Consider the following 72089-nt stretch of genomic DNA (forward strand, 5'->3'; position numbering starts at 1 on the left):
AGGCTTCTTGGAAGACCGAGCATGAGATGCGGGCATAATTCTCTGGCTAATTTGAGCCTTCAGGTACTTCTTGACTCTTACTTTTGCAGATGAAAGTTCTTTTAGTAGTGGATGTTGTAATGACCCTCTAGGTTAATTTTGAATTTAAGCATTCATTTCGCCGCTTGGAGCATTCTTGTAGCAACCCCAAGTCATTTATGACTTGATGGCACTGACTGTTCGGTCGCCTGGTCGTTCGTTTGGGTTTTAGTCCCATTTCCCTATTTTGGAGCTTTTATAATTTAAGAAGTTAACTTCGTTCATAACATTAAGAAAATGAACTCAGAATGAAATTCTGACGATTCCATCAGCTCTAAAATAGCCAAATTAGTATAGTAGCATAGTCAGCATGATTATCAAGGAAATCAATATGAGTTTAAAACCATTTGGCGCTTTTGCCTTTAAAATTTGGCTTACAGTTGACTTTTGTGAATATTCTTGGAAAACGCTCTTGGATGAACATTCTGACAGCGCGGTTAGTTCTGAAATATCAAGTTTAATTTAGAACGAACCTTAATTCATTTTTTGCGGCTTTTGGTCTAACAACAGTCTTATTCCAAAACCGGGTTTGTTGACAAGAACGAGAACCTCCTCAAAACCCCAACTATAAATTTTATGTTGTTAAACACCGTTTCTTAACCAAATAATAACTTAAATAATTAATTCATGGAATGAAATCGGAGGGCTTACCTTGCTTAACCAAATCCGTAGCTCTCTCTCCATGTTCTCCAAGTTTTTCTCCATTTTTTTTTAAGTGTAAAGATGCTGAAAAGTGAGTTGATCCAGCAATACATATGTATATATATGTGTCCTTAAGTGGGGACACATGGCAGCCCCTAGGGGTGACACATGGCATCCCCCCTAGGGCGCCACCTCAATCATGCATCCAATTCAAAGCCACCACGTGGCAGCGTGGGGGTCCACCCAAGCTGCTGCATCACCTACTTGACCCTAAGTAGGTGCATCACTTACTTGTCCAAGTAGGTGCATCACCTACTTGCTTTGAGTAGGCGCGTCGTTTCCTTATTTCTCTTTCGTGAGCCCGTAATCTCGTCTTACTTCAAGAGACTATGTATTCCTTGTTACTTAAGCTCGACGTATACTCAATTAGCTTAGTATGTAAAATGTCCGAAGTAATAGCTTTCACAAGTAAGTCAAGTCCTACGACTCACTACTTGACCTCCAACTTCTTCCGGTTTCTTATGACCCTATTTCCAACCTTCTCTATTATGGAGTATCTCCTTCTCCTTTCCTTAGGATTATTTGATAGCGTTATAGATTATCCGACTCACATGACGACTTCTACGAAACTTAAGAGCCTTCCCAGAAACATAAGAAGCTTAAAAAGCATTCCAAGGTACCAAAGTACAGGGTGTAACATCCTTCCCCCCTTTAGAACATTCGTCCTCGAATGTGAACCAAAACCTTCCTCCAGATCTTATACCAACTATATGGAGAGTTCCTCTATCCCGTTGCCATAACATATACTTTTATCAAGCAATCAATATCAGAGTTCCAAAGGTTAGTATTACTTGTAGACGTAGGGAATAGGTACGAATACTTATGTTTCATTTCCTTTTTTGCTTTCTAGGGGGTCACCCATCGTAGTACTACTCTCACCCAAGCACGCTTAACTCCAGAGTTCTGATAGGATCCGGTGCGTTAGTGCTAGTATGATCGCATCCATCCCTTATGGGATCTCATTTGAAGTTTAAGCGTTCCCATTTACATATGATAGCGTCAGTTGATTTTCTCTTAAGCTTGTACTTCTCTTGTCTACTTCCCCCCTTTAGGGTGTATCCATGTCATTGTCTATTTATGTTATACCTTATGCCCTTATTTCCAATTTTCAAATGCATAAGATTCCTTTCCAATACCTTTGGTATATCGCACCCTATCTATGCCTTCCTTTATACCACCCATACCTTTAGTTGCCCATGTACGACATCTTAACATACTCGTGAGGTGCTAATCCAATCTAATCATTGGTACTCGAGTCACGTATACATATAACATCTTTATGCTTCATAAGCTTTCATCTTTGTCGTGCATCCGATGCTCACTTTCTCAACAACATATCGAGCTTACCTTAATACTAGGTTTACCTTGACACCATATTGTTGTACTACCCCTATAAATCTATGACTATACATTCTCCCTTTGCTCCATCCTCGTATTTAGTTACTTATGTCTATCTTGGGTGCCTCTATTAGAACTTCCTTATTATTCCTTACTTATTCTCATAATGACCTTCGTTATATTCACATGGTATCATGTTCGCATTCAGTCCTATAGTATAACACTGCTTGACCTTCTTCACGATTCTTACTATGGGTTACTTACCCTTCTTAGTTAGTCTTATCCTTAATATCTCACAAGCTGTCTTACTAACACTTCACTTCTGTCACAATTCTTTTTCCCTTGTACTCTTGTCTTAATCATACTGTTACTTCTTTCAACTATAACTCATCATCATTTATCCCTGTGTATCAATTCAGGAAATGCCTTAATATATCATTTTATCCCGATCTATCAATCTTCTCTAAATCATTTTCTTTGGTTTATAAGTCTTTTCCAATTTCGTTCTATTATACCAGTATCGACCTCCTAGTTTCTATTGCCATCAATTTAGCAATTAACTTATTTCTCGAGGTCATCCATACTCGTAGTTTAATCAAATCTCATCATTGTTGTGGGCACAACCTTTCAAGACATACTACAGCCCTGTATCTCATTCTCTTCTTATTTCTAGGAAAATTTGGACAGAGTTTCCTTTGTATTTCTTACTATCTCAAGACCCGTACGCCAAAAATGCCAACAGTGCCTCACAGGGCATGCATGTATATATATTCAGATCATATCATATCGCAGCCACACAGGACGCCCAATATCAACAGTATGAAAATGGACTTACCTCATCTGCCTGACTCAAACTGCACTTGTTACCCTACCCTGTCTACTTTTCCTTTCCATTTTTAACTTTACATGTTAATCATACTTCAATACCTCACCTGACATATATCTTCTGTGCCTTTGCTTACTTGTGTACTTTGTAACTTCCAATATCGTCGGTCACCTTCTTCTATCAATATTGTCCTTCTGCTGAAACCATATGTTAGTATGAGGAATTTCATTCCCTATGACTCAGCTCTATCGCACGATCTTAGATATGAAAGAAAGGTAACATACTAAATGTCCTGTAGGCTCCTGTTTATAGATGTGGTGCATAACACACCGATAAACAAGACTCTACTAGACATGGTCTGTAGACATTCCAAGGATGAACTGCTCTGATACCACTTTTGTCATGACCCAACTTCGTAGGCCATGACTGGTGTCCGATTAGGGCACCTATACGTACCCTTAGCCCTACTGAGTATGTTAACCGAATAAACATATGAAGAAATCAAAAAAAAATCGCTAGAGAGCGCACGAAAATAGATGTAGCATACGAAGGATGTTAAGGCCATCGCGGAACATAAAGCCTAAAATATATATACAGAACCCATATCACAAGTCTACAGACCTTTACAGAATGCTAGCCTAGTCATATGACAGAAAAGGTCCCCGTCGTACCTCTAAATAAACAAACATTTATATCAAATGACCAGTATCAAAAGTTAGGCTCCTGAACAGTGGAGCACTTCCAACATTGTTGAGTGGAAACCCTAAGCTGGCAGATCTCCAAAGTTAACATCTGTACCCGCGGGCATGAAATGCAGTCCCCCGAGGAAAGGAGGGGTCAGTACGACATATGTACTGAGTATGTAAAGCATGGACTATAACAAGTAAAGTCATTACCAGAATAGAAGGTGAACGTGAGCTAAATACCCAGAATATCAAACTGTTTTTCATAACCACAAATTATGTATGCAGATAAACATATGCCATATCCGGCCCCATTATGGTATGCAGTGAACAAAACGTGGTCTCCACCCCATCACTGGCGCCACAACACAACATACATTAAGAGTAGGGAATATCTCCGTAATAGATCATATCATATCAGATGGTCATATCAGATCATATATCATATGTGTACATGGCACATCATAACTCAATAAATCCCATGTATAGGTCATACCTGCCCCCTCACGTCGGGGCACGGTGAACAATGTAGAGAAGTACGCACGATAACAAAATCTGGACCGAGCTCGGTGAAGGAAACATTGAGGCATCCATGAGTGGATTAGTGAGAAACTATATGGAATTTAAATCATATTTGAGACTCGACGGAATAATCAAAATGAGCTTTCGTTCAAAATTGAGACAAAAGTCATATCAAGTACCTTTTGAAAGTCACTATGGAAAATATCAAAATAGAACTTCTGGGAATCATATATATGTATCAAGGCATAACAAAATATCTTTTGGAAGTCGAGAAATTGGCCATCCTAGTGGCTTTAAGAATATGAACTTCTTTGGAATCATATGAAAGTCATATACTTGCTTCGTAAAAACCATGCCAAAAAGGGAGATTAGCTTTGTATACTTATGTCAAATCATGCTAAGAGAAGGAATATGATTTACATACTTATTCCAAATACATGCTAAAAGAAAGTATAAGCCTTACATACGTATGACAAAACATGCCAAAAGAAGAAAATATTAGCTTTACATACCTGTTATGGGTTACTTTTTATCCCGTTCGTCTCGTCATCCTTTAAACCTAAGTAACATAAAAGAAATAAGAGTATTAACAACCCTTGGCTTTCCATCACCTTAGGCTACACATGAGTATTTGTAGAACTCATCCCCTCGCTCTCTTTCTCGACTAGTTCCCTAACTAGTTAAAGAGTTACGAAAATTGGGAAGCATTTCCCCTATAATGTGCCCTATCCGAATTTCCAATTATACTCCTAATAGCTACAGCCAACCAACAATAATAACCTGCAGCATATATAGATACAATTCACATCAATCTTATACCACATAAACCCCAAATGACTCGCTCAAAACCACGATACCAAAATAAGGTTTCTAGTTTCCGTTTTGCAAAACCTTTAACCGTACGAAGCGGGGTGTCATGTGGCTACAACCAGAATCTCCCCCACCTCTTTTAGGACACATTTAGACCCTTAAACACACAACACACACCTGAATCCACACACCACAAGAACAACACCTTGCTTCGACTACAATTTAACTATAGCGACTCCAATTTGATTTGTTTTGAACGTCGAGTATATTTATGGAATTTTCATATTTCCAGCCACTTACACAATGTTTAATACACTTTATAACAATACCATAAACTCCAAATTGAAAGGAAAATACTTACCTTAACCTAGACTCATCAAACTCGCCAAAACTATCAAAACGTGAATTCTGGACAGCCTACTGTCTTGTATTGTCTCTTAGTGTCGAAGGGGTAATTTAGGGAAAAAAGATTTGTGGCCTCAATTAAAGTTATATACATGTGTCTTAGGGTCGCATACAATTTCAAATTAACCTTACAGCAATTCTATACCAAACGATATGCCTAAAATACCAACAACAGCCCGTGTAGGATTTCCGAAACGAAATCTGGGCAGCACCTCACCTATACTTCATCATCCTTTTTCGAGAACATAAAAGCAAAACTGGGTTTTATAGTATAAACAAAAGTTATATCCCTATGAAATATCTTTCCAAAACATCTTGAATCACTCAAAACAAAGCTTTACACAAGGAGTTATACTATTATTACTAACAACAGTCTCATTCCAAAAACGGGTTTGTTGACAAGAACGAGAACCTCCTTAAAACCCCAACTATAAATTTTATGTTGTTAAACACCATTGCTTAACCAAACAATACCTTAAATAATTAATTCACGGAATAAAATCGGAGGGCTTACCTAGCTTAACCAAATCCGTAGCTCTCTCTCCATGTTCTCCAAGTTTTTCTCCAATTTGTTTTAAGTGTAAAGATGCTGAAAAGTTAGTTGATCCAGCAATACACATGTATATATATGTGTCCTTAAGTGGGGACACATGGCATCCTCTAGGGGTGACACGTGGCAGTCCCCTAGGGCGCCACCTCAATTATGTATCCAATTCAAAGCCGCCACGTGGCAGCGTGGGTCCACCCAAGCTGCTACATCACCTACTTGACCCTAAGTAGGTGCATCACCTGCTTTTCCAAGTAGGTGCATCACCTACTTACTTCGAGTAGGTGCGTTATTTCCTTATTTCTCTTTTGTGAGCCTGTAATCTCGTCTTACTTCAAGAGCCTATGTATTCCTTGCTACTTAAGCTCAACATATACTCAAGTAGCTTAGTATATAAAATGTCCCAAATAATAGCTTTCACAAGTAAGTCAAGTCCTATAACTCTCTACTTGACCTCTAACTTCTTCCGGTTTCTTATGACCCTATTTCCAATATTCTCTATTATGGAGTATCTCCTTCTCCTTTCCTTAGGATTATTTGATAGCATTATAGATTATCCGACTCACATGAAGACTTCTACAAAACTTAAGAGCCTTCCCAGAAACTTAAGAAGCTTAAGAAGCATTCCAAGGTACCAAAGTACAGGGTGTAACACTTGTGCTCAGGCTTCCTAGCTACAGTTACCCGATTAAAATCCACCGTTGAGCTTATCTGTGCTCGACCTTTAGCTACAATTATCTTGTTAAAGTCCGTCATCTAGCCTACTCATGTTGATTCATTCGCTACAGTTACCCGGTTGTAGTCCGTGGTCCAACTTGCACGTGGTTAAATTCCCGATTCCCTAACGAATCTTCGATTTATGTCTTTGTCTACTCTCAGCTGTGGGTTGAGGTGTTAGAGTTTGGAAATGGTTCAGTTCAAGTCTGGAAAATAGTGACACTATTGAAATCCTTTGGTTCTGTTCATTTTCTTTCAGCTATTCTTGCATCTGTCGGGCTTATGGGAGTCCGTGCAGGTGGTTACTCTTTATTTTTGTACGAGCATACCCATCGAATTTATAGGAGCCCAACGGAGTTAGTTAGATTCTTTCACTTTGTTTGCTAGTACGCTCTTGTGTATACCTACATTTGCTTTTTGCCCTACTTTGCTTGTGATCTTTTACTCACATTTCAGTTTACTTTTGCTTATCTTGCTCAGTCAGCCTATGATGCCTACTGTGTACCTGTTGTTTTGGTTTTCATACTACACTCTGCATCTATTTTCGTGATATTGGTCTGAGTACTAGCTATCGACATTGATTCGAGTCAGTTGTTGTCATGATCGGAGGTGAGGGTGAGCACACTGCATCCTGGATTTACCCATCTCCTTTTGTACGTATATTTTGCATGTCTTTGGCTTTTTGAGGCAGCTCTATTTCCGTAGTCCACTTTTGGGACCTGTACTCTTTTATTAGCAGCTTTGTACATGTGATTTCTAGGTTTTAGGAGGGATCTTTTTTGTTTGTATATATACTTAGTTGCTTTCGCTTGTTCATTGTATGCTCCTATTATTACTTTACTGGTTTAGGTTAGATTGCTAGTCTTCTGCCCTTACATTCCATTACTTGTAGTTACGGGATATGGGTCGGCTTGCCTTCTAATGGATCATAGTAGGTGCTATCATTACCTGAGAAATTGGGTTGTGAAGAGTATGTGCAGGAAGAGTATTTAATTTATGTAAGATATACAAAATAGAGAGAATCAAGAGATAATTAAGAAATTGAAGGAAATTTAAGGCTTGTAGAATAGCCAAAGCTTTTGCTAGTGTGTTTGTATAGTCAAAATCTTGAATCTCTTGAGCTTGTGCCTGCACACGATCCCTATTTTTATCTGATACACAGAAACCTCAAGAGCTTCTTCCTAAATTTCCTTTTGAAGCTCCATCTATATTAACTTTGATCTATCGAATATCAAGTGGCTACCAGATTACCTTGGTTACTTTTACTTTGGGATTGTAGTTATTTAAAGCTTTCACCACTATCCTCTAGTTGTATATGACCTGTTTACTTTTTCTTCTCCATGTCTTAGAAAGCAAAATTAGAGTATGTATAATTTGATAAATTAGTCTATTACTGAACATCTTTCCTCCATGTCTCACCTTATTTATTCTTTTCCATAATTCCCATAAGATGGTGGCAGGGACATCATGAAATATGTAATTCACATGATAATGAAATTTTATTTTCCACCATTGGTATACCACTTAAGATAGGTGCATGTTCTCCATCCTTATACCTACAGGCCCACAAAAATATTTCCATGTCGACTGTGGAACCAGAGTCATAAAAATATTTCCATGCCGACTTGGAATAAATTGGCTACATGTTTGTTATGCTTTTGTTGATTGTGGAACCAGAGTCATAAAGTTTTAGTTTCCTAATGAGCGAGTCAATGAATAAAAAGTTAGTACTTCAACGCCCATAAGTCAGTTTATTTCTTACCTTAAGGACAAAAAGATGATTTCCAAAGATTATATCTATCATATAGTTTGGGTCAAGGATACTAGTTCCGAAACCCTAACTCTTCAGTATTTCCTATTGTGAATAAGTTCTCGAAGATCTTCTCAGAGTTTCTCCCAAAAGGGAAATCGACTTTGACATAGACCTTCTTCCAAATACCTAGCCTGTCTCCATCCATCCTTATCGAATGGCTCCAACTGAGCTTAAGGAGTTGAAATATTCTATATAAAGGTCTCACTAGGCCTAGCTTTTCTATCCATGGGGTGCTTCAGTTCTCTTTGTTCATAAAAAAGATGATTCTCTCTGAATGTGCATTGATTATCATCAGTTTTTTTAAAAAATAAGATTAGTGGGTCTAGGTCCCACTAACTATTTTATTAAAATAAAATGCCATTACAATAATAAAAGCAAAATAAGATAGAAAGAAAAGACAAAGGTAAATAATCCCAAATTAAAATTGGAAAGTTCAATGCCCATGCTTCTTTGTTATTTTGACAACCAGCGTCTTTGATGCGTCGATTCATTTCCTCTGGCCAATTAAAGAAATATTTTTTGCACTCCTTTCAGCTTCTTGATATTTTATTTTGCTATTTCTTGATTTTCTCTGTTCTTGTGAGATCTTGTATGTATGTATTCATCGATGGTGTTGTAGTTTATGTGTCCACATCTAGTGTTTTAATGGTTATTGTTGAAGGCGGTGTTTTTATGGTTGTGGTTGTTCTTGTGAGATCTTGTATGTATGTCTTCATCGATGGTGTTGTAGTGGAAGCGTCCAGATCTAGGTACTCTTTATCCTGCTTTCCTTGGAGCTATGATGTGATTCCACTTAAGGTATTGTCTTTCCTCCTTCCTCTGATTCAGCTTGTTGTTTCATGTGAGTGTGTTAAGCTCTTGCAAAATTAGATAGTCGACCATTGTAAATTGATTCTTCTTAGTTTTTCCTTATTCTGGCTTGATGTTGAAGACCTTTTCTTGCTATATTATCCGCCTTAGCATTTTCTAGGAAACACTGATGGTTTTTGCTATTTTCCATCTATTTTGGGCAGTGGGTTGAGCATCCGTTGATACCACCACTTTCCAGTTTTTGATGCATCATGAAAAATTTCACTTTGTATGTGTCTCATTTGTTTCTCATCCTTTTGTATTTGTAGCTTCTTATATAGATTAATATATAGTGCATGTTATGTGTTTAAAGTTCCTTGGTAACTTTGCATTGCTCTTTCTTTTTGTGTATTGCTTATGTATTGATTACCTGCAAAATTGAGCAAACGGTTAGTAAAAAAAAATTGTCATAGCTCTCCTCCGTTAGGATTGAGGTTGTAAATCTCTTTCTTTCACCCTTCTCCAGATTCACTTTTATCTTCTACAAAATTGAATTCTTAATTAGGGACTCATCATCTTGTCACTGTTGATTATTCTCTTTCCTTGGGATTCTATTTACTGAACATTATTCAGACAAATGTTCTTTTTTTCCAATGTTAAATTAGCCAGGTGATCTGCCAATTTGTTTCCCTCTCAAAGGATGTGGTTAATACTTATAGTTTTTCCTTGCATCAATCTCAGGATTTCCTCTAAAATGGCACAACTTGCCAGGGAACCTTCCAACTCTTTTGAACAATGTTTTTGATTGAAAGAGAATCAGTTTCAATCATCACTCTATCCATATGTGTTGTCTTTATGAACTTTAAGGCTTGTAGAATAGCCAAAGCTTCTGCTAGTGTATTTGTATAGGCAAAATTTTGAATCTCTTGAGCTTGTGCTTGCAGACCATCCCCATTTTCATCTCTTACACAGAAACCTCAAGAGCTTCTTCCTGAATTTCTTTTTGAAGCTCTATCTATATTAACTTTGATTTATCCTGTATCAAGTGGCTACCAGATTACCTTGGTTACTTTTACTTTGGGATTGTAGTTATTTAGAGCTTTCACCACTATCCTCTAGTTGTATGGGACATGTTTACCTTTTCTTCTCCCTGTCTTAGAAAGAAAAATTAGAGTATGTATAATTTGATAAATTAGTCTACTACTGAACATCTTTCCTCCATGTCTCACCTTATTTATTCTTTTCCATAATTTCCATAAGATGGTGGCAGGGACATCATGAAATATGTAATTCACATGATAATGAAATTTTATTTCCCACCATTGGTTTACCACTTAAGATAGGTGCATGTTCTCCATCCTTATACCTATAGGCCCACAAAATATTTCCAGGCCAACTGAGCAGTTGGTGAATGTAGAAGACATGAGATATGTCCTCTATATTCTTTATCTTCTCAAATTATCATTAGTGATAACTTGGCCTTCCATAATTTTCACCTAAAAAAGGAATTTTTTATAAACATACCTTTAATCCATATATAGTTGTAAATCTTATTAACTTACTTCTTTTGTCTAATGTGATGAAAGGAAGAACTTACTGTAAATATTCCCCTAGGATCCAATCTATAATTAGGTCTGTCCAGTTCTTCTTCCTCCTTTGATGGACAAATTCTGTTGAGTATGTCTTCGGCTAGGTTTTAAGGAAATAGGGTCCTTAGTGCCTGTTCATTCCATTGCCCTGCCTCAGCCACTTCCTTAACTAGAACTACTGTTTGATCATACTCTACTTCTATAGGGATGAGTTTATGTAGTGCTCCTTTCCCTGTCCAGTTATCTACCCAAAAGTAAGAATTTCCTTGTCCTATTAACCACCACATTTTAGCTTCGACCTCCTCTCTCACCTTGATCATTTTCTTCCATACATAAGTACTTGTCTTAGTTTGTACCAATACAACATGATGTCTTTTCAAATATTTATTGCTCATGTAGTTTCTCCATAATGATTCCATTATCCTCATGTTCCACCAAAGTTTTACAAATAGAGCTTTTGATATATCTTGTAAAATTCTGAATCCTACTCCTTCTTCCTCATGTGGATGACATAGAACTGTCAAGATGTCCAATGCCTACTCGAGTTTCCCACAGAGTTGCTCCAAAAGAATTTCAGAAACATTCTATGTAGTTGTGTAATGACTCCTGTAGGGGGTCACAAGCTGACAATAAATGGATGGGCAAGCTTTAGAAGACTGATTTAATCAGGGTTGTCCTTCCTCCAATAGATAAAAGCTTTCCAGTCCATGAACTTAATCTATTCTGCACCTTGAACAGTAGCTCTTTGTAATATATATTTTGTATTCTGTTGTAGTATACAGACACTCCCATTTAGGTGAAAGGAAATTCCTTTCTCGGGATTTTAGTCACTGTGTAGACCTATGAAGACTGCAATTTGGCTTTGTTGATAAGTTGTCCACTCACCTTCTCATAATTAGCAAGACTATTTATAATTAACTCTAATTAGAATTTATCTACTGAGATAAAAATAATAGTGTCATCTACATATGCTAAGTGATTCAGATAAGGTCTCCACTTTGGCATTCCATATTCCTTATAGTTATCATTTTGGTGTAAAACATTTAGTGCTTTAGATAGACATTCTACACCCATGATGAAAAATATTGGTGTTAGGGGGTTACCCTGTTTAAAACCGTTGGTAGATTTAAAGAAGCCTTTAGGTTCTCCATTGATAAGAATTGAGTACCAATTATTAGAAAATTTTGTATACCATATCAATTAGGATCTCTCCAAACCCCATCTTTCTCAACACTTTGGTCAAGAAAATCCATGATTATCTATCATAAACTTTTGTCATGTCAATCTTGATGACTACATTAGTTGGTTTTTCTCTAATTCTAATATCATGGATAATTTCTTGTACCAATATAGTGTTTTCCACAATGCTCATTCCTTTGACAAATCTTGACTGTTGTGGAAATATAAGAATTGATAGAAACTTTACCAATCTATCATGAATCATTAAAAACCTTGTTGGTGAAGTTACTTAAACCGATAGGCCTCATGTATGAAAAGGTGGAGAGATCTTGCTTTTTAGGGATTAGAGCCAGGTTGGTGCAAGTAACATACCTGAATAGTTCATGTCCACAGAAAAAAGACCACCATTTTTGTCATATCTTTGGCTATTATATTACAGCAAACCCGATAAAATTTTACCATGTCCATATGGTCCTCCTGCACTGTCAAAATTTAAATCAAACACTACCTTTTTTATTTCTTGGCATCTCATGAATCTGCGCATTCTGTTCTTCTGATATCATTTTTGGAATGCATTTCAACATATCAAAATCAGTATTAAGATTTGCTTCATTCAACTAGTCAGTATAAAATCTTATTGCCTCCTGGATAATGTCTTTTTCTCTATCTATCCACTCTCCTCTAGTATCCTGAATTCTCTGCAGATTCAACATTCTCTTTTTTTCATTAACATGAGCATGAAAAAATTTAGTATTTCTCTCTTCATCTTCAAACCATTGCATTCCCGCCTTCTGTTTTTAGAATTTTTCTCAATTGCATAGAATTTGATTAAATCTACCTATACCTTCTAAAGTCTTTCTTTATTGATACCTGTTTGGTGTGTTTCAAATTCTTGCTCATGAACCTACACTATATCTTCCAGTGTAGCTATCTACTTGAAGATATCACCATAAGTGTCCCTACTCCACTTCGAGAGTGCTCTGCTTAGCCTTTTCAATTTGTTATGAAAAAATTAAAAAAAGGGTCTGAGCTGTAGGATTCCTACCTGTTATCTCCTACCACTTGCTGAAAATTCTCATGCTCCACCTAGAAAATCAAAAATCTGAATGACTTACTTATATGTGTCATATCTATTTTGGTTGTCAAAATTAAAGGAGAGTAGTCTGAACCTTGTCTGATAAGGTGCTCTACTTCCAAATTAGGGAATCTTATTTGTAAGGTTTGATTTCCTAATCATCTATCCAATCTTTTGAAAAGACAAGCTATGTCAGATTACCATTCCATCAAGTATAAATACTCCTTTTAAATCTCAAATCTACTAACTGACAAGTATTTATACAATGAACAAAATCTTATGTTTTATTATATTCGATTGGTAAACCCCCATACTTCTCCTCCTCATTTTTAATTACATTAAAATCTCCTCCTACCACCCAAGGAAGAGACATGTTTGCTGCAACATCATATAGATCATCCCATAAAGCTATTCTAGTTTCCCATTAGTACTAGCATACACGATTGTTACATGTAATTCTTGACCATCATCCGTGTTTGTAAGTTTGAAGGAAAGCAATTATTCTGTGTCTAGTTGGATTTCAATCTGAAATTTTGCTTCTACAAATAACTAAATTTTATCATTCAAATTGTGATAAGTTTTACCCATATTAAGCCAAAATTTGTACATTTTGATATGTCTATGATGTTGAAGGAACTCAACAAGTGCTATAAAATTAAATTGTTGCTGCCTGTGCATCATTATGACCCTCTCAAATGCCTGTTGTGTATTAGCATACCTTATATTCCAAATAATTGAGCAAATCATTGAGAAATGGTTTTGGCACTTGTTGTCCTTGTCTGGGCTTCCTCTTTTATCTTAGGTGGAATACTTTTGTCTGTTTTCCATCCTTTTTGGTATTTACAATCACTCTAGGAGATAGATCACCTTTATTATATGTCTAAATTATATATATGAAGTGTTCAAGCTCATTATCTGTAATGACCTTGAGAGTTATTTTTTTAAAATTTGTATGAAATTACCATTTTACCCTTATCATTAGTGCCTCGAGTATTATTTGATCAGTTTGTGTAGTTGAAAGTGCAAAAATCTTAATAGTTTGTAAATCGTGCAAATTCTTGAGTTTTATAGAGTTAAGAGGTGAAAAAGTGATTTTCGGTGCCAACCGGAGCTACGGGTCTCGAAATGGATTTCTGTCAATTCCAGCAGCTCTAAAATGTGGAAATTGGTCTAGGAGAATTTATGAAATTAATTTTTGAGTTATAACAAAGATTTTAAGTCTTGAGTTGGGAATTTAAGGAATTTTAGGCTAAGATTTGACTTTGGTCAACTTTTGGAGTTTCGATACTCGAAATGGAATTCCGACGACTCTGTTGGATTTGGGGGATGGTTTTTGGTCTAGAAGAAGTGTTGGCCGAATTTTTAGAGGTCTCGAGCCCATTTTGATATTTTGAAGGCCTAAGTTGGTTTAGTTGTGACTTTTTAAGTTTCGGGTCAAGGAGACCTCGAATTCATATTTTGATAGTTCCATCAGCTCCGGAATGGACAAATTAGGCTAGTAGCATTGTCGGCATTACTATCGAGACAATCGATACTAGTTTGGGGTCATTTGACGCTTTTGACTTTGAAAGTTAGCCTATGGTTGACTTTGGTCAACATTTTTGGAAAACGCACTCGGATGAAAATTTTGAATGCGCCATTGAGTCCGGATTATCAAATTTAGTGGGGTAGCATATCTGGTTTATTTTTATCAGGTTCCGAACGAATTCCAAGGGTCCGTTCGGAGACTTTAAATAATGCAAAACCAGAAAAATCTGGTGCAAAAGTGCAGATATTGCACCAGATTTTTCAGACTTTTCTCTCAACTTTGAACCCTCATTTCTTGAGCATTTCAAGTCCAAATCTAGTGATTCAAGAGTCTATCTTCAAGAAATTTTCGCGAGGAATCCATTGGTGAGCTCGGAATCTTGATTAGAAGCTTCGTTTTAGGTAACATTTAATGTTTTAGATGCTGCCTCGACCATTTTTGGATTCAGATTTTTGTAAACTTTGGAAGATGATTTCTTGGTCATCTTAGATCCGAATTCAGTGATTCAAAACTCTAAATTGTGTATTTTTTCCATAGGAATACATTGGTGTAATCATAAAGTGATGGAGAAGATTTTTTTAGGTAAGATTCGCGTTATAGCAGCTGCCCTTTTTATTTTTGGATTAGATTTTTGATGAACTTTGAGATTTGATATCTTGAGCATTTTGGGTCCGTTTTCAGTGATTCTTGATGCTAAATTCCTGAGTTTTTCGTAAGGATTGTTGTGGTGTGATCAGTTTTAGTTGTAGAGGCTTCATTTCTGATAAATCACCGTTCAAAGTTGTTGTCTTTAGCCATTTTCGTAATGAAATTGTGGTGATTTTTAGAAAATTGTATTTTCATGATTTGGAACTCAATTCTTGCTCGATTTTAATGGGATTTTCAGCCATGAATCCTACTCGATGTGTAGAACATAATTTTCAAATAAAATTCTAGATTTGAACCTTTTGAAAAATAAATATTTTTTTGGGACAATTTTACCCCCGATTTCGAAACCTATCAATATGGGTGTCATTGGACTCCTTGTGATGTGTATGTTTCATTGTTGATAGTGGATTGTCATTTCGGGCACTGAATTCAAGAGTTGCTTGTCCGGTAGAGGTATTCGACTGCGGTTTCGGCAATTGAGGTAGGTTTGGCTATCTTTCTTTGAAATTGAGATGGGGTAATTAGTCATTCATATGTTATAGACTTTGGGATGGGGTTGTAGTATGAGTTGAGAATGTTATATATATTGTGATGCCCATGTGGAGGATTATTTATTAATGTGTTATCGTGACGGGGTTTATTTGTATTACATAGCCCGTGTGTGGGCCTTATTTGTTATCTTATTTGCTTTGAGAGCATGTGAATTGTGATTTTCCTAAGAGAGAGGCTTGAGTATATTATTTGACTTGTGATGCCGCCTGAGAGATTGAGTTGGGGTTTTGAGCATACTTGAGTATTAAAATATTGTTGAAAAAGGGGTGAATATTTAAATAAAAGTGTGTTCTTCCCGTTACTATTTATTGAGGGTGAATATCATGTGTAGGTTACGTTTTGAGAACTTTGAACCTTATACCACATGTGAGTTGATTATTACTTCCATGCATATGTGTTTTAATGCATTCATCCTCATTCATCATATCATGAAACATGGGAAGTTGAGAAATATGGAAATTCTTTTTGAGAAAAAAAATGAAACACCTTTAAACCTTTGTATCTTGAGTCCCTGACCGAGGCAGTTTTCCGGCAGGGTAGTGGATGCATTATGATCCCAACCTTTGTATCTTGAGTCCCTAATCGAGCCAGTTTTCCGGTAGGGTAGTGGATGCATTATGATCCTAACCTTTGTATCTTGAGTCCCTGACCGAGGCAGTTTTCCAGCAGGGTAGTGGATGCATTGTGATCCCTTGACCACGAGGAGGTAGCAAGGATAATGAGATATTGTGATTGAGGTATATGGTCTGCGAGACCCCCATGGGTCCTACTTGGTAACACAGCTCGGCAGGTGTATACGACAGGCTGTGCGATAGTCTTGATTCCACCGTACCACCACATCATTGCATCATCATATTGCATTACATTGCATTGATATCTGTGCTGCTTGAATTATCTGATTAATTATGATTATGAGCTGTTATTATGGGTTTACTTTACTCGCACCAATATATATATAAACTGGCGGCACCAATGCCAAAGTGAGACTTTTCTGTATGCAGGTGGAAGCGTTCCTTAGTTTATTTCATAGGTTTGATTAATTCCTTATACTCAGTCAGCTAAAACCTACTAAGTACATGTGAATTGTACTCACCCCTACTTCTGTGTCCCTTTTTGATGCAGATACTAGTCGGGGTACCTCATGTGGCAGTTAATATTCTAGCGGATTGTGTATTGTCAGATTAGTAGTGAGGTCCCAGAATTCGGATCGTCTCTAGTCTGTCCTTATTTTTCAATCTTTTGTATCATTCAGAGACTTATGTTGTATCTTCAGATTCAAACCTTGTATTAGATGCTCTTTATACTTATGACACCAGGTTTTGAGATATTTTCTTCATTGTTTTTCTTTTCACTTAAATTATGACATGATTTTCCCTTTAGGAGTCTCGTATGAGTTTTATTTTTAGGCTTACACATCAGGTTGGGTTTTGGGATATGTGCCATTATGACTTTGATTTTTGGGTCATGACAAATTGGTATCAGAGCCCTAGGTTCACCGGTCTCATAAGTTAAAAAGCAGGGTATCTAATAGAGTCTTGCAGATCGGTACGTAGACGTCCGTACTTATCTTCGAGAGGCTACAAGATACTTAATAGAAGAAACTCTTTCCTTTGATTCCTTTCGTGCGAATTATTCATATTAAGTATTGTATACCTCTAATCTATTTCTTCCGCATTAAAAGTAACTGTCGGGTTTGAAATAGCGGCTCTTGCTTAAGGATGATTTAGTGATGCCCATTCGAGCCTGATTATAAGTATGAAGATGTGGAGAAATAAAAAAAAAGTATGGAAAATGGTCGGTTAGACTTTGACGGTTAGATTTCAAATTTTAGATATCTAATTAGCCCACTTTGGATTCCTTTGAGATCTGTGGTTCCACATATGTCTTCTAGTGTTGCTATGTTTCCTTAGGAGCAAAAGAGATTTGGAGAGATTCATCAGGATATTGTCTCCCAAGTTTTAGGTTATCACTGTTGAGAAGGCTTATATCGTTTTGACCAAGTGTCAGGATAGGTTGTTCAAAACCGGGTATCTTGAAGGAACACGGAATGTCTTATTTCTCTTTATAATTGCGGGAATGGCTAAGAAGTGATAGAGGTCTGTTCTTGCTCATAGACCTATCGGTCCTCCTATGATGAGTTGGGAGTAGTTTACTGGGGTTATTTTGTTATGGTGAGTTTGAATAAGGGGAAAATATGTGATTCTTCTTCTATTCAGCTAGGATCACAAGTTGTCTGTGATACACCAGTTTTAGTTGTTTGAGGTGCTTCATAGAGTACTCAAGGTGGTAGTTGTGGTGGTTCATAGGCTAAGGGTGACCATCAGTTATGCTATGTTATACCGAGTAGATTTGAGGCAAAGGCCTCTGATATGGTTATTATAGGTATTGTTTTGGTTTACCATCATTTTACGTTAGTATTATTTGAACCAGGATCTACTTACTATTTTGTGTTGACTTATTTTGATGTGGGTATTGATTATATGAGTGTGTCCCTTGCTGTGCTTATTACTATTTCTACCTCGGTAGGTGAACTTTTAGTGGTGGATAGAGTATACAGGGAGTGTGCAGTGATATTTTTGGGTAGAGAGACCCGAGTTGACTTGATCTTATTAGACATGCTTGACTTTGATGTGATATTGGGTATGGACTAGTTATCTCTATCATGCTATATTAGATTGCTATGCTAAGACTATGGCCTTAGTCTACCTTGATTTTCCTTGCTTGGTGGGGAAAAAATAACTCGAGTTCGTAGCCTAAAGAGGTGATATCATATATTTTTGCCTGTCGTATGCTGGATAAAGGTTGCTTACGTTATTTGGCTCATGTATGTAATCTTAATAAGGTGTCATCTCCTTTAGAGACCAAGAGGGCGGAGGGTGGCGAGAGAGTTTATGGATATATTTCCTACAAACTTGCCGGGTATTCCTCCTGAATGTGATATTAATTTGGAGCTTGACACTAAACCCATATCTATTTCTCCTTATCGGATGACTCCGGCAGAATTAAAGGAGTTGAAAGAACAATTAGAAGATTTATTAAAGAAGGGGTTTATTAGACCTAGTGTATCACCGTGGGGTGCACCAGTTTTATTTATGAAAAAGAAAGATGGTACTATGAGGATGTGTATTGATGCAAAAAGGTAGAGTTATAGCTTATGTTTCTTGACAGTTGAAAGTACATGAGAAGAACTCTCCTACCCATGACTTAGAGTTAGTATCGGTGGTGTTTGTTCTGAAGTTGTGGAGGCATTATCTCTATGGAGTGCATTGTGAGGTCTGACCACTGTAGCTTTAAGTATATCTTTTTTTCAGCCGAATCTGAACATGCGGCAGCGTAGGTGGTTAGAGTTATTGAAAGACTATGACATCACCATACTTTATCATCCGGATAAAGCTAATGTGGTAGCGGATGCCCTGAGTCGTAAAGCATCTAACATGGGTAGTTTGACCTTTCTTAAGGCTATGGAGAGGCCTTTGGCGTTGGAGGTTCAGTCATTGGCTAGACAGTTGGTCCGACTTGATATTTCTACACATCATGGTATTTTGGCCTTTGTGGAGGCTGGGTTTACTTTGATGGACCAGATTCATACACACCAGTTTGAAGATGACAAGTTGAGGGCCATTCGAGACAAAGTGTTGAGTGGTGAAGAAAAATCAGCCTCTCTTGATCCGGAAGGAGTTTTGAGGATTAATGGTCGCATTTATGTGCCCAAGGTTAGTGAATGGGTACGTATGATATTGGAGGAGGCTCATTGTTCCAAGTATTCGATTCACCCGAGAGTGGTAAAGATGTTTCATGACTTGAAACGACACTATTGGTGGTGTGGCATGTAGAGAGACATTATTGATTTTGTGGCTAAGTGTCTAAATTGCCAACAAGTAAAGTATAAGCATCAGAAATCGGGTGGTCCTATGCAAAGGATGCCTATTCCAGAGTGGAAATAGGAGCGTATCACTATGGACTTTGTGTCTAGATTACCTATCATATTGGGTAAGTATGACTCTGTTTGGGTGATTGTGGATCGATTGACCAAATCAACCCATTTCCTTTCGGTGAAGACTAGCTACAATGCGAATCAGTTAGCTAGGATCTATCTTTGTGAGATTGTTAGGCTGCATAGGATGCCTATCTCTATTGTATCGGATCGGGGTTCAGAGTTCACCTCTCACTTTTGGGAGGCACTACAGCATGGTTTGGGTACGCGACTAGAGATGAGTTCAGCATTTCATCCTCAAACCGATGGTCAGTCCGAGCGGACTGTTCAGGTGTTAGAGGATATGCTTAGGGACTGTGTGATTGATTTTGGTGCCCGATGGGACCAACACTTACCCTTAGCAGAGTTTGCCTATAATAACAGTTATCTCTCCAGCATTTAGATGGCACCATTTGAGGCATTGTATGGTTGTAGTTGTCGATCACCCATTGGATAGTTCGATTATGTTGTGGTTGATGCATTGGATACTGACTTACTTAGGGATGTTGTGGAGTGGGTACATTTGATTTAGGATCAATTATTGACAACTCAGAGTCGTCAGAAGAGTTATGCTGATAGGAGGGTTCGTCCCTTAGAGTTCATGGTGGGTGATTGTGTGTGGCTTAAAATATCACCCATGAAGAGTGTGATGAGATTCGGTAAGAAGGGCAACCTTAGCCCGAGGTTTGTTGGCTCGTTTGAGATTCTGAGAAGAATAGATGAGGTGGCTTATGAGTTGGCCTTACCCCCTAGATAGTCAGTTGTCTATTCAGTATTTCATGTTTCCATGCTTCACAAGTACATACCGGATGAGTCTCATGTGATTTCTTATGATGCAGTAGAGTTGGTTCCGGATTTGACTTATGAGGAGGAGCCGCAGCTATCCTAGATAGGCAGCTTTGTAGACTCAGGACCAAGGAGGTCACTTTGGTCAAGGTGCAGTGGCAGCATCGACCTGTTCAGGAGGCGACTATGGAGTTAGACTCTGATATGCGGGACCGGTACCCTCAACTTTTTGAGACCCCATGTACTTTCTTTTATCTTATGTTCGAGGACGAACATCCTTTTTAGTAGAGGATGTTATAATGACCTTGAGAGTTTTTTTTTTAAAATTTGTGTGAAACTACCATTTTACCCTTATCATTAGTGCCCTCGAGTATTATTTGATCGGTTTGTGTAGTTGAAAGTGTAAAAATCTTAATAGTTTGTAAATTATGCAAATTCTTGAGTTTTATAGAGTTAAGAGGTGAAAAAGTGATTTTCGGTGCCAACCGGAGCTACGGGTCTCGAAATGGATTTCCGTCAATTCCAGCAGCTCTAAAATGTGGAAATTGGTCTAGGAGAGTTTATGAAATTAGTTTTTGAGTTATAACAAAGATTTTAAGTCTTGAGTTGGGAATTTAAGGAATTTTAGGCCAAGATTTGATTTTGGTCAACTTTTGAAGTTTCGATACTCGAAATAGAATTCTGACGACTCCGTTGGATTCGGGGGATGGTTTTTGGTCTAGAAGAAGTATTGGCTGAATTTTTAGAGGTCTCGAGCCCATTTTGATATTTTGAAGGCCTAAATTGGTTTAGTTGCGACTTTTTGAGTTTCGGGTCAAGGAGACCTCGAATTCTTATTTTGATAGTTCCATCAGCTCCGGAATGGACAAATTAGGCTAGTAGCATTGTCGGCATAACTATCGAGACAATCGATACGAGTTTGGGGTCATTTGTCGCTTTTGAATTTGAAAGTTAGCCTATGGTTGACTTTGGTCAACATTTTTGGAAAACGCACTCGGATGAAAATTTTGAATGCGCCATTGAGTCCGGAATATCAAATTTAGTGGGGTAGCATATCTGGTTTATTTTTATCAGGTTCCGAACGAATTCCAAGGGTCCGTTCGGAGACTTTAAATAATGCAAAACCAGAAAAATCTGGTGCAAAAGTGCAGATTTTGCACCAGATTTTTCAGAGTTTTCTCTCAACTTTGAACCCTCATTTCTTGAGCATTTCAAGTCCAAATCTAGTGATTCAAGAGTCTATATTCAAGAAACTTTTGTGAGGAATCAATTGGTGAGCTCGGAATCTTGATTAGAAGCTTCGTTTTAGGTAACATTTAATGTTTTAGATGCTGCCTCGACCATTTTTGGATTCAGATTTTTGTAAACTTTGGAAGATGATTTCTTGGTCATCTTAGATCCGAATTCAGTGATTCAAAGCTCTAAATTGTGTAGTTTTTCCATAGGAATACAGTGGTGTAATCATAAAGTGATGGAGAAGATTTTTTAGGTAAGATTCGCGTTATAGCAGCTGCCTTTTTTATTTTTGGATTAGATTTTTGATGAACTTTGAGATTTGATATCTTGAGCATTTTGGGTCCGTTTTCAGTGATTCTTGAGGCTAAATTGCTGATTTTTTCATAAGGATCGTTGTGGTGTGATCAGTTTTAGCTGTAGAAGCTTCATTTCAGATAAATCGCTATTCAAAGTTGCTGTCTTTTGCCATTTTCGTAATGAAATTGTGGTGATTTTTAGAAAAATTGTATTTTCATGATTTGGAACTCGATTCTTGCTCGATTTTAATGGGATTTTCAGCCACGAATCCTACTCGATGTGTAGAATATAATTTTCAAATAAAATTCTAGATTTGACCCTTTTCAAAAATAATTTTTTTTTTTGGATAATTTTACCCCCGATTTTGAAACCTATCAATATGGGTGTCATTGGACTCCTTGTGATGTGTATGTTTCATTGTTGATAGTGGATTGTCATTTCGGGCGCTGAATTCGAGATTTGCTTGTCCGGTGGAGGTATTCGGGTGCGGTTTCGGCAATTGAGGTAGGTTTGGCTATCTTTCTTTGAGATTGAGATGTGGTAATTAGTCATTCATATATTATAGACTTTGGGATGGGGTTGTAGTATGAGTTGAGAATGTTATATATATTATGATGCCCGTGTGGAGGATTATTTATTAATGCGTTATCGTGACAGGGTTTATTTGTATTACATAGCCCGTGTGGGGGCCTTATTTGTTATCTTATTTGCTTTGAGAGCATGTGAATTGTGATTTTCCTAAGAGAGAGGCTTGAGTATATTATTTGACTTGTAATGCCGTCTGAGAGATTGAGTTGGGGGTTTTGAGAATACTTGAGTATTGAAATATTGTTGAGAAAGGGGTGAATATTTAAATGAAAGTGTGTTCTTCCTGTTACTATTTATTGAGGGTGAATATCATGTGTAGGTTAAGTTTTGAGAACTTTGAACCTTATACCACATGTGAGTTGATTATTACTTCCATACATATGTGTTTTAATGCATTCATCCTCATTCATCATATCATGAAACATGGAAAGTTGAGAAATATGGAAATTCTTTTTGAGAAAAAAAATGAAACACCTTTAAACCTTTGTATCTTGAGTCCTTGACCGAGGCAGTTTTCCGGCAGGGTAGTGGATGCATTGTGATCCCAACCTTTGTATCTTGAGTCCCTGATCGAGCCAGTTTTCCGGCAGGGTAGTGGATGCATTATGATCCTAACCTTTGTATCTTGAGTCCCTGACCGAGGCAGTTTTCCGGCAGGGTAGTGGATGCATTGTGATCCTTTGACCACGAGGAGGTGGCAAGGATAATGAGATATTGTAATTGAGGTATATGGTCTGTGAGTCCCCCATGGGTCCTGCTTGGTAGCACAGCTCGGCAGGTGTATACAACAGGCTGTGTGATAGTCTTGATTCCACCGTACCACCACATCATTGCATCATCATATTGCATTGCATTGCATTGATATCTGTGCTGCTTGAATTATCTGATTAATTATGATTATGAGCTGTTATTATGGGTTTACTTTACTCGCACCAATATATATATAAACTGGCGGCACCGATGCCGAAGTGAGACTTTTCTGTATGCAGGTGGAAGCGTTCCTTAGTTTATTTCATAGGTTTGATTAATTCGTTATACTCAGTCAGCTAATACCTACTGAGTACATGTGAATTGTACTCACCCCTACTTCTGTGTCCCTTTTTGATGCAGATACTAGTCGGGGTACCTCATATGGCAGTTAATATTCTAGCGGATTGTGTATTCTTAGATTAGTGGTGAGGTCCCAGAATTCGGATCGTCACTAGTCTGTCTTTATTTTTCAATCTTTTGTATCATTCAGAGACTTATGTTGTATCTTCAGATTCAAATCTTGTATTAGATGCTCTTTATACTTATGACACCAGGTTTTGGGATATTTTCTTCATTGTTTTTCTTTTCACTTAAATCATGACATGATTTTCCCTTTAGGAGTCTCGTATGAGTTTTATTTTTAGGCTTACACATCAGGTTGGGTTTTAGGATGTGTGCTGTCATGATTTTTATTTTTGGGTTATGACATTATCATCTCCAATATCTGCTTTGTTTTCATGAGCTTCTAGTTTCTCTATTACTATATCTTTTTTCATCTTTATATCTCTTTCATTATTATTTGTTGTGTCTTGATTGAGTTGTGTTATTTCTTCTATTAATGATGTTCCTATTTCCACTAAAGTTCAGGTATATGATTGTCTAGTGATAATTGGTTAATGTTTGGTGGTGTTTTGGCTATATGTATCTCTCATTACTTTCCTGTGCTGGCTAGTTGTATGTCATTATCCTGAGTGTTGTTGACTCTATCTTAAGGTTCTATATTTGATGAAGTGCCTGTGTTCTCTATTATGTTGTCTTTTTGTTGTATTCCTTGTGATTCTTGGTTGTTGAGAATCTGAATGGACATTGTTGTATTGGGTGTAATTTCTTTTTGCTGCCAATAACCTTTGTCGCCTCTTCTACTTGTATCTTATCTGCTGCAACAGTTTTTTCTTAATTTTCCCAAAAGAAGCTTCTACCCATGGCTTGTATGTCTCCTTTTTGTTAGATTTATGGGCTGATACATCACATGTCTTCTTCTCTTTATTTTCAGACTTATCTTCAATCAAATCCACTAATGTCTCAAACTTGTTAGAAGTATTAATAGATTTGATTTCTCTTCTCTTCTATTTCTGTTGTTCATCCTTGTTATGTTCTTGTTGTTTTTCTTGTTTCTCCTGATTAGGTTCCAATTGTTTGTTTTTATTATTCTTATTCTGGACTACATTCCAATTTTGATAGATTAGCCTCCTATTCTTGTAGACTCCAATCACCTCTTGATCATTTGTAGGTTATTTCTTTTTACTCCCTCTTTCTTGGCTTTGTCTATATTATCTGTATTTTCATTGCTTTCTTTTTTCTTTGGTCTGTGTTCTGGATATAAAATTCAACATCCTTGTAAATAATGTCCTGTAGACTACAATGCGTACAATACTTTGGAAAATAATCATACTGAATTTTTTCCCATTTAGATCTCACTATTCCTATTTTTTCATCTACACAGTTGATCTGAATTCTCTTAGAAAGATTTTTAAGTAGATCGACTTCCACCTTTACCCGTGCACAAGTAGGTCTTATTTGATTTTTTTGGGTTTTGTCAATCACTAATGATTTTTCAACTTCATTAGCCAAAGAGAATCGAGACTCTTTGTCAAATAGATTTGTTGTATCCCTGGAAATGATATCCAAGCAATTGCAATTATTTTTTCCTCCTCTTAGTTAAACCAAGGGTGCCATTTCAGAAATCGTAAAGGATAATATCTATTTTCCACTCGTAGTTCCTAGGCTATGGGCATTAAAGTTGCATAGTCTTCCAAGAGTGATAGTCTGATTAATATGTATCTGTCTTCTAGAAAACCAGTGTTACATAGTCCTTTGATCTTTAATTGAATTGGTATTGCCTTCCTTAGTTCATTAAGGTTTGGTCGCCCATATGAAAATTTCACTACAACCTTATACTAGGTTTTGCCTTACTATCAGTTTCTCAAACTCCTTAGTGGTCCAAGTTATCATTGGTTTTCCATGAAACAATGTAATAGGTTTTATCTCCGTGGTCTCATCTGATTGGTGTTGGAGGGTGTTGTGCACGACTCTTGCATAATTGAGAGTACTAGTGCTATTGATGGGTAATAGGTGGGTGGTAGGCAGGCTAATCCTTGAAGGGGGTTGGTCGCTAGCGAACATGACCATTGACGGTGATGAAGGTGCAGCGAGGTTATAGGTTGGGGTAATTTGTGAAGAAAGATTTTTTCAAAGTTTATCATAAGTTGAGCAAGGTCATAATAAAGAATAAGTATCTCGTCCCAAGGATTGATGACTTCTTCAATCAACTTCAAGGTGTTAGTTTCTTCTCAAAGATAGACCTCAAATCAGGCTATTACAGTGCAGAGTTAGAGAATATGACATTTTGAAGACAACCTTCAGGACTCAATATGGTCACTATAAATTTTTGGTTATGTCTTTTGGACTAACAAATGCTCGGCATTCTTAAGGCACTTATGAGTATTTTGAGGAATCTTATAATATATTTGCATTCTTGTTGTGCTGCTATGTCTGTTTTTGAATCCACGTATCCTAATTTGAGTTCTATCAGAGGATGAATGTTCCAAAAGGGAGATATTTTAAGACCCCCAAAGTGTGAAAGTTAGAAATTGGATTTTAATAAAGAAATCACATGAAATTGCATCTTTTTGACACCAGGTGGACTTCATGAATCCCTTAATGGACCGTGTAGTGAACCACGAGCCGTGTAAAGCTCCTGTGGTCTAGCTCTAGAAGTTGGGGAAGTAATGGTGTAGGTCCGTCAGAGGATAGATGGACTGTTGGAAGCACCACAAATCATGGTGTTGTCCTGTGGCATGACCCCCTTAAGGGACTTTTCAAGTCCACCCCACATTTGATTTCACGACTTGTAAACCTCATAAAGGACAATGAAGTGGTCTGTGGAAGTCTGATCCTTAGAAAATCAAGTGGGATACCCTTCATGAGTGTCCCTATGGACCGTTGTTCCCTTCACGATCTATAAAGGAGCTCGTGGAGACAACCCCTTCAGGTCCAATTCAAGCCTCAGGACCACGGCGCCACCATAGACCGTGGTGAGATTCATGGGCCATGGTGACCGTTCACACAGTTATTTCTAAGGGGTATTTTGGTCCTTTTTCTATTGACTAATAAATGTATTTGGATGAATTTTAGGTATTTATCCTATTCTATTAACTACCCTAAATACTCCTAACTCCCTCATTGGTACCCTATCACCTAAATTACAAAATCTTCTCTCTAAAGTTATCTCTCATGAGTTTTCTTCTTCCTCAATAAAATTTCAAGAGAATTTAAAGTCATATATCAAATTCATTGCATTTACGACTTCAATGTGATCAAGGTGTGTGGAAATTCATGAATAGATCTTTTCATCCATAGAGTCCTAGGCTTTTACTTTAAATTCTCTTTATAAACTTTTCTGCTAAAGCCCTAATTGTTATGATATTGCATTGGGACTTCTCAATTATGATATATTTCATTGTTATTGATCTAATTATGCACAATTTACATTACATTGTATGATTTCAAGTTGATTTTCATAGGCCCATGCCATATGCTATTTTCAAGTATGTTATTAAGTATTTATGATCATGGATTATAAAGGATTTCAATGAATGTTTTTTGAATAATTATTAAATATTATGAATGACTCATGAAAAGTAATGAATGATGATGAACTATGATTCCAATGATGCCTCAAGCAAGGTATAAAAGTTGTGATGGGTTTTTCTCACACACTCATGTTAAAAATGATGATTGAGCTACTGTTTTGATTATTTTACAATGTGGGATTGATATTTATTATTGTCTTTTCTAATGATGTCAATGACTATAATTTTATTTCTTTTTATTGGGATAATGACTAAGCACCAAGAAGACTTTGAGATGGAGTTTGGTTCGAAAGCTCAAGTAGTTTGTTAAGGGAATCATAGTAGCAACCTTTAGTCCCTAAATATGTTTCCATGTAGTTTTGCCAATATGGCCTAGCTTGTGGATTCACAGATAGCTCAATGTTAAAGAAGTTTTTCACTGAGTCTACCTTGGCAAAGTAGCCTCCCCCTTTTCGGTGTGAGAGTATAATAATTACATGTTATAGCTCACGTGGTCTTATATATTAGTTGAAGGTCCTATTCCACACAAAGGTATATGATATTAAATAAGTCCTTATGATGTTTATGATGCATTGACCACACGATTATGATATTACTCAAAGGTTTTCAAGTTTTATTTATATTTTAAGATATTGGTCATGTATCCCATGTTCATATTATTTATGTCCGATTATCTTTTTTCATGCATGCTTCTCACATACTTAGTGAATTCCATATACTAACACATACTTTTTTCCTACATTATATCATAATGTAGGATCTGACAAGCATCACACACATCCCACTCATGGCTAAAGTTGAGCTTTACTTCTATATAGTTGGTGAGTCCTCATGATTCGAACATAAGACTTTATATCTTCATTGATTATTATAAATTTTTCATCGTATATATTGGGTGAGCTAGGATCTTATTTTATGCCCCCATCTAGGCTAGTAGAGGCATGTTGGATGTCATAGACTTTATGTTGCTTTTCCATTTGGAGTTTGAACCTTATTCTCTTTTATTGAGACTATTCTTGTTGAGACTTTATTATTTTTCTATGTTCAAGTCTTATTATTTTATTTACCTTATCTATGCTCATACATGATATGCTAAGAGGATTGGTTGGAGTCCTTCAAGATTCCAATTTTGGTGTCATGCCTAGGGCCTAGCTTAGGTCGTGACACTATGTTATGTTTCCATTATAATTATTTTTACAAATATTGCATTGACTGTATTTTATGTTACTAATGATGTTTTAAATGATAATATCATGTTTTAGCTTGTTCATTGCACATTTTCCATACTCACTATATCCTATAGTACTGAACGCATACTTATTTTGCTTATATTGTTTAATAATATAAGTTATGACACTCTCTCTCACGCTATTATTTAGTGCTTGGATCCTATCAGCATAGATTTTCTTGATGAGTCCTCATGCTTCAAGGGCATAACCGTCTTATGATGTCTTTTATTTCATATCTTTCAGTTTTAGATTATTTTTTTGAGCTAGGGCTTGTCTTATGTCCCATATATAATAGTTAGAGGCTATGTTAGTCTTAGTATGGTCATTCCACATTTTCAAGTGTTATTCTTAGATTATTCTTATGTTAAGTTGCTACCATAAGATTGCTTTTAAGACTTATTTGACATGTCACATCTATGAGGATTGTTTAGGGTCTTTCAGGATCCTATTTGACATGTCACATCTTAGGTGTTGCTTGGGTAATGACAAATTTTATATCAAAGCATAAGGTTCATGTGTCCTAGTGTATCTAACAAAGCCACATTGAGTAGAGTCTTGTTCATGAGTGTGAAGCACTCCACATCTACGAATAGTAATCTATGAGACATTTAAGAAACTTTATTTCTCTTAAGTCATGCGATAGAGTTTAATTTTATAAGTTTTCCTTCTAACTCATGCTCTATCTATTTCATAATCATGTCTCCACGAAGATATCCATTGAGAAGGAATGCCAATTAAGATGAGGAGTAACAAGCACCTCAAGATCCGATTGATCATTTGGCTGAGCAAGTATCTTATGTCAAGTTTAGCGCTTCTTTTAAAACTTTTGCCTAAGCAATGGCTGCATAAGCTAAGCATGAGATTGTGTCTCCCATGAACTCAAATGTGGGTACAACAATGACAAGGGTTTGCAACTTCACAAGAATGAATTTCCCAAAATTGCGTGGTTCTAAGGTGGATGAAGTTCCACCAGAATTCATTGAAGGAATCCAAAGGATCATGGACATCATGGGTGTGACTCCGGTGGATAAGGAGGATTCATACGCTTATCAATTCAAAAGAGGTTCTCAAGTTTGGTTCAACCAATAGAAAGACGAGAGAGCTATAGATGTAGGCCATTTGGATTGGGATAAGTTTAAGGGTGATTTTCTACATCATTTCTTTCCCCTTTAGTTGAAGGAGGCTAAAGTGAAAGAATTCACAAATTCAAAGCAAGGAAACATGAGTGTTAGGGAATATGCTTTGAAGTTCACTCAATTGTCCAAGTATGCTCCAGCTATGTTTGTCGACTCTACAACTTTTATGAGAAAGTTTGGGTCTAGTGTTTCAAATATGGTGGTCAATAAGTGTAGAACCGAAATATTGATCAAGGAGATATATATCTTGAGGTTAGTGACTCATGAAGAACAAATTAAGGAATATAATCTTAAAGAGAGGGCTAGGAAGACCAAGAGAGCTCAGATAGATTATAGTGGCTTATCACATTCGAGGTCCAAAAATGGTGGTCTTTTCTATTTTAAAAGAATTACTCTGGCCTTACATTATCTAGTGCTCTGATTATGAATTCCTACAAAAATAGGGTGTCTAATGCTAAACCTCAAAGAGGAGCTTTTAGTGGTCAGATGTCCTCGCATGTAGGAAGTGTGGGAAAAATTATCAAGGAGATTGCTTAGCTGGTTGCGATGTATGTTATAGTTGTGGCAAGACTGGTATTATGGTGAGAGATTTCCCTTGGATTGCTAGGAAGGGTAGCGAAAGTCATCAACAAAATCAATCAACTTTTTTAGTGGTGGTCAGCATCAGAACAAGTTTTATGCTATTTAGACTTAAAAGGATTACGAGGATTCTCCGAATGTGGTCACTAGTATGTTAGAAGTCTTTCAATTTTATGTTTATGTTTTGTCACAGCCGAGAGAGAATCTTTCCTTTGTAGCTCCTTATCTTGCTATGAAGTTAGATGTCAGTCTCAAAATCTTATTATAACTTTTCTCACTCTTTACTCTTATCGATGATTCTTTCTCAGCTAAACAGGTTTGTAGAGATTGCCCAGCTTTAGTTTTTTATAAAATCACCTCAATCGATGTTGTATAGTTAGATATGACTGACTTTGATATTATTCTTAGTATGGATTGGCTTAATTCTTATTATGCTTTTGTTGATTTTATAACCCGAGTGGTTAAGCTTCAATTTCTGAGTGAACTAGTCAAAGAGTGGAAAGGTAGCAAATCAACCTTTAAGGGTTTGTTTATCTTATTCCTCACAACTCAAAAGATGATCTTTAAAGGTTTTATCTATCATCTAATATGGGTTAGGGATACGAGTTCTAAAACCCGTACTCTGGAGTCATTATTGTTGTAAATGAGTTTCTCAAAGTATTTCTCAATGATCTTCCTGGTATTCCTCCCAAAAGGGAAATTAAATTTGGTATTCACCTTCATCCTGTTAACCAGCCTATCTCTACTTATCCTTATGGAATGACTCTAACAAAACTTAAGGAGTTGAAAGAACAGTTAAAGGACCTTTTAGATAAGGGTTTCATAAGACCGAGTATCTCTCTATGGGGTTCTCTAGTTTTCTTTATTCATAAGAAAAATGGTTTTCTCTGCATGTATATTGATTATCGTCAGTTGAAAAAGGTCATAATTAAGAATTAGTATCACATCCCAAGGATAGATGACCTGTTCGATAAATGTCAAGCTGTTAGCTACTTTTCAAAGATTGATCTTTGATCGGGTTATCATCAGCCTAAAGTGAGAGAATATGATATCCCACACATGGATTTTAGAACTTGATATGGTTACTATGAATTTTTAGTTATGTTCTTTGGACTAATGAATGCTCCTGCAGCTTTTATGGATTTGATAAATAGGGTGTTGAAGAAATATTTGGATATATTTTTTATTGTGTTCATTGATGATATTTTCATCTATAATTTAAACAATATTTGGAAATTTTTTCATTGTGTTCATTGATGGTAGATCTACACTCAGAGTGAGGATGAGCATGTCGATCATTTGATGATTGTCTTACAATTTCTCAAGTATCGTCAATTATTTGCTAAGTTTTGACAAATGTTAGTTTTTGTTGAGGTCGGTTGAGTTATTTGGCCATATTGTTTTTGGTGATGGTATTAGAGTTGATCCTATGAAAGAATTGGCCTAGATCTCTTTATTTCTCAAATATTCAAAGTTTCTTTGGTTTATCCAACTACTATAGACGATTTGTGGAAGGATTTTCCTCTATTGCTATGCCTTTGACAACAATGACTCAAAAGAAAGTGTAATGTCAATGGTTCAAAGATTGTTAGAAGAGTTTGCAAGAGTTGAAAGGCCGACTTACTTATTCCCCAGTTTTGACTTTACCAAAAGGATCTGATTGTTTTTTTTATGTATTTTGATCGCTTGAGGATTGGTATTGATTGTGTTTTGATGAAAAATGGTAAAGTGATAGCCTATGATTCTAGAAAACTTAAGGTTCATAAAAAGAATTACTCAACTCACGATTTGGAGTTAGAGGCGGTGGTGTTTGCTTTGAGAATATGGACAAACTATCTCTATGGTGTTTATGTGGATGTGTTCGCCGATTATATGAGCTTATAATATTTAGCAAAAGGACTTGAATCTTCACCAAAAATGGTGGCTTGAATTGTTAAAGGATTATGAAATTAGTGTTCTTTACCATCTCGGTATGGAAAATGTGGTGTCGATGCACTTAGTAGATTGTCCATAAATAGAATTGCCTATATTGAGGATGAGAATAAGGTATTTTTTTGTGATGTGCATAGACTAGCTCATTTGGACGTTCGTTTGATTGATTCGATGGAGGGAGGTGCTATTGTGCAAAATGGCTCAGAATCGTCTCCTTTGTCTAATGTAAAGGCAAAACAAGATAGTGATCCTACTTTGATTGAGTTGAAGAAATTGGTTTCAAAAAAAGCCATTGAGGCTTTCTCCCCGGGGATATGGTGTGCTTCGTTACCAAGATCGCTTATGTGTTTCGAATGTTGATGGTTTGAGGAAAACAATTTGATCAAAATTGTTCTAAGTATTATATTCACCTAAGATCCACAAGATGTATCGTGATTTGATGGATGTCTATTGGTGTAATGGTATGAATAAGGATATTGTAATTTTTTTTGCTAAGTGTCAGAATTGCCTACAAGTGAAGGTTGAGAATAAAAAACAGGGAGGTGTGGCTTAAGATATTGAGATTCCTACTTTGAAGTAGGAAGATTTGAATATGGACTTTATTACAGGATTACCTCATACTCATTGTCAACATCATGTGCATGGTGTTCCATTGTCTATCATTTCAGACAGAGGTAGTTAGTTTACTTCTCAATTTTTGAGATCATATTAGAAGGGTCTCGATTCTCAAGTTAAGCTTAATGCAACTTTCCACCCTCAGACCAATGGTCAAGCAGAGTAGACTATTTGGACTTTACAAGACATGTTGATATCTTGTGTGATTGACTTCAATGGAAATTTGGATGACCATTTGCCTTTGATTGATTTCGCCAATAATAATAGAAATAATTCGAGTATTCAGATGGCTCTGTTTGAGAATCTCTATGGTAGGAGGTGTAGATATCCTATTGTGTGGTTTGAACTTAGCGAGGTCACTTTAATAGGGCTTGAATCTATTCATGAAGCTATGGAATATGTTAGACTCATTAGAAAGAGGTTGAGGACTACCCCAAGCCAATAAAAATCCTATTTGGATGTAAAAACAAGAAAGCTTGAATTTGAAGTTAATGATTGGATTTACATGAAAATCTCACCAATGCAGGCTGTGGTGCATTTTTGTGAGAAAGGGAGGCTTAGTCCCAATTATGTAGCCCCACATCATATTTTGAGGCATTTGGTAAAGTGACTTATGAGTTGGATTTACCTTCGAAATTGGCATCGGTGCATCCAATGTTTCATGTCTCTTTGTTGAAGAAGTGTATTGGTGATCCAATTTCAATTGTGTCCTTGGAAAGTGTTGGTGAAAGAAAGTCTCTCCTATAAAGAGGTTCCAATTGAGATTATTAATCATTAAGTTCGGAAGTTAAGAAACAAAAAAGGTTCTTCCATTAAAGTGCTTTGAGGAATCAGTTATTGTGGGTGCTACATGGGAAGATGAAGCCAACATGATGTCATGTTATCCACATCTTATTCTCTCCACTTAAGTTTTAATTTGAGTTATTAGTTCCTCATGTTTACTCTTTCGTATACATGCGTCTTTGTTGCATGTCCATGAAATCAATTTTAAAGTCAAGTTTAAGATTGAGGTTGATTACTCCTTGGTTATATATATTTTGATGTGTATTTCAATCATGTTAGGTTGGTAGATCTCTTTCCATACTTTATTCATTCTAGATAGAGTCCCATTTGAGCGCAAAATGTTCCCAAGAGGGAGATATTGTAACACCTCAGAAGTTGGAAAGTTCATTTTAAAAATAAATGTTGTAGAAAATCTACTGGTGCCAAATGAGACAGACCCATCTATGGACCGTATAAGTTCTTATGGTCTATAGAGAGTCAAAGGTTGACATCTTGAAGGTGGAAAAAAATATAAGTTTTAGAACATTTTCTATAGGCCCGAAGGATGGTCCTATCACGACCCAACCCCGTAGGCCATGACGGGTGTCCGAACTGGGACCTCGCGTATATCCTTACTATTTGTAAGTAAATCTGTCCACTGTTTAAGTTATAACACATCAACAGGCAGGATAGAATATAAACCATCGAGGCTTATCATAGGTACCAATGTACATACATGCACATACAACCCATATACAACCCACATACATGTCCACAGACCTCTAAGAGTAAGAATAGTAAAATAAGGCAGTACAAGGCCCCCGCCGTACCCGTGAATAAATAAATATATATATCGAAGGGTAATATCAAAACTAGGCTCCGACATAATGGAGCGCTTCTGAACTGCTGAGTGGAACTCCTACGCTGACAGATCCCCAGAGTGTGTATCTGTACCTGCAAGCATGAACGCAGCCCCCCGAAGAAAAGGGAGTCAGTACGACATATGTACTGAGTATGTAAAGCATAGACATCATAAGGAGATTACAGTTGGCGTAGGGATGCAAGGGCAAGTATAATATTTAACCATTTACCGTACTCGCATTGTATAAAAGAAAGTCATACATATTACCATCACGTACTGTGCCCGGCCCATTAGGGGACTCCGAGTACCATCTACATCATTCTGTCATCATAAATACATACATATTATTAGCATTGTGGAACGTACAACCCGATCCATATATATAGTAAGTATATGCCGAGGAACGTACGACCTGATCCACATATCGTATAATAATACCGAGGAATGTTCGGTCTGATCCACATATCATATAGTAATGCCGAGGAATGTTCAGCCTGATCCACATATCATATATTAATATCGAGGAACGTTTTTTGTAATCCACATATCATATACCGTACCTGACCCTTTATGGGACTCGGTGTCATCATATCATCATATACCGTACCCAGCCCTTTATGGGACTCGGTTTCATCATATATTCATATACCGTACCCGGCTCTTTATGGGACTCGTTGTCATAATCATCATATACCGTAGCTTGACCTTTATCAGACTCGGTGTAATAATCAACATATACCATACCGGGGCTTTATGGGACTCGGTGTCAGATGTATTATAGTATACACGAATCAAGTAGTGAGTAACCATATACAATCTAAATCATTATCAGATACTCGACAATGTAAGAAGATTAAGCTATCGTGCGAAGACCAGAATAGTAGTGTAGCCATCTCGAGTGCCTTCTAAATGACATTGAGGCCTATATCACTTAGGATCTCGGGGACCCTAGACATTTACTAAAGTAATACTAACAGTTCATAGAATTAAGGATACCCGTCGTCGCATAGTCCTTAGGACTAGGAGCTTATGCATCCAGTACTTCTTAACCTATGGAGTTCAAGGAAAGTAGTTCAACTAACTACAAAAGTTTGACATTCGGAAGTGAATAAGAGATACAAATTACATTTAGGACTTAAATGTTAAGTTACCCCAGAGCCCGTATCATATTTTACTTACAATTAGGACATTCCAAAGGAAGAGAAAGAATAAGCTTTACCTAGTCTTTACTTTACCTCAAGGAGTTATCATTTACATACATCGTACTCGGCCCATCATGGGATCGGTATCATAACCTTATTATTGCATTACCTTACCATCATAGCACTACACTTATGTCAAAGTCATATCAAGAGGAAAGAAGGGTAGCTCTGTGTACTTATGCCAAAACATGCCAAGAGAAAGAAGATAACTTCATATACTTATTACTCTCCATCATATAGAAGCCTTGAGAGGCAATAACTCAACTATTATAGGAATTCTACCATCGATAAGTGAATAAGAATTATGAGTCATACTTGGATTTGTATGAAGGGAATTATCCCCATATTTCGTATATCAATCACTTAAGTCTAAGACATGCCAAAAGAAAACAAAGGGTAAGCTTCACATACCTCTTACGGATTACTCTTACACGTTCGTCTCGTCGTCTCTTGAACCTATTTAACATGAAAGTAATACTAAGGTTAATGACCTTTCACTTTCCAATTTCGAACTCTACACCCAAGTACTCATAGGAGTTATTTCCTAATCCATTACCCTCGACTAGTTTGTTACTAGTTCCAAATCTACCAAAAATCGGGCAGCATCTCCCCTATAACTTCAACATCCCCGAGATTTCAACTCGGCCAAAATATCAAAAATCATACCACCAAAAACAACCAGCAGCATATTTACAATTAAATCACTTCAACCTTACACAATACAAGCTCCAAACAACTAGCTCCAAACTACGATACGAAACTAGAGTTTTTTAATCATTATTTCGCAAACTCTTTAACCATACCAAATGGAGAGTCATGTGGATTCAACCAGAAGCCCCAAAACCCTTTTTAAGACACTTTAAATCCTTGCAACACGCAACCCAAACAGATGCACCCGCAGCACCACAATGATAACCCACTACTCGACTTCGATTTAGCTATAACCACTTCAATTTAGTTTGTTTCTAACGTCAAGCATCCTTGTGAAATTTTTCCAGTTCCAACTTTATTTAATACATTTAATATACCTCATATAAATATCATAAACTCCAATTTCAAAGGTAATCCCTTACCCTTCCCAAAACTCGTCAAACTCGTCGAAACTTGCCTCGGAAGTTCCTTTAGCGCGCCTAACATTTTGTGGCTGTTTTATAACATTTTGGGCTGATACAAACCCTAAATTTTCATTACTAACACCTTCATAACATCGTGTTATACCCTAGATAATTAATTCACGAAGCGAAATCGAAGAACTTACCTTTTTTTCCCCAAAACCGTAGATCTCTCTCTCTAGCTTCAAGTTTCCTCTTCTCTTGTTTTCTTGAATCTTTTTTTTGATAAAGATGGAGCTTAAGGAATAAGGATAAATTAAAGTCATCAAACATATATATATAGAGGCCACCTTAGGGGGGTGACACATGTCAAGCCCTAAGTGGTGATACATGTCAAGACCTAAGTGGTGACACGTGTCAAGACCTAAGTGGTGACACGTGTCAAGCCCTCATTGGGCTAACACATTCCGTCCACCAATCATGGGATGCCACATGGCATGTGGGTCCCACCCCCTTTGCTCTATATTTTTCCTGTGGCACTCCCAGCTGCTGCCATGTGGCACTCTCCCATGCTGCCACATGGCACTTCTCCCCCTCGTGGGTTTGTAATCTCATCTTCTTTTACGAACCTATATAATTATTGCTATGTAAGCTTGGTATGTACTCCAGTAGATTAAGTATGTAAGAGTTCCAAGTTGGAAGCTTACGTAAATAAGTCGAGTCCTATGACTCAATGTTTGGTCTCCAACTTCTTTCGGATTCTTCTAACTCTATTTCCAATCTTCTCTACTGGGTATCACATTCTCCTTTCCTTAGAGTTGTTTGATAGAATTATAGATTATCGAGCTCACATGAACACTCTTAAGAAGCTTAATAGTTCTTAAGAAGTCTTAAGAAGCTTTAAGAATCTTTAAGAAACTTTAGGAAACCTTAAGAAACTTAAGAGGCTTACGATCCTTCCAACAAACTTAAGAGCCTTTTAAGAGACTTAAGAACGCGTTCCAAGGTACAAAAGTATGGGGTGTAATATTCTTCCCCCTTTTCGAACATTCACCATCGAATGTGAACCAAAACCTTCCTCAAGATCTTATACAGACTATATGGAGAGTTTCTCTGTTCCATTGCAATAACATATACTTTAATCAAGCTATCACTATCAGAGTACCAAAGGTTGGGATTACTTGTAGCATAAGGAGTAGGTATGGATACTCGTGTTTTATTTCCTCCTCTGCATCCCAGGTCATCTCTACACAATTTTTATTTCACCACAATACCTTGACAAAAGCTATGTCCTTAGTTCATAATCTTCTACTTTGACAACCCAGGATGGAGATAGGTTGCTTCTCATAGGATAACTCCTCTGTGACCTGGATACCCTCTACGAGATATACCCGGGTTGGATTACCAATATACTTGCAAAGCATTAATACACGGAAGGATGGATGTACCACTTCTAAATTCGCTGGTAAGTCCAGCTCGTAGGAAGCCTTGCCTATTCAGACTAAGGTCCTCTTTCTTGTTGTCTCTCATCATTTTCTCTATGGGAGAAGCTTTCGAGAGTGCTTAATTATAACTCCTTCACTGACAGATCCCCAAAGTGTGTTTCTGTACGTGCGGGCATGGACGCAGCCCCTCAAAGAAAGGGGAGTCAGTATGACATATGTACTGAGTATGTAAAGCATAGACATCATAAGGAAATTACAGTTGGCGTAGGGATGCAGGGGGCAAGTATAACATTTAACCATTTACCGTACTTGCATCGTATAATAAAAAGTCATACATATTACCATCATGTACTTTGCCCGGCCCGTTAGGGGACTTAGTGTACCATCTATATTATTCTGTCATCATAAGCACGTACATATTATTAGCATTGTGGAACGTATAGCCCAATCTATGTATATAGTACATGCCGAGCAACGTAGGACCCAATCCATACATTGTATAATAATGCTGAGGAATATTTGGTCTGATCCATATATCATATAGTAATACTGAGGAAGGTTCAGCCCGATCCACGTATCATATAGTAATGCCGAGTAACGTTCACCGATCCATGTATCATCATATACCGTATCTGGCCCTGTATGGGACTCAGTGTCATCATATCATCATATACTATACCTGATCCTTTATGAGACTCGGTGTCATCATATCATAATATACCATACCTGGCCCTTTATGGGACTCGTTGTCATATTCATCATATACCGTACCCGTCTCTTTATGGGACTCGATGTAATAATCATCATATACCATAATTGGACGTTTATGGGACTCGATGTCAGATGTATTATAGTATACATGAATCAATTAGTGAGTAACCATATACAATCTAAATCATTATCAGAGACTCGACAATGTAAGACGATTAAGCTATCATCCAAAGACTAGAATAATAGTGTAGCCATCTCGAGTGTCTTCTAAATGCCATTGAGGCCTATATCACTTAGGATTTCGGGGACCCTAGACATGTACTAAAGTAAAACTAATAATTCATAGAATTAGGGATACCCATCGTCATATAGTCCTTAGGACTAGGAGCTTATGCATCCAGTACTTCTCAACCTGTGGAGTTCAAGGAAAGTAGTTCAACTTACTACAAGAGTTTGACATTCAAAAGTGAATAAGAGATACAAATTACATTTAGGACTTAAAAGTGGAGTTACCTAGAGCTCGTATCATATTTTACTTACAATTAGGACATGCCAAAGGAAGAGAAAGAATAAGCTTTACCTAGTCTCTACTTTTCCTTAAGAAGTCATTATTTACATATATCGTACCCGGCCAATCACGGGCTCGATATCATAACCTTATTATTGCATTACCTTACCATCATAGAACCACACTTATGTAAAAGACATATCAAGAGGAAAGAAGGGTAGCTCTGCGTACTTATGCAAAAACATGCCAAGAGAAAGAAGATCACTTCACATACTTACTACTCCATTATATAGAAGCCTTGAGAGGCAATAACTCAACTATCATAGGAATTCTACCATCGAGAAGTGAATAAGACTTATGAGTCATACTTACCTTTCGTATATCAATCACTTAAGGCTAAGACATGCCAAAAGAAAACAAAGGGTAAGCTTCACATACCTCATACTGATAACTCTTACATGTTCGCCTCATTGTCTCTTGAACCTATTTAACATGAAAGTAATACTAAGGTTAATGAACTTTCACTTTTCAATTTCGAACTCTACACCCAACTACTCATAGGAGTTATTTCCTTATCCATTACCCTCGACTAGTTTGTTACTAGTTCCAAATCTACCGAAAATTGGGCAGCATCTCCCCTATAACTTCAATATCCTCGAGATTTCAACTAGGCCAAAATATCAACAACCATACCACCAAAAACATCCAGAAGAATATTTACAAGTAAATCACTTCAACCTTACACAATACAAGCTCCAAACAACTAGCTCCAAACTAAGATATGAAAATAGAGTTTTTTAATCTTTATTTTATAAAATCTTTAACCATACCAAACGGAGAGTCGTGTGGATTCAACCTGAAGAACCCACACCCTTTTTAAAACACTTTAAATCCCTAAAACACGCAACCCAACCAGATGCACCCGTAGAACCACAACGACAACCCACTACTCGACTTCGATTTAGCTATAACCACTTCAATTTAGTTTATTTCTAACGTTAAGCATCCTTGTACAATTTTTCCACTTCCAACCTTATTTAATACATTTAATATACCTCATATAAATATCATAAACTCCAATTTCAAAGGTAATCCCTTACCTTTCCTGAAACTCGTCAAACTTGTCGAAACTTGCCTTGGAAGTTCCTTTAGCACGCCTAAAATTTCGTGGCTATTTTCTAACATTTTGGGATGCTCCAAACCATAAATTTTCATTACTAACACCTTCATAACATCTTGTTACACCCTAGATAATTAATTCATAGAGCGAAATCAAAGAACTCACCTTTTTTCCCCAAAACCGTAGCTCTCTCTCTAGCTTCAAGTTTCCTCTTCTCTTCTTTTCTTGAATGTTTTTGTTGATAAAGATGAAGCTTAAAGGATAAGGATGAATTAAATTCATCAAACATATATATATATATATATATGCCACTTTTGGGGGTGACACGTGTCAACCCCTAAGTGGTGACACATGTAAAGCCCTAAGTAGTGACATGTGTCAAGCCCTCATTGGGCCAACACATCTCGTCCTCCAATCAAGGGATGCCACATGGAATGTGGGCCACATGTCTCTCCCAGTTGCTACCATATGGTACTCTCACATGATGCCACAGGGCACTTTCTTTCCCCCCTCATGGGTTCATAATCTCGTCTTCTTTTATGAACCTATATAATCCTTGCTATGTATGCTTGGTATGTGCTCCAGTAGCTTAAGTATGTAATATTTCCAAGTAGGAAGCTTACGTAAATAAGTCGAGTCCTACGACTCATTGTTTGGTCTCCAACTTCTTTCAGATTCTTCTAACTCTATTTCTAATCTTCTCTACTATGGGTATCACATTCTCCTTTCTTTAGAGTTGTTTGATAGAGTTATAGATTATCTGGCTCACATGATAACTCTTAAGAAGATTAATAGTTCTTAAGAAGTCTTAAGAATATTTAAAAAGCTTTAAGAAACTTTAGGACACCTTAAGAAATTTAAGAGGCTTACGATCCTTCCAAGAAACTTAAGAGCCTTTCAAGAACTTAAGAATGCTTTCTAAGGTACCAAAGTACGGGGTATAATAGGTCTATAGATGGCATCTATGGTCCATAGGATGGTTCGTAGACTGAGATTCAGAGGAGGTTTTTCAAAGTTTAACAGGAAGAGTGGCTCTTTGCCTGTAGGATTGCCTCTGGGTTGCATGGTGGCTCGTAGGGAGAAATTCCGAAGGTTGGGTTTTAAGGTCATTTAAGACGAAGAGGTTTACGGATTGTAGGAGCATCTACCGCCCATAGGAGTGGTTCATAGAGGAACTTCTGAAACTTGATTTTGTGCACTATTTTCCATGAAGCATTTGGATGACCCGTATAGGGACCTACGGATCCTAGGTAAGGCTCATAGAGTCCCATTGGCATTTATTTCAAGGCTATTTTTGTCAATTCCTATTTTTTTAATGTCTAAACTAGGTCATTTTAGAATATTTCTTCAGATCTATAACTATCCAAACCTTTCAAAATTCCCCCATTCCCTTTCATCCACTAAAAATTCTCTAAGTCTTACAAAGATTTCTCTCCCAAGGCCTTCTTGTCCACCAAGCTAGGGTTTCAAGAACTCAAGTATCCTTTTAAATTCTATTATCTAAGGATGATAAAGGTATGTGAAAATTTCATCTGTTACATGGAGTCCTAGAGGAATCCAAAGAAAACTTCAATTTCTCTTTATGATTTCTTTCAAAACCCTAGGCCTTTGATGATCTTGCATTGGGTTGAATCAATTATGGTCTATTTCACTTTTATTGATCTTATTATGCATGATTCGATCTTGATTACATATTTTTGATGAATTTCTAATGAACATATGCATTATGTCTATTTTATGATTATTACCTATATTTGAGAATTATGCATCCATCATGAATTTATGAAACTATGATTGGAAGGATGTTTTAAACAAATTATCAGTATGTCTCTTATGAAAACAAAGGTTTCTTCAAAAGGGAAGTATTCTTATAATTTTGGATTTCCAAGATTTTCTAAGAAAAACCTTATCATAATTTTTGATGCTTAGACAAGTATATCTATGAACTTCCTATGATATCATGATTTATTGAAGGAGGTATTCTTATAATTTTAAAGTATTTATGCTAAATTTAATCTCCTAAGTTTATTACAATTTTAAAAGATTATGCTATAATTATGATATTCCTTTCAGAATTTACCTAGCACCGAGCGGATATTTAGATGAAGGCTCTCCTGTTAGTAGAAGACGAGTCTCCTATAGCAATCCCCCTTTCCCATAACTATGTTCCCTAGAGGACTTAGTCTTAATTGACTCTATCTAGTAGATCCACAATTGTCCATGTTTATGGTCCTTACCTTGGCAAGTAGGACAATCTATTTTCAGTGTGGGAGGTATGACTCTGGACTCCATGTTATAGCTCACATGGTTTATGTCGCTTAATGGTTTATCTCTCTATATTATGTTTCTATTATGATTTTATTACAAATATTGCATTTACTATGTTTCATATTTCTAATGATTTTTTAATGATAATATCATGTTTTAACTTGTTCATTGCATTATTATGCTTCATGTGATGGATTGCACATTCTCCATACTCAGTAAATCGTATAGTACTAACCATATACTTGTTTTGCCTATATTATTTAATAATATAGGTCACGACGCGCCATATCACACCTATTGTTAGTACTTGGATCTTATCGGCGTAGTTTTGGTTGGTGAGTCATCATGCTTCGAGGATACAACCATCTTATGATGTCTTTTATTTCATATTGCAGTTTTACATTATTTTGGTGAGATAGGGCTTCTCCTATGTCCCAACTATGATAGTTAGAGGCTATATCAGACTTAGTATGGTTATTCTTCATTTTCAAGTGTTATTCTTAGATTCATCTTTATGTTGAGTTGCTATGATAAGATTGTTTTTAAGTCTTATCTTCCATATATCATTCATATGTTGATTATCATGTTGTTTTTCATTCATTCTTACTTTAAGAGGCATGTTTAGGATCCTTCAAGATCTTATTCCCAGTGTCATGTCTATGGTGTTGCTTGGGTCATGACACTTCTCCCATTGGATATTTCCCTTTAGGACCTTTCAAGTCAGTTCTCAGAGTGTTAGCTGTTCCCTCTATCATATCAACCAATATGCATAGGTTGCCCACACTACTTACTAAATCCATCAACACCCTTTCAGTTGTTGATGCAAGAATGTAAGGCAAATATTTCGCAAGCTTTTTTAATTTGGGGTCATTGGAGTAAGCTACTACCATTAGTATGTGGTAGGCATTTTTTTAGGCGGAGTCTTGATGATGATCTTCTCGATGTAGTTTCCTCTCTCATTGAGGTATGTCCCGACTCTCGGGAGTTGGAGCATCTACCAAAATTTGCAATTTATGCTTTTTTATCTATGGAACTTCGACATGACTTTTGGGATCCACATCAATCATCCCAATAGAGGAGGAAGCAATATCAAAAGGAAAATACCTCACAAATGCACGAGCATACAATTTGTTGTTTAGGACCGGAAAGGGCATAGAGAAAGCCTTTTATCATGCCTTTCTTCTTAATAGTAGATATGATCACTAGTTAATAAATAAACATTATGTATAGCTGCCTTATTATGGACCATTTGATAATTTTTTTCATGGCATGATCTGAGCACACACATATTCAAGCCTATGTTTGTCCTCAAACTCAAATCATGATGAGAGATCTCATCTCCTATAGCCGCCCACACTAGTTGGTCTAGAACTATGATGTTAGCAACCCATTGAAGTTTGTTGCCTTTTTTTGCAATTTTGTCAGCATATACTGACCATTTCCTTATATTTTCATCTGAAAAGAGCGTGTAGATCGGCTCTCGCATGACATCTATCTCCATACCTCTCACATTCATTCCCTCAAAGATAAATCGGATGCACTCCACCTCATTAACTATGTTTTGGAGAGCCTTTTCCATGTTTTTACTTTTTCTTTTTCCCTTTCTCTTGGAAGAGGAAGTCTTGTGGTTTTACTTGCTTGATTGGCCTTCTAGAAGTCATTTTCTACAAAATTAATTATGAGATAACACAAGTTATAAATATTTTTGGGGTTTTTACTTATAAAGAAGAGAAATAAAACTACAAGAAGTTAACAAAACAAAAAGAATAGGAGTGCAAAAAGAATTCAACTTTTCGGCTTACAATGAAACTAGCATTAGACTGGCAGCTCACATATGCAAGATTGTACATCTCTAGTTCAAACGTTAACTCTTGACAGTAAACTAACAAGCAACTAGGTGAACCTAAATTTCATCAGTATCTCACCAATGTAGACCTTCGGCTCACAAGTGAAACTCTAGTCGAGATTAAAGATATTTTGAAATTCCCCTTCAAACTGGAGTTGCACCTCCAAAATATGGGTAACTATTGTGAAGTGACAATGTTTCATTGCTGCCACTTATAATAAAAAAATGTCTAAGCATAGCTTAGCAATTCATTATTCACTTCCAATGGGTACTCAGATTTCTCCAAAGGATCCACATATCAATTTTCAAACAAATCTTGATGATTTCCCTTAAGAAAGACGTCAACCCGTCTATCATTGGGAATCATCAAGCATAAGAGTAGGCAGTTTAGCACGTCTTATTTTCAATTTCATCCTCAACACAAGATTATTATCACTCAAATCAGTTTGACAACATACATAAATGCTACTCATTCATAAATTTCAGCCCAAACATCAATAGTCACATTATGACAAATTTAACCTTAGGAATAACGTCACCTAGTCAATAATAGGAAAATTTTAAGCACTACATAAACATAAATGAGCTATTTAGACTTCACTCCAACTCAAATTTTAAGCTATCTACACAAGTTTTCATAGGCTATTTTGCATTTTCAAGCATATTCAACTCAGATCTAACAATTTCAAAGAACAAAAACCCGTTTTTACAATAAAAAATTTAAGATTAACAAATGGATTTTGAAGAATCTAAGCTATTTCATGAAATCTTTACCATGTTTTCACAGTGCTTAAAATTATAAAAATAGACTAACATACAAAAAATTGAACAGAATGAGGGGGAAAAAGAGAGAACTTTAATGGATTATTGCACTTTCAACTTAAGAAACTTCTTAATATGGTTTTTGAGGATTTGAGAGTAAAAGGGTTTAGAATGAGAAGATAGAAGAGAAAGAATGGGGTTTAAGTTGAGGAAAAGAGAGAGATAGAAGTTGAGAGGTCTGATGGTGAGTGAAGGAGATTAATGTGGGTAATGAAGGTGTGTGGAACGAATATGGAAGATGGTGAAGGTTTTTAGGAGTTTGGGTTTTTTGGAAAGGCAGTTAAAATACGGTCCTTTTGATCTCTATAAGTCAAAATTGAAACACTCTTCACATTTCTGGACTTGCCACTGGTCGGCAGTTTGCCAATCATTATCGGCAAAACACCAGTTTAGTGTAAATGCTATAAAATCCTTTCTAGTGCACTGATTTTCACCTGCACTATGAAAGGCACTGTATAATTTTTTACAAGTTGTTCCCTGGTCAAGTGCAGGTTCCAAATATTCTTCGTAGTTATCCATTGTGAACTTGTATTGACTGGCATTTTACTATCTCCAACTAGTGTTATGCCTGCTTGGTGCCAATGATCAAGATGCTCAATTTTTTTATTTTTTTACTTGGTTTCTTTTTTGCAACCCTGAGCACATGCCAAAAACAATAAAAATCAAGGTAAACAGAAATTAAAATCACTTGGGATGCCTCTCAATAAGTGCTTGATTAAACTTCACGACATAATACAAATACCTCAAGATCACCCTATGTTGGATGGCATTTCTTCCTCCCATGGATCATTCATTATCTAATCCACGGACTAATTCACATATACCACTCTATATTCAATAGGTGGTTTTGTAAGTGTTCCCACACTAAACTTCATAGATTTTTCTCCAACTATAAATTGGAGCTCTCCAAGCTTTATATTAGCAAGTACTCGACCTGTGGCAAGAAATGGTCAGTCTATAATGATAGGTACCTTTATGTCCACATTGAAATCAAGCACTATGAAGTCAACTAAATAATGAATTTTTCTACTTTGACAAAGACATCAAATAGTATACCAAATGGTTTCTTGATAGAGTGATCCACCATTAGTAACATTATCGGAGTGGGCTTGTGATTCCCGATAACCAACTTCTTGAAAATAGAAAGAGTCATCAAATTGATACTTCCCCTTAATTCACACACGGATTTTTCAAATTTGTGCACCCTAATGGTATACAGAATGGTAAAAGCTCTTGGATCCTCTTTCTTTTGGGCCAAATTACTAGCCATCACAACATTGCAATGGTGGAACACTTCAATTGTACTGCATTAACCACCCTCTTCTTTTATAGCAGCTCTTTCATGAAATTTGAGTACCTCGGTATTTGTAATAGAGAATCAATTAGTGGAATATTCATGTACCATTGTTGAGCTGATCTATAATCTTTTTGAACTGATTATCCTTTTTCTTCTTTATCACTGTCACGACCCGACCTAGGGCCTAGTCATAATACGATGATTGAAATCCTGAAAAACTCCAATCAAGCCTCTTAGCATACCATACACACACATAAGCTAAATGAAATTGATAAACAAGAATCAAGATGCAAAAGCAAAGCTCTGAAAATAGAACATAAGTCTCGAAATGAGAAAATGACAACATAGACTCTTCCCTATATAACATACCTCTAATACTAGATGGGGCATGAGAAAATCTCCCATGTCACCCAATAGACAACATAAAAGTAATGAAGTATGACTGTCAAATATGAAATAAATGTAATGTCCTCGAATTGTGAGGACTTACTAACAAGAAGCTATAGTAAACTCTTGCCATAAATAGGATAAGGATTAATGTAATCGCCGGTCCCTATATTATGATACAATGTAGGCAAAAAATAATTGTTAGTACATAGAAGGTACTAAGTATGTGTAAGACCCCAAAATTTGGAAAATCAGAAAATGAGGATCCAAACATGAAATTTTTGAGAACCTAAAATTTTGGTACCAAGTGATGACCATGGAAAGCCATCACGGGTCATGGTGATCCCATGCCTTACGGTGAGCCACCGTGGTAGTAACCCTGAGGTTCAGTTCTACAAAGTGAGGTCCATGATAGGATACCATGGACTGTGCTGAGAACCACGGGTTGTGAAGTCCTCCGTGGTGACCCCTCCCCTGAGACATAAGAAATATGATCCCAAGGTAAAAACCATGATAGAAAACCATAGGTCGTGTATCCATCCATAGACCATGGTGGTTTTTGTGGTAGTCACTCTTGCAAACCCACCTATAGGTCATTTACAATGCCTATGTTTCACGAGCCGTAATGATCCCTACAGATTGTGAAGGGTTCCCTAATTAGAATCTGGAAAGACTCCAATCAAGCCTCTTAGCATACCATGCATGCATACATAAGGTAAATGATATCGATAAACAAAAATCCAGATACGAAAGCAAAGGTCTCAAAATAGAATATAAGCCTTGAAATAAGAAAATGACAACATACACTCTTTCCAATCTAGCGTGCCTCTAATACTAGATAGAGGTATGAGACAATCTCCCAGATTATCCAATAGACAACATAGAAGTAATGAAGTATGACTGTCAAATATACAATAAATGTCATGTCCTCAAACTATGAGGACTCACTAATAAGAAGCTATAGTAAACTCTAGCCACAAGCGGGAGGAGGATAATCGTAATCATTGGTCCCTACAGTATGTTAAAATATAGGTAAAACGTATGAGTTAGCACATAGAAGTTACTAAGTATATGTAATACCCACGAATTTGGAAAGTCAGAAAATAAGGATCAAAACATGAAATTTTTGAGAACCTTATACTTTGGCACTACGTGATGACCACAAAAGGTTATCACGGGTCGTGGTGAGCACCAAGCCTTTTGGTGAGCCACTTTGGTGGTAACCCTGAGGTTCATTCTTGCACGGTGAGGTCCACGATAGGGCACCACAGACAGTGGTGAGCACAACAGGCCGTGCATCCCTCCATGGTAACCCCACCCTTGAGACTTCAAAAACATGATCGCAAGGCAAGGACCATGATAGACAACCACGAGTCGTGTAGCCCTTCATGAACCATGGTTGGTTTGGTGGTGGTAACTCCTGTAGACCCACCTGCAAGGCCTGCACCCCCATGGTTCATGGGACGTAATGATCTCTACGGACTGTGAATGGTTCCGTAGAGGAAGTTTAGAAACTTTCCTCTACAACTCCTAAATTTTAATTCCAAGTCCCATATTACTAACACCACCACAGACCGTGATAAGCATCACAGACTGTGATGGGTCCTCTATGGTGAGTCCATTCCAAATTAAATGAGGAGTAATCCGGTCATTCTCCTATTCTTTTATTAATGCATGTGGACATTTTTGTGTCTAGATTCATAATAAAAATATCCTAAATACTCCTAAAACTATTCTTTTCCCTCATTAATTCACAATCAACTTCAAGACTTGTCTCTCAATGTTCATTCAAGGGTTTCTTAAAGAACAAGTTTTCTTTTTCAATTCTATGGTTAAATTAAATCAAGGTTTATAGGGATTAATCCATGGGTCTCTTTACCCACGGAGTCGCAAGATTTCTACCTAAAATCTCATGAATTTCAATTGGGTTTGTAACCCTAATTTGTTGAATTCCATTAGGATGTTTTAATATGTTATTAATAATAATATATGATCATTATAAGTATTTTGTTCAAAAGTAAATAAGATATGTTCAAGGATGGAGTTACCCGAAGCTCATATCATATTTAACTTACAACTAATACATGCCAGAAGAAGAGCAAGAATAGGCTTTACATACCTATACCAAAAACATGTCAAGAGAAGCTTCGCATACCTCTTATGAGTTACTCTTTATCCCGTTCGCCTCGTCATCCTTTGAACCTATTCAACATGAAAGTAATACGAATATCAACCACTCTTAGCTTTCCATCATCTTAGGTTGCACCTTAGTATTCATGGAATCTATTTCCTTGTTCGTCTCCTCGACTAGTTCTTTAATTAGTTAAGGCGTTAACGAAAATTGGGCAGCACCTCCCCTATAATATTCCCTATCCAAATTTCCAATTACATATCTAATCACTACATACAACCAACAACAATAACCTACAGCATATGTTTAAGCAATTCACATCAACAATATACAACATAAACTCCAAACGACTTGCTCAAAACTACGATACCAAAATAGGGTCTCTAGTCTTTGTTTCGCAACACCTTTAATTATATGAAATGAGGGATCATGTGGCTGAAACCAGAAGAACACACACCCATATTATAAAACCTTTATTCCGTGCAACAAACCCCCACACACCTGCTGCATCACACCACAAGAACAACACTTTACTTCGACGACAATTCAACTATAACAACTACAATTTAGAATGCCTCCAACGTCAAGCATTCCTATACCATTTTTACGTTTACATACACACACAAGGAATATAATACACTACATACAACACAATTAAGTCCAAATTGAAAGGAGAAACCTTACCTTACCCAAAATTGGCCAAAACTGCCAAATTGCAACTCAAAACTTCTCCAAACTTGCTGAAACTGAGCGGGCTGTTTGTGTTACTTATCCGCTGCCCCAAATTAAAATTTTTTGTTATAAAACACCATTATAAAACCATGGTATACCTCAAATAATTAATTTACGGAACGAAACTCAGAGGCTTACCTTGGCAGACCTAAACCCGTAGCTCTTCTTGGCCCTAACATTTTTCTCTTCAACTTTCTCTTATTTTTTTCCAAGTGTAGGGCTGAAGGCATGGTTCCATATGCATCATAAGACACATATATACATCTCCATGTGGTTGAGGAACAATGTAGATAATTAATTCATGGAGAAAAAATGAAGAATTTACCTTTAATTTCTCAAAACTATGGTTGCCTTGTTCCTTGTGTTCTTCACGTTTTTTTCCTTTATTTTGGCTGAAGATTTGGATGAGAAATGTGACTAAGAATCACTTAACACATATATATACACATCCTTAGAAGGTGACACATGGCAGCCCCCTAGGGTGACACATGGCAGCCTCCTAGGGTGCCACCTCAACCCATGTGGCCAATCACATGCTACCATGTGGCAGTGGGGTCAACCCCAAGCTGTTGCATCACCTAGTTGACCCTAAGAGGTCAGCAATAGCAATGTGATTGCCATATTCAGAATCTTTTAAAGAAATGTATAATATGGTTCGAGGCAGAACTATTAAGACACAATTGGTATTAAGGACAAAAGCCATAGTGGAGCCCTGACCTCGACTGAAGAAGGTAAGAGACTAATATAGCGATGCTAAGGCATTTTCTAAATTGCTCTAAGTACCTACACACGTTGTGTAAGGATTACAATATAATGCATGGTAATAAAACTAGAAAGAAGATTTGAGTAAAGGCACATTGGAATATACCTAGAGTATTACAAGTTGGCGTAAGAGAAATTGTGAAATAGCTTGAACAAGATCGAGTATCAGAAGTCGAATGACCAATTACAGGAGATAGAAATTCCGACTTAGAAATGGATAGGCCCAGATGTGATCCACTAAATTATTGATAAAGTGAAGTTTATTCAAGGACAAGCTATCGATTAGCAGCCTAGAGTCAGTAAAAAGGGGATACGTTGGTCCTTCTCAGGTCATTCGTAGGATAGATAAAGCTGCCTATGAGTTGGATTTACCGTTCGATTTGAAGCAATACATTCAGTTTTCACAGATCAATACTCCGCGAATATATAAGGACCCTCCCAGAATATTCTTCGTGGGTGAGTTCCATATGAAAGGAAAGTTATCCTACAAGGCGCAACCTATCGCCAACTTGGATCGGCAGAGTAAAAGGTTGCGAACTAAGGACGTAGCTGTTACACCCCACATTCTTGAACTCGAAAGGTTCCTAAAGCTACTAAGAAGCTATCATGTGATCCGCCTAAGTTACGACACTATTAAACAATTCTAAGAAGGGAAAATATGACACCCCATAGTAGGGAAGATTGGAGATAAGGTCAAGAGAAGTCGGAGGAAGTTGGAGGCCAAGCGATGAGTCGTAGGACTTGATTTGCTTACGTACGCCTCTAACTTAGAAGATTACTTACCTAAAGCTATTTGAGTACACCCCAAGCTTCCATAGCATGAATGACATAGGCTCTTAAACTAAGACGAGATTACGAACCCACGAGGAAGAAAAAAAATTTCGTGGGGCAGCCAATAGGAGAGTGACACGTGGCAGCCCTAAGCAAGCAGGTGACCCACCTACTTGGGGTCAAGTAGGTGACCCACCTGCTTGGGGGAGGTGGACCCCGCTGCCATGTGGCAGCACCCCATTGGCCGCATGGTTGAGGTGGCCCAATGATGGCCTGACACGTGTCACCCTTAGGGGATGACACGTGTCACCTTATATATATATTAAAATGTGATGCTTCAGCTGTAACATATCCTAAAACAGTAGCTGAACTTAGAAAAAAATACGTAGAAGAGAGAAAAAGAGGCAGCTTTGGTTCTTGAAATTTTAAGGTAAGTTTCTCAACTTTCTTCCGTGAATTAATTATATACGGTGTATATTAAGTACGTGGATACGTATATATGTGTTTTAAGACGTTTATGGAACTGAAACTCCAGCGTTGCAACTGAAATTTGGAAGGAAAAAAAAAGAGAAAACGTGAAAAGGGGCAAGGGAGAGGGTTACGGATTTGGCCCTTGTTAGGTAAGCTTCCGGGTTTCGTTCCGTGAATTAATTATTTGACGTGTCCCTAAGTTGTATATTAATGTTTTATAACCTAAAAACTCAATTTTGGGCAGCAAGGAAGTACCACAAGCAGCCCGCTCAATTTCAGCAAATTGAAGAAGTTCCGAGACACAATTTCGGCTAGTTTTAACCAATTTCGGGAAAGGTAAGTCCTTCCCCTTTAATTTGAAGTTTATGATGTTAAATTGGAGTGTATTATACACCTTATTATCTGCTGGAAGTTGGGTAAAATGCTTCAAAAGTTCGACGTTCGAAATAAGTGAAATTGGAATCGCTATAGTTAATTGTAATCGAATAATGCCTCGTACTTGTGGTATGTGACTGCTGGTCGTGTGATGAGTTGTTAGGGTGCTGGAATGTGTGTTGCTAAGGGCGTGGGTGGCTGCTGATTTCAGCCACACGGCCCTCCACTTTGCAATTAAAGAATTCGCGAAAGAAAGATTAAAAACTCTAGTTTTGGTATCTTAGTTTTGAGTAAATTGTTGAGGGTTTATATTGTGTAATATTGTCGTAATATGTATATTTTTGGGCTGCTGGTTGTATTGTTGGTTAGCTGCAGGTTCTAAGGACATGGTTGTGTATTCGGATAGGGCACATTATAGGGGAGGTGCTGTCCGATTTTTGTTAACTTCTTAAACTGGTTAAGGAACTAGTCGAGGGTGCGAGCGAGGGGACGAGCTCGATGAATACTCGTAGGTAGTCTAAGTTGCTGAAAAGTCTAAGGTTGTTAATACTTGCCTTACTTCCATGTTAAATAGGTTTCGAAGACAACGACGTGGACACGATTACGGGAAATCCATAAGAGGTAGGTAAAGCCTATTCTTTCTCTTCTTTTGGCATGTCGTAGAGGTAAGTAAAGAATGATGTGATCTCTGAAGTAATTCCATTTCTAAGTGTCTTTTATTCACTTCTGGGTAAGGAACTTTTATAATAGTTAAGCTACTTTCCTTGAGCCTTACCTATACTAAGGATTTAATGAATATACGGGCTCCTAGTTGTAAGGACTATATAAAAACATGTATTCTGGAGTCCTTAAGCAGTTAGCATTATCTTAGTACGTGTCTAAGGACCCTAAAACACTAACTAGTATAGCCCCTAATGGCATTTAAAGGGCATTTAAGGTGATTACATTACAATCCTGATTCTCAGACAATAGCTAAATTTTCTTCTACGATTGAGTCTTCGATAATGATTTAAATTGCATATAGTTGCTCATTAATCTACTCGTGTATACTGTGACCCATCTTTCCCTGAGTCCCGGGCCAGGATATGTTCTCGTGCGCAACTCACTGCATTATTCCTCGAGTCCCTCACTAGAGGGCCGGGATACGTGTATATATATATATATGATGATAGGTGGTAATAAGGTGGTGATGGCATTGGGCTGTGATGATATTACAGAGGTATCCACCGGACCCCTGATAGGGCCGGCTATACGATATAATTTGAACATGCATATTTTGATACTTCACAGGTTACAGGTATAAGTTTTCATATGATATGTTATCCCCTGCTTCGTTGTTTCAGATATGTGTTCAGTTATTCCATATTATGTTTTACATACTCAGTACATATGTCGTACTGACCCCCTTCTCTGGGGGGCTGCGTTCATGCCCGCAGGTACAGGTACACAGTTTGGGGATCCGCCAGCATAGGAGTCCCACTCAGCAGTCCAGAAGTGCTCCATTGTGCTGGAGCCTGATTTTGGTACTAAACGTGGTGTATATATTCGTTTGGTTACGGGTATGGTGGGGGCCCTGTCCCGCCTTATGTTACTGTTTTCTTACTCTTAGAGGTGTGTGGATACGTATGTGGGTTGTGCCTGTATATGAGTGGGATCTGAGTTATATATATATGTATGTACAGCTGTACTGATATGACCTATGATTTTGGGCGTTCCCTGTATTGTGGCAGCCTTGTCGGCTTGCGTATATGTGTGTTATGGAACGACCCTATATATAGTAATACAGCCTTGTCGGCTTGTATGTTTTCATATACATTGATGCATTTTGGGTATAAAGAGGAGACAGGTTATGTATAGGTAGCAGGGGTACGCGTGTGTGCCCGGATGGGCACCCGTCACGGCCTACGGGGTTGGGTCGTGACAGAAGTGGTATCAGAGCAGTTCTTCCTTGGAGTGTCCACAGACCGTGTCTAGTAGAGGCTTGTTTATCGGTGTGTTGTGCACCACATCTATAAACAGGAGGCTACAGGACATTTAGGATGTTACTTTCTTTCTTATCATAGATCGTGCGATAGAGTTATGTTTTAGGATGATCCTTCACTAACCTACCTTTATGTTTGTAGTGATGCCTCCACGGAAAGCAACCACTGCCCAGAAGGGCAAGTCAGCAGTTGGGGAAACTAGTCAGACCCCAAGAATTACCAGGGCCCGTGCCCAGTCTATGCCGAGGATTGTACTTCAGTCGGCAAGTTCTACTACGCCGCCACCCCCAGAGGAATTTAGGGCGGCAGCAGCTGCAGATCCCGAACCTCCAGTACAGGATCCTCCAGTCCCACAACATGGAGTGGAAGACAGAGCTATGAGAGATGCAGTACAGTTGCTGACTGGACTGATGGCAGGACAGGCTCGGAGGCATGGCCCAGATGATGCAAATAGACAAGATAGCTTGAGGGTTCGTGACTTCCTAGCCTGCAATCCCCCAGAATTTCATGGATCGAGACCTACAGAGGACCCACAGGAGTTCATTAGACAGATGCAGCGTACACTGCGAATCATTAGGGCCTCGGAGACTGAGTCGGTGGAATTAGCCTCTTATCGGCTGCGTGATGTGGCAGCTAACTGGCATGAGTCTTGGGAGTTATCGAGGGGAGAGGGTGCTCCTCCAGCTGAATGGGATGAATTTGCAGAAGCCTTTCTTAGACACTTCCTGCCTCCCGAAATGAAACAAGCTAGGGTTGATAAATTTTTGCAGTTAAAGCAGAACGGCAGGAGTATTCGCGACTATAGCCTAGAGTTTGACTCATTGGCGAGGTATGCCCCTACAGTTGTCGCAGATATGGCAGACAGGGTGCATCGGTATATCATGGGCTTAGACCTTTATTTGGTTGATAGCTGTATGGCCATGGCTTCTCAGCCAGGCGTGGACATTGCTCGTGTACAAGCATATGCCCAAGGGGTAGAAGAGCGACATAGGAGGCGTCAGCCTGACAGATGGTTTGATAGAATTCAGCCAAAAAGGGCTAGGTCAGCTGGTTATCCAGGAGAATTTCACAGCGGGCGATTCCAGCAATCTGGTAGGTATCCCTCCCAGCCAGCTCGGAGTGTACCTCCACAGTTTCCAGGTAGAAGAGTTGAGAGCACCAGATATTTGGGGCCTAGTCAAAGCTCCAGAGCATCAGGTACACAGATGGACCAGAGTTCTCGACAGTCAAGACCACCAGTACCACAGTGTCCCCATTGTAATAGTCTTCATTTTGGGGAATGTCGTCGAAGTATAGGTGCCTGTTTTTCTTGTGGCCGCCAAGGACATATTGCGAGGGAATGTCCATTTAAAAGTACTCCAGGTGGTATAGCTCAGCCAACTGGGTCGGTTGCGGGTTCTTCTTCTTCTGTGTCGATGCGCCCGATAGGGCGGGGTATGCAGATACCGGCAGGCCGTGGTAGAGGTCGTGGTAGAGGTTCTAGTTCTGGTGGCCCTTCTAATCGTATATATGCTTTGGCTAGTAGACAAGATCAGGAGGCGTCGCCAAACGTAGTCACAGGTATATTATCAATCTTTGCTCGGGACGTATATGCGTTGATGGATCCCGGCTCTACTTTATCATATATATCTCCTTTTGTTGCTAATAGAATTGGAATTAAGCCTGAATTAATAGAAGCATTTGAGGTGGCTACACCAGTAGGAGATTCTCTTGTGGTGAAACAAGTATATAGAAATTGCCCGGTTAATGTATATAGTCATCGTACCTTGGCTGATTTGATAGAATTGGATATGGTGGAATTTGATGTTATTATGGGTATGGATTGGTTAGCTTCATGTCGTGCCAATGTAGACTGTAGAAATAAAGTAGTTCGGTTCCAGTTTCCGGGTGAATCAATTGTTGAGTGGACAGGAAACACGGCGTCGCCGAAGGGTAGGTTTATTTCATACCTTAAGGCAAGGAAAATGATCAGGAAGGGATGTATTTATCATTTAGTCCGCGTGCATGATCTGGAAGCAGAGGTGCCAACTCTTCAGTCGGTACCCGTGGTTAATGAATATCCGGATGTGTTTCCAGATGAACTTCCAGGTCTTCCTCCCGAACGGGAGATAGAGTTCACGATAGACATGCCACCAGATACTCAGCCTATTTCTATTCCCCCATATAGAATGGCACCCGCGGAATTAAAGGAGCTAAAGGAGCAACTGAAGGATTTGCTGGAAAAAGGCTTCATTAGGCCCAGTACATCACCATGGGGAGCGCCGGTATTATTTGTCAAAAAGAAAGATGGATCGCTGCGAATGTGCATTGACTATAGGCAGCTGAACAAGGTAACAATTAAGAATAGATATCCCCTCCCCAGGATTGATGATTTGTTTGACCAGTTGCAGGGTGCTAAATGCTTTTCGAAGATAGACCTGCGGTCAGGCTACCATCAGGTATGGGTAAGAGAAGCAGATATCCCAAAGACCGCATTCAGAACCCGATACGGACATTATGAATTCAGAGTGATGTCTTTTGGGTTGACAAATGCTCCAGCGGTGTTTATGGACTTGATGAACCGAGTGTTCAAACCATTTCTAGATTTGTTCGTGATTGTATTTATTGATGATATTTTGATCTATTCACGATCAGAAAAGGAACATGCAGATCATTTACGGGCAGTACTGGGAATACTCCAACACCAGAAATTATACGCTAAATTTTCTAAATGTGAATTTTGGTTAACTTCAGTGGCTTTTCTGGGGTATATTATTGGGATTGATGGTATTCGCGTAGATACGCAGAAGATTGAGGCCGTGAAGGCATGGCCAAGACCTACAACTCCTACGGAGGTACGTAGCTTTTTGGGATTAGCAGGATATTACAGAAGGTTCGTAGAACAGTTTGCTTCCATTTCGGCGCCTTTAACAAGACTGACTCAAAAGGCGGCTAAGTTCCAGTGGACTGATGCTTGTGAACGGAGCTTTCAGCTGTTAAAAGAAAAATTGACTACGGCTCCTGTTCTAACCCTTCCAGAAGGACCCAATGGCCTTGTTATTTATTGTGATGCTTCCGGTATTGGACTTGGATGTGTATTGATGCAACATGGTAAAGTTATAGCTTATGCCTCCCGACAGCTCAGAAAACATGAAAAGAATTATCCAACTCATGACTTGGAATTAGCAGCGGTGATTCATGCCTTGAAAATATGGAGACACTATTTATATGGTGTGCATGTGGATATTTATACAGATCACAAAAGCCTCCAGTATATTTTTAAACAAAAGGAATTGAACTTACGGCAGAGAAGGTGGTTGGAATTGCTGAAAGATTATGATGTCGACATCTTATACCACCCTGGGAAAGCGAATGTGGTGGCGGATGCGCTCAGCCGTAAATCAATGGGTAGCTTAGCAGAGGTACGACCGGGACAGAAGGAAATGATCCGTGAGATCTGTCAGCTTGCTAGTCTTGGAGTCCGCTTAGTTGATTCGGGTGAGGACGGGGTTTCTGTTCGAGGAATTGCTGAATCCTCCATCATGGAGGAAGTAAAGCGATGTCAATACCAGGACCCTGTTCTAACGAAGTATAGAGATGAAATTCTCCAAAATAAAAAGACTCCATTTGACCTTATGGCCGGTGGGATATTACGATACCAAGGCAGAGTCTGTGTACCGGAGGTTGCAGGACTACGACAGCAAGTACTTGGAGAGGCACATTACGCTCGCTATTCTATTCATCCAGGGTCAACCAAGATGTATCACGACCTCAGATGTCTGTATTGGTGGGATGGTATGAAAAGAGATATAGCAGAGTTCGTAGCCCAATGCCCAAACTACCAACAAGTTAAAGTTGAACATCAGAAACCGGGTGGGCTACTACAGGAAATGGAGATTCCAACTTGGAAATGGGAAGCGATTAATATGGACTTCATTACAGGTTTGCCTCGGACTCTTCGAAAGCAGGATTCCATATGGGTTATCGTGGACAGGCTGACAAAATCAGCCCACTTCCTTCCAGTCCGGACCACTTACTCAGCCGAGGACTATGCAAAGTTGTACATTAAGGAAATAGTACGACTTCATGGAGTTCCCACATCCATTATTTCAGACAGAGGAGCTCAGTTCACAGCCCACTTTTGGAAGTCATTCCAGGAAGGCTTGGGGACACAGGTAAGCCTTAGTACAGCATTTCATCCTCAAACTGATGGGCAAGCGGAGCGTACGATTCAAACGTTAGAGGACATGTTGCGGGCCTGCATAATTGACTTCAAAGGTAGCTGGGATGATCATGTACCCCTTATTGAGTTTGCCTACAATAACAGTTATCACTCTAGCATCCAGATGGCGCCGTATGAGGCTTTATACGGCAGGAAGTGCAGGTCGCCTATCGGGTGGTTTGAGGTTGGTGAAACACAACTAATAGGCCCAGACATGGTCCAGCAGGCGGTAGATAAAGTAAGGCTTATTCGGGAAAGATTATTAGCAGCCCAGAGTCGACAAAAATCATATGCAGATAATCGACGTCGACCCTTGGAATTTCAAGTAGGTGATTGGGTGTTCTTAAAAGTATCGCCCATGAAAGGGGTAATGAGGTTCGGCAAGAAAGGGAAGCTGAGTCCAAGATACATTGGGCCTTACCTAATTCTTCGCCGAATAGGCAAAGTGGCGTACGAACTAAACTTACCAGCGGATCTAGAAGCTGTACATCCAGTCTTCCACGTGTCAATGCTTCGTAAATGTGTGGGTGATCCATCCCGGGTACATCCCGTAGACGATATCCAGGTCACAGAGGAGTTAGCCTATGAAGAACAACCTATCGCCATCCTGGATCGGCAAATCAGAAGACTGCGGACTAAGGACGTAGCCTCTGTCAAGGTGTTGTGGCGAAATAAGAATCGGGAAGAAATGACCTGGGAAGCTGAGGAGGACATGAAAAACAAATATCCATACCTATTTTCGACACCTACAGGTAACCCCAACTCTTAGAACTGGTATATTAATTATTTAGATAAAAATGTATGTTATCATAGTAGAAGAAGACCTCCCTATAATTGGCGTAAGGTCTTAAGAAAAGTTTTATTCAACATTCGGGGACGAATGTTCTAAAGGGGGGAAGGATGTTACACCCCACATTCTTGAACTCGAAAGGTTCCTAAAGCTACTAAGAAGCTATCATGTGATCCGCCTAAGTTACGACACTATTAAACAATTCTAAGAAGGGAAAATATGACACCCCATAGTAGGGAAGATTGGAGATAAGGTCAAGAGAAGTCGGAGGAAGTTGGAGGCCAAGCGATGAGTCGTAGGACTTGATTTGCTTACGTACGCCTCTAACTTAGAAGATTACTTACCTAAAGCTATTTGAGTACACCCCAAGCTTCCATAGCATGAATGACATAGGCTCTTAAACTAAGACGAGATTACGAACCCACGAGGAAGAAAAAAAATTTCGTGGGGCAGCCAATAGGAGAGTGACACGTGGCAGCCCTAAGCAAGCAGGTGACCCACCTACTTGGGGTCAAGTAGGTGACCCACCTGCTTGGGGGAGGTGGACCCCGCTGCCATGTGGCAGCACCCCATTGGCCGCATGGTTGAGGTGGCCCAATGATGGCCTGACACGTGTCACCCTTAGGGGATGACACGTGTCACCTTATATATATATTAAAATGTGATGCTTCAGCTGTAACATATCCTAAAACAGTAGCTGAACTTAGAAAAAAAATACGTAGAAGAGAGAAAAAGAGGCAGCTTTGGTTCTTGAAATTTTAAGGTAAGTTTCTCAACTTTCTTCCGTGAATTAATTATATACGGTGTATATTAAGTACGTGGATACGTATATATGTGTTTTAAGACGTTTATGGAACTGAAACTCCAGCGTTGCAACTGAAATTTGGAAGGAAAAAAAAAGAGAAAACGTGAAAAGGGGCAAGGGAGAGGGTTACGGATTTGGCCCTTGTTAGGTAAGCTTCCGGGTTTCGTTCCGTGAATTAATTATTTGACGTGTCCCTAAGTTGTATATTAATGTTTTATAACCTAAAAACTCAATTTGGGGCAGCAAGGAAGTACCACAAGCAGCCCGCTCAATTTCAGCAAATTGAAGAAGTTCCGAGACACAATTTCGGCTAGTTTTAACCAATTTCGGGAAAGGTAAGTCCTTCCCCTTTAATTTGAAGTTTATGATGTTAAATTGGAGTGTATTATACACCTTATTATCTGCTGGAAGTTGGGTAAAATGCTTCAAAAGTTCGACGTTCGAAATAAGTGAAATTGGAATCGCTATAGTTAATTGTAATCGAATAATGCCTCGTACTTGTGGTATGTGACTGCTGGTCGTGTGATGAGTTGTTAGGGTGCTGGAATGTGTGTTGCTAAGGGCGTGGGTGGCTGCTGATTTCAGCCACACGACCCTCCACTTTGCAATTAAAGAATTCGCGAAAGAAAGATTAAAAACTCTAGTTTTGGTATCTTAGTTTTGAGTAAATTGTTGAGGGTTTATATTGTGTAATATTGTCGTAATATGTATATTTTTGGGCTGCTGGTTGTATTGTTGGTTAGCTGCAGGTTCTAAGGACATGGTTGTGTATTCGGATAGGGCACATTATAGGGGAGGTGCTGTCCGATTTTTGTTAACTTCTTAAACTGGTTAAGGAACTAGTCGAGGGTGCGAGCGAGGGGACGAGCTCGATGAATACTCGTAGGTAGTCTAAGTTGCTGAAAAGTCTAAGGTTGTTAATACTTGCCTTACTTCCATGTTAAATAGGTTTCGAAGACAACGACGTGGACACGATTACGGGAAATCCATAAGAGGTAGGTAAAGCCTATTCTTTCTCTTCTTTTGGCATGTCGTAGAGGTAAGTAAAGAATGATGTGATCTCTGAAGTAATTCCATTTCTAAGTGTCTTTTATTCACTTCTGGGTAAGGAACTTTTATAATAGTTAAGCTACTTTCCTTGAGCCTTACCTATACTAAGGATTTAATGAATATACGGGCTCCTAGTTGTAAGGACTATATAAAAACATGTATTCTGGAGTCCTTAAGCAGTTAGCATTATCTTAGTACGTGTCTAAGGACCCTAAAACACTAACTAGTATAGCCCCTAATGGCATTTAAAGGGCATTTAAGGTGATTACATTACAATCCTGATTCTCAGACAATAGCTAAATTTTCTTCTACGATTGAGTCTTCGATAATGATTTAAATTGCATATAGTTGCTCATTAATCTACTCGTGTATACTGTGACCCATCTTTCCCTGAGTCCCGGGCCAGGATATGTTCTCGTGCGCAACTCACTGCATTATTCCTCGAGTCCCTCACTAGAGGGCCGGGATACGTGTATATATATATATATATGATGATAGGTGGTAATAAGGTGGTGATGGCATTGGGCTGTGATGATATTACAGAGGTATCCACCGGACCCCTGATAGGGCCGGCTATACGATATAATTTGAACATGCATATTTTGATACTTCACAGGTTACAGGTATAAGTTTTCATATGATATGTTATCCCCTGCTTCGTTGTTTCAGATATGTGTTCAGTTATTCCATATTATGTTTTACATACTCAGTACATATGTCGTACTGACCCCCTTCTCTGGGGGGCTGCGTTCATGCCCGCAGGTACAGGTACACAGTTTGGGGATCCGCCAGCATAGGAGTCCCACTCAGCAGTCCAGAAGTGCTCCATTGTGCTGGAGCCTGATTTTGGTACTAAACGTGGTGTATATATTCGTTTGGTTACGGGTATGGTGGGGGCCCTGTCCCGCCTTATGTTACTGTTTTCTTACTCTTAGAGGTGTGTGGATACGTATGTGGGTTGTGCCTGTATATGAGTGGGATCTGAGTTATATATATATGTATGTACAGCTGTACTGATATGACCTATGATTTTGGGCGTTCCCTGTATTGTGGCAGCCTTGTCGGCTTGCGTATATGTGTGTTATGGAACGACCCTATATATAGTAATACAGCCTTGTCGGCTTGTATGTTTTCATATACATTGATGCATTTTGGGTATAAAGAGGAGACAGGTTATGTATAGGTAGCAGGGGTACGCGTGTGTGCCCGGATGGGCACCCGTCACGGCCTACGGGGTTGGGTCGTGACAGTAGCTTCTGTCAAGGTGTTGTGGCAGAATAAGAATCGTGAAGAAATGACCTGGAAAGCTGAAGAGGACATAAAACACAAGTATCCGTACCTATTTCCTACGTCTACAGGTAATCCTAACTCTTGGAACTCTGATATTGATTGCTCGATGAAAGTATATGTTATGGAAACAGGGTAAAGGACCTCTCCATTTAATCGGTATAAGGTCCAGAGGAAGGTTTTGGTTTACATTCGAGGACGAATATTCTAAAGGGGGGAAGGATGTTACACCCTATACTTTGGTACCTTGGAACGCTTCGTAAGCTTCTTAAGTTTTTTGGAAGGCTCTTAAGATTCTTAGAAGTCATCATGTGAGCCGGATAAGCTACAAAACTATCAAACGACTCCAAGTAAAGGAGAATGTGATACCCTATAGTAGAGAAGGTTGGAAATAGAGTCATAAGAATCCAAAAGGAATTGGAGGCCAAGTAATAAGTCGTAGGACTAGATTTACCTACGTAAGCTACTAATTTAGAAGTCTTATACACTTGAGTTGCTTAAGGACATACAAATCTTATGTAGCATGGATTACATAGGCTCCTAAAATAAGACGAGATTACGAACCCACGAGGAAGGGGAAAAGACGACACGTGGCAGCCAATGGAGGAGCGACACATGGCAGCACCTCAAGCAAGCAGGTGATGCACCTACTTAGGGTCAAGTAGGTGATTCAGCTACTTGGGGGGTGGACCCCACTGCCACATGGCATCCCCTAGTTGGCAGCATGATACGGTGGCCAATTATGGCTCGACACGTGTCACCCTAAGGGGTTGACACATGTCACCTCCAAGGCAGACCATATATAAATGTTTCATGACTCTTATTTCATTTCCCTTAGACAAAACTTCAGCCAAAGAAAGGAAACAAAACGTAGAGAACAAAGGGAACTAGTTACGGCAACAAGGAAACAAAAGGTAAGTTTCCAATTTCCCTCCGCAAATTAATTATCTATGGTGTTCTTCAAGCACTTGGGGATGTATATATATATCTTAATATTCCTATGGAACCATGCCTGAAGCATTACACTTAGAAAAGATAAGAGAGAGTAGAAGGGAAAACATTAAGAGCAAGGAGAGAGTGTTGCGGGTTTGAGGCCAAGAAAGGTAAGGCCCGAGTTTCATTCTGTGAATTAATTATTTAAGGTATACCATGGTTATATACTGATGTTTTATAACAAGAAATTCCAATTTGGGATAGTGAAGGAGAAACACAAACAGTCCGCTAAAGTTTCAGCGCGACACGGAACTTCCGAGGCTAGTTTGGCGAGTTGTGGCCAATTTCGAGAAAGGTAAGGTATTCCCTTATAATTTTAAGTTTATGGGGTTGTTATGTAGGGTATTATACACCTTTTATACAGTTTTAAGTATAAAAAAAAATCGTGTAAATGCTTGACGATAGAAACAATCGAAAGTGAAATCGTAGTAGTTAAATTGTAGACGAAATGGGGTGTTGTGCATGTGGGGTGCTGCTTCAGGTTTGTGGTGATGTGTTGAAGGCCTAAAACTGTTCTAAAGTATATGGGGGAGCTTCTTATTGTATCCACATGACCCCCCACTTCATACGGTTAAAGGTTTTGCAAAAAGGAAACTAGAAACCTTATTTTGGTATCGTGATTTCGAGCGAGTCGTTTGGAGTTTATGTGGTATAAGATTGATGTGAATTGTATATATATATTCTTCAGGTTATTGTTTTTGGTTGTCTGTAGATATTAGGAGTATGATTGGGAATTCGTATAGGGTACATTATAGGGGAGATGCTGCCCGATTTTAGTTAACTTTTTAACTAGTTAAGGAACTAGTCGAGAAAGCGAGCGAGGGGATGAGTTCTTCAAATACTCGTGTGTAACCTAAGGTTATAAAAACCCTAAGGTTGTTGATACTTGTATTTATTCCATATTAAATAGTTTTGGAGGACGACGACATGAACATGATTAAGGAAAGTCTGTAATAGGTATGTAAAGCTTATTCCTTCTCTTGGCATGTCTTTGGCATAAGTGTGTAAAGCTATTCTTCTTTATTTTGGCATGTCTTAGATATAAGTTATGAATGTTTTGTATATGGACCTTAGGGATAATTCCATTTGTAAAGCTCCGAGTACAGTTCATAATTCTTATCCACTTCGTGATGGTAGAACTCCTGAATAGTTGAGCTATTACCTTTTAAGGCTTTTATAGGATAAAAGGTAATATATGTAGAGCCTCTTGACTCGTGTTCACTTCTAAATGCTAAGGAGCTTAAGGTAGCTGAGCTATCACCCTCGAGCCTTCTATACAGGAAATAGTAACTGAATGCATGGGAAGCATGAACTATAACTCCTATTCATTTCTTAATATCAAAGTTCTTGAAGTAGTTGAACTGTTACCCTCGAGTCCCAATATGATGAATATTAATTGAATGTATGAGCTCCCATGCCTAAGAACTCTATAATGACAAGTGTCTCTGATTGCATAAGTCGTTTGGTATTACCTTAATAATAGTCTAGGACTCTTGAGACTCCATCGATGTGGCCCCTAATGCCAGTTAGAGGATACGTGAGATGATGATCATTTTGATCCTTAAATGATAGTCCATGAAGATTGTTATACCGAGTCTTAGATGATGAACTAATTGCATATGGTTCCTCGTTACTCTACTCGTACAGGCTGTTAATACATCACTCACCGCGTCCCATAAAGGGTTGGGCAGGATAAACTCACCGCGTCCCATGAAGGGCCGGGCATGATAAATTTACTACGTCCTATGAAGGGTCGGGCATGATAAATGATAAAATGTTGATTCATTGCATCTCATGAAGGGCCGAGCATGATATATGATGAAGTGATTATTCACCGCATCCCATGAAGGGCCGGGCATGATATATGATGAAGTGATTATTCACCGCATTTCATGAAGGGACGGGTATGATATATGATGAAATGATTATTCACCGCATCCCATGAAGGGCCGAACATGATATATGATGAAATGATTATTCACCGCGTCCTATAAAGGTCCGGGCATGATATATGATGGAATGATTATTCACCGCGTCCCATGAAGGGCCGGGCATGATACACAATAAAATGACAGCTTCACTGAGTCCCTCACTAAAGGGCCGGATATAGTCTGTAGGCATGCATGTGGAAATATAGTGACACACTTGTAGCACCAAGTCCCATAGCGGGCCAGGTATGGTATGTAAGGAAGGTATACATGCCCTCATGTCATAAGATGCAGGTAGAGAAATTCGTTAATTGTTATATGTGTTCCCTGCATCCCTACTTCAGTTGTTAGCTTAGTTATATGTTGTTATGCTTTATATACTCAGTACATATATCGTACTAACCCCCCATTCTCCGAGGGGCTGCGTTTCATGCCCGTAGGTACAGATGTTTATTTTGGAGATCTGCCAGCTTAGAGTTTCCACTCAGCAATGTTGGGAGCGCTCCACTATTTTGGAGCCTAAATTTTGATACTAGTCATGTAATATGTATGTATTTAATTGTCCAGGGGTAGGCGGGGTCCCTATCCTGCCATATGTTGCTATTATATTCCTAGAGGTCTATAGACATATAGATATGGGTTGTTTGTGAGTTCATTTCGATTATGCCTATATGACATGTTATGAATGTTTTTATGGTACAGCAACCTGGTCGGCTTGCATGCCCTTATATGTTATGACACGAGTGAAATTGGCCATACGAATATGAAAAAGTTTTAACTCATTGGGGTTTTTGTGAGTAGTATCACTTTGTTCATAGTTCAATCTGACTACAACTGATAGGTATGTATACTGGGGTCCTGGTCGGACCTAGTCGCGGCCTACGGGGTTGGGTTGTGACATGAACTGTCGGGTAGAGTCAAAAGTGAGATGTAGTAACTCGAGCCTTCAACAACTAAAAACTCTTCTCACAAGCATTAGACCATTGAAAGTTGACTTTCTTCTGATTCAATCTTGTAGTGATCCTCTTGGGAGGATGCCACTTCTAAAAAGACTTATATAATACATGGGAAATTTATAAGGATTAATGTAAGACATATTAATCATAATTTAGTGTGAAACTAGGCCCATCAAAAATAGTTAAAGGTATAAAATTTTGTCATTTAAAAATTCATTTGCTCTCAGACTTAAAAAATTTTCCAATTTATAGGTAAAGAACTTTTTAAAATAATGTAAGAAAATACCTTATGAGATTTTCATGTATTATTTCATACTATTGCAGCTCACATTATAATATATTAATAAACTTAGGAGTACCAAAGTTAACCAGTTCATGTTTCATATAAATATCCCAAAACAAACAGTAAATTTAGTACATTACAAGACTTGGATTTACACACCCCAAAACAACAAGACACATTACCAAATTGAAGTTACAAACCATGGTGTCACGATTGAAACAGCCTTCAAAAATTATGTATACATGTACAACCTATGAATCATATACATTTCCCAAGACTACTATAAAATATAGATGTCTATATCCGAATGCGATCTTCTTTAAAGCACCCAAAAACTATATCTCCAATGGCCAGCTTCAAATTTCCTCTTGAACATTCCCTACGATAGAAAGAACTATCATTAAGCATAAAGTTTAGTGGTGTAAATACTCTAGGTTTGAAGCCATTAGATTCATCAATTTACCTTTCTAAAGTGGTGGGCAGCACAGTAGAAACATAATAAATAAATAAAGCAAATAAATATATCAAGAGTATCAAGTTTGATATGTAAAGATCTCTGTGTCAAGAAAGTTCAGAGCGCCATTTTACAAGAGATCAAGTAAACAACCTCAGCCAATATATAAATTATTTCATCACATCAAGCATAACCAAGTATCAAAAAGGATCGAAGACCTGTATCAATAAGATTCAATCCCAATAATCAAGAGAACTAAAAAATATATTAAAAGTGGCTTTCTAGTTCATACTTAAAATGGATAACTTTCATACTTACTACGAACCAAAAATCAAGAGTCAAGTTGGCAAAATATTTGAATCAAGAGGTATTTTCCACAAGAAGTACAAAGTCCCAACAAGAATGTCAAGTGATCGAGCAATTCGTACAAGTGGGTGAGTTAAACAAGTGTCTTCCAAGTCTCAAAAGATACCAACACGGCAATATTAAATGAAAAGAAGGTAATCAAGGTGCTAAAATAGAATTTTATGTATAGCCCCATGTAAAAAGAGTAAAATTGCAAATTATTACTCAAACCTTGTCTTTTTAGCACATGAACAATCCCTATCACATTTCAAATCGTGGATCAACAAGTGTGTCAATTTTCTCAAATAAATTTCTTTAGCTTGTACAAGAGTATAAATACCTTGAATACACAACCAAATACTCATTTAATATTAAACAATTTTAGCAGGTGATCAAATAATATAGATATCAAAAGTGACCCTATTTTGTGCAAATCACACCAAAGTTTCAAAATCATAAATCTAGACAGCCTAATTGTCTTATGTTGTGACTGAATTTTGAATAGGTAAATGAAAAGATTAGATTTTTTAGTCCTTATAAAAGTTGTAGATACATGCATTGGGGTTGCAAGTTACTAAAAATCATCAAAAATATATTTCATACAGAAACATATGCTTAAAATACTAACAATAGTACATAGAAGATTTCTAAATTGGAAAAACTAACCAGAACTTTTCCCATGTTTTGTCCCATTTGTTGACCCCATAAAAGCAAAAAAAGCTTTAGACATAAAAATAGGAGTTTTAGGTATGTGTATTATCTTTTCAAAATATATTTATTCATTCAATAAAGATTTCTACATAATAAGATATTCTAAAATTACTAACAACTACACAGTTTTAAAAACTAGTTTAGGTTACTTACCACAAGGGAGTGATTGTCTTGTGTTCTAGCTGAAAGAATAATTTTTTTTGGTGATTTTATGAGGAGATATGATTGAGAGAGAGAGAGAGAATAGTGGGTTTCCTCATCCTTAAGTAACACAAATTGGAGAGGAGATGTGGAAACATATCTTATAAAAGTAATGTTGATCACTTAATATAGTTGGAAAATAGTGGTTGTCCAAAATAAGAAATTGGCTGGCCAAAATTCTTAAAATTTCTCACGTAACAAAATTCAAGTCAAGGAATCCTGAAGTAGGAGTTGAACCTATCATGAAGAAATAACCTCTTGAAGTACGAATATTAGCTTATATAATTGAGGGTGTTATAAATCTATTCAAAGAAGAAGCGATAGAGGAAAAACCTTCCACGAATCATTTGTAATAACCAGCTAAACCTAGGAAAGTCCTGATATCTGAGGGAGAAAAAGGTCTAGGCTAGTTCTTAACTAGTTTGATCTTTTGACGATCAACTTGTATGCTTTTTTTAGAAACAATATGGCCAAGGAAATCTACTGACCTCAACCAAAATTCACACTTAATAAATTTAGCAAACAATTGACGGTCCCTAATAGTCTGCAAGACAATCCTCAAATGGCATGTATGCTCATCCTCACTCCTAGAATAAACAAAGATTTCATCTATAAAGACAATGATGAACATATCCAAATACTGTTTGAACATCCTATTCATTAAATCCATAAAAGTTGGAAGAGCATTTGTTAGCCCAAAAGACAACCACAAATTCATAGTAAACATACCAAATTCTAAGGTTGTCTTTGAAATGTCACAATCTCTGACTTTGAGTTATTGATAGCCTGATCTAAGATTTATCTTAGAGAAGAAACTGACACCCTGAAGTTGATCGAACAGGTCATCAATCCTGAGAATGGAATATTTATTCTTAATTGTGACCTTGCTTAATTGACGATAGTCGATGCACATTCTAAGAGAACCATCTTTCTTACGCACAGAAAGAACTAGAGAACCCCATTAAAAGATGATGGGTCGGATTAAACCTTTATCTAAAAGGTCCTTTAACAGATATTTCAATTCGTTAAGCTTGGGAGCCATTCTATAAGGAGGAATGGAGATAGGCTGGGTAACTAGAAGAAGGTCCATGCCAAAGTCAATTTTCCTTTTGGGAGAGACTCTGGGATGATCTTTGAGAAACACTTATGGGAATTCAAGCACAATTAGGACTGCCTAAAGGGTCGGGTTTTGGCATTATAATCCTTAACTTGAATTAGATGATATAGATACAACCCTTGAAAATCATCTTTCCGGCATTAAACTAAGAAAAACACTGACCAATAGGCACTGAGGTACTACCCTTCTATTCAATGACTGGCTCATTAGGAATCTGAAATTTAACGACTCTGGTTCTAAAGTCGACTGGAGCATAACAAGCATGTACCCAATCCATGTGAAGAATGAAATAAAAATTAGTCATGCCTAGCTCTATTAAATAAATTAAGGTGATTTTCTAAATGTTTGAGATCGGAAAATTTCTCCATTTAGCTAAAATGGAGTCATCAATAGGAGTAGAGACTAGGAAAGGTTCTAATAAGATTTTGGGATTGACATTGAAATTTATAGTAAAATAAGGAGTCACGAAACAAAGATTCGCTCCTGGGTTTAATAATGAATAAACATCAAGATGGAAAACTCATAACATACCAGTGACCACATCAAGAAAATTTTATCAGGCTCCGAGTCTACATCCTAGGCATGACTGACACTCAAAAATTATTGATGGTTCCCAAGAGAACCCTTAGCCTGGCTAACTACTAAGTAGAATACTTAAATCACAACAAAAGCTAACTTGGATGGGCAATTCAAAGGAATAACCATCACTTATTAAATTATAGTCTAAAAATACTCTAAATATAGTATAACTCAATGTTTAAAGCATAATCTAAGAAAACTAAAAATAAACCCCTACTTAGTCTATGAAGCCTCTAATGACTCTAGATAGGTATCGAGACAATCCCACGACAACCTAAAGAAACTAATTACAATAAAATAAAGAAATTAAAGGAGCTCCTCTAAAAAAAAGAGATCTCACTAATAAGATAGAAGGATGTGATCTTTAACGATGCGCCTGTTGAGGATCTCTAATACCTGTATTTGCATCATGAAATGATGCAACATTGAAAGACATCAGAACATGGAATGTACAGTATGTAACATAGCTAAAAGAAACAACTCACTGACTACTCAATTGAAAGTAAGTACTGAAAATAAATGACAAAAAGTGAAACATATAAGTGTATTGAAAATTTCAAGACCCAAGCCTAGGGCCTAGACATGATATGGCGAATGAGAAACTCGAAAGTACCTCAATCAAGTCTATTAGCATTTATTTTAGCCTTTCATAGGTAATGACAATAAATAAATAAGTGGAAATCATAATAGTAAATCTTCAACTTACATATGTCCAACAATACCTCTAACTTTTAGATTTAACGGGGCTAAGAAAAGTCCCTAGCTCACCCCCAATCATAATACAAAGAAATGTCATAGTAAGTGTTTAAAGATCTCAATATATCATAAGCTAGAAATATAAAAGAGTATTGTTTCCGGAACATGGAAACTCATCAAAAGTAACCTTCAAATGAAATCTCAACTAGGCACGTGGAGGAAAACGCGGAGGAGCACTAGTCCCTTCATGGTGATATCATGTAGGCAAAAGAGTATGCGTTAGTACTTTGAATATACTAAGTATGTAGGCGTGCATTACAAAGTAAAATATTTCAGACCTTTATAAGGTAAAGTACATAAATGAGTGCATGTATAAGAAATCAAGTACATAATATTTAAATCATACATATGTGGATATATACATGCATGATTAATTATGTAAATAGCATTTGAAATGTTTATTTGTGGGGAATTGACTATAACCGATATTAATACCATGTGAGGTATTACATGGAATCCAACATAACCCCTACATTGGCCGGAGTATCTACTTGCCTAGGGTAGAACTCCATCAACTTTACATTCATTCTTTAACTTTAACTTTAATGGATTTCATGGATCCATTAGCCTAAGCTTACAAGGGCTTCTATGTTGGCACATAGTTAATGAGACAAGGGATTGCTACTAGTATTTCCTTACCGAATCCCACCTCAATGTCCCATTCGGTGCTAAATTAATCCCACGGAATAGTTTAATACTTCAAAATAGTCATAGCATATAGCTTGAGAATTGAAAATATCACATTCGGTGGAATAACTCATTAAAAACTTTGGTGATTCAAATATGTAAAAAATTTCCGTATTGCAAAAAGAATCCATCATTCATAGCATTTCATCATTCTTTTATTTCATAAGACTCCCTTTTGATCATAGACATTGCTTTCATAGACATTTATTTGGAGTTAAAACTTTCAAGTCAAACTTCATTGAAAATATAGTAAACCTAGGTGGGTTGAAATCACTTCAACTTTCAAACATGTATGTAAATGAAATTATGCATAAAAACTTTGAAATCCATCAATTAAAAATCATGTTTTAAATAACCCACAATGAATTTCAAGAACCTTTAAAGAGCTAAGTAGAGAAAATACTTGCAAACCATCAATCCATATATATGAAATTATTTTGCATCAAAATAGACCAATAATCATTAGTTTAATCATGATTCATAATATTAAGTAGAAATAAGAATTACCCATAAGAAAATCTTACTTGAAATCAAGATATTTAGTTGAAATAGTTTAGGATTCCATGGGTGGAAGAACCCATGGATAAACACCGACATACCTTAGAGTAAAGATTGAAGAGAATTGGGTACATAAACGTAATTTATC

General features: G+C 37.7%; 1 long non-coding RNA gene across 1 annotated transcript; it reads left to right on the forward strand.

The window, feature by feature from the left end:
* Positions 1-22356: 22356 nt before the first annotated feature.
* Positions 22357-43117, forward strand: LOC129887803 (uncharacterized). The gene is made up of 3 exons (XR_008766499.1): positions 22357-22597; positions 28061-28124; positions 42997-43117. It is a non-coding gene; the product is annotated as an uncharacterized LOC129887803 (long non-coding RNA).
* The last annotated feature ends 28972 nt before the right edge of the window (positions 43118-72089 follow it).

Source organism: Solanum dulcamara, chromosome 1, assembly GCF_947179165.1.
Source record: "Solanum dulcamara chromosome 1, daSolDulc1.2, whole genome shotgun sequence".
NCBI lineage: Eukaryota > Viridiplantae > Streptophyta > Magnoliopsida > Solanales > Solanaceae > Solanum > Solanum dulcamara.